This window comes from Chrysemys picta, chromosome 14 (assembly GCF_011386835.1).
Source record: "Chrysemys picta bellii isolate R12L10 chromosome 14, ASM1138683v2, whole genome shotgun sequence".
Taxonomy (NCBI): domain Eukaryota; kingdom Metazoa; phylum Chordata; order Testudines; family Emydidae; genus Chrysemys; species Chrysemys picta.
Genome location: NC_088804.1, coordinates 794092 through 862311, shown reverse-complemented (window position 1 = coordinate 862311; position 68220 = coordinate 794092). Strand labels below are relative to the sequence as shown.

General features: G+C 56.8%; 3 protein-coding genes and 1 long non-coding RNA gene across 9 annotated transcripts in view; 2 read left to right on the top strand and 2 right to left on the bottom strand.

Moving 5' to 3' along the window:
• ZNRF1 (zinc and ring finger 1) overlaps positions 1-15560 on the top strand; it is a gene marked incomplete at its 5' end in the record, with an annotated part of 63135 nt that extends 47575 nt beyond the window's left edge. Inside the window, 3 exons of the mRNA XM_065567447.1 lie at positions 10584-10689; positions 12360-12450; positions 14312-15560. Coding sequence (XP_065423519.1) covers positions 10584-10689; positions 12360-12417 — 164 coding nt within the window. The remainder of the gene's footprint in view (positions 1-10583; positions 10690-12359; positions 12451-14311) is intronic.
• A 4530-nt stretch (positions 15561-20090) lies between these two features.
• Positions 20091-34929, bottom strand: LDHD (lactate dehydrogenase D). 6 transcript variants are annotated; one of them, XM_065567445.1, is made up of 12 exons: positions 34612-34811; positions 31261-32056; positions 29951-30063; positions 29015-29156; positions 27174-27315; positions 26335-26494; positions 26048-26247; positions 25803-25931; positions 25214-25341; positions 24508-24598; positions 23338-23449; positions 20091-22129 (listed from the first exon to the last, which is right to left on the bottom strand). In XM_065567445.1, exons 2-12 carry the CDS (start codon positions 31297-31299, stop codon positions 21964-21966), a joined length of 1422 nt encoding a protein of 473 aa, XP_065423517.1. In that variant the 5' UTR covers positions 31300-32056; positions 34612-34811; the 3' UTR covers positions 20091-21963. The 6 variants fall into 6 exon arrangements, with proteins under 6 accessions (XP_065423517.1, XP_005279517.2, XP_065423516.1 ...); XM_005279460.5 differs by lacking the exon at positions 31261-32056 and having other exon boundaries at positions 34612-34929; XM_065567444.1 differs by having other exon boundaries at positions 26048-26494; positions 34612-34806.
• Positions 34930-35190: 261 nt separating this feature from the next.
• LOC101951625 (chymotrypsinogen 2-like) lies at positions 35191-40691 on the bottom strand. The gene is made up of 7 exons (XM_065567448.1): positions 40640-40691; positions 40102-40205; positions 38973-39052; positions 37676-37754; positions 37177-37362; positions 36273-36401; positions 35191-35479 (listed from the first exon to the last, which is right to left on the bottom strand). The coding sequence occupies exons 1-7, from the start codon at positions 40689-40691 to the stop codon at positions 35318-35320; spliced, it is 792 nt and encodes a 263-aa protein (XP_065423520.1). The 3' UTR covers positions 35191-35317.
• LOC135975655 (uncharacterized) lies at positions 35756-49699 on the top strand. Its single transcript, XR_010592639.1, has 3 exons — positions 35756-36335; positions 37372-41351; positions 46069-49699. It is a non-coding gene; the product is annotated as an uncharacterized LOC135975655 (long non-coding RNA).
• The last annotated feature ends 18521 nt before the right edge of the window (positions 49700-68220 follow it).

Sequence of the window (68220 nt, the reverse complement as noted above, 5' to 3'; positions counted from 1 at the left end):
ACAGGGGCAGTGAGCAGTTATGGCAGGTGGAGCGAAGTCTGGAGCATGGAGGAGCTGGGCGCGGTGTGATAAAGGGGAGAACCCTGCAGACAGGGGGTGCTGCAGACTGACACAGCGCAGCATTTGTGCTGCAGTCTCTGGGGCGATCGGCCTCCAAGCCATCTCTCTCTGGAGATTGGGCAGTGGGGGAATGATGTTAATACGTGGTCAAGGCGAGCTGAGAAGCTGATGCTTTTTCAGTGCAAAAACTGTTTCAGCTCCCAGCTCAGTCACGCAGACTTCACAGCTTCAGGCTGTTACCCTGTAGCCCCCGTATCCTCCTTTGCTCCCCTGCCGAGACCACATTCATGGGGGTGTGTTTGCCCTGTGACTTTGGAGCCCCCGGGCTGTTCTGTGCTCCCCACGCTGGGCTATGTGTTTGATGTCAGCTAGCCAGGGAGCCGCAGGGTGCTGTGCTTGGGGCTCGGCAGATGGGTCGAGGGACCGATTGAAATGTGTTTAATGTTCATGTCCCTCCGATAGTCTGATGTGCTGCTTCCTGTAGCCCATCTGTGACCCAAGGCATAGAGTAAGTCACTGGGAGCAGCTCTGCCAGGGCTCTGCCGCCTCCTGCTGTTAGTCCTCCAGCCCTCCGTTTCCTTCCAGCTGCCCCTTTGGCCTCTCACCTGGGGCGGGGGTGCTGGGTGCGGCGCTGAGTATTAGGAGCTGGTGTCAGTCCATGGGTGGGGACGGGGCGAGGCTGTGATCTGGTGGTGGTCTCCTGAGGTCGGTCGGTGCCCTGGCTGCCATGCTATCCTTTGCTACTCCCACTTCTGGATCCCACACAGCTCCTGCATTCCACTTGGCTCCCGACCTGAGACAGGAGCTCTGGTTTCAGCATGTCCCTGCCCTTCACCCTGCTGGCAGTCTGCTTAGGGCGCTGGGGTTTTGACACTGCCAGAGCAGCTGTCTGGCCCTGGCTGGGTGTCCGCTCCCTCACGCTGACCTCAGTCACTTTCTTTCTTTATCTCAACTGCTGGCGTCCTGGGCTCTGCCAACGGCCTTACTCTGTGTGCTGCCTCCATGCATGCCCAGCCCTTCCAGGTCTGCCTGCCACGCAGGCCCTGGGGCTTCCCCCTTCTTCATGGTGCCTTGAGGCCCAGCTTGTTCTGTCCAGCCAAGCAATAGGCTCTCCGGCGCGTGCCCCTTTGCAGGAGGTACGGGTACATACTCTGCTGCTTGGCTTGTGCTGCTCCCCCGCGGCCTAGTGAGCTGAGATTCAGACCTGGTTCTGTTCCAGTGTCTGCGTACCACCGTGGGCATGAGGGGGGACACTCCAAGGTGTATATATGTGCACGTCCGTTCCTGCCCTGCTCTGCCATGGTCTGCATGCCCATGCACCGGGCACTCCTCCTCGCTGTGCAGTGACAATAGCGGGGCTCCTGTCCCTTGGTGAAGCTATGCTGCTGGTGAGGGCGAGACATGTGGCTGACTCAGTAGGGCCCTGAGTCTGGCCTGGGTGGTGGACTTTGCAGGCAAGCAGGGCCCTGGCAGGTGTGAGTAGAAACAGGTGACCCAGCAGTGCAGCCTGCATGCTTCCGGAGGCTGGTGTGAGAGCACCCTCACCTGCCAGTGTAGCATTTATCCATGCGAGATCAGGGCCTGCTGCAGAGGCAGGGAGTCGGTTAACAGCAGCTCCCGCTCAGCACAGTCTCTCCCCAGCGTGGCGGGCTCCCCAGTCTGTTCTCGCGACAGCAGCAGGTAGGGATTCCGGCCCCGCCATATCCTGTGATGAGCTGGACCGACTCCATGGCAGCAGGTTTTTTGAAGGGGCTGCCTCCTGTGTGCCAGCTGGCTCAGCTGAAGTGGGCATGGTTCTAAGCCGGAGCATGGGCACAGAGAGGGGAGCCAGTGAAGAGGCCCTGGAGCAGAGCTCCCAGGTGGAGAGCTTGGGTGTGAGCAAGGGGCCGGGTGCTTTAATCACCACCGTTGTGTGTGGGGGCAGGGATAGGTAAACTTCTAGCCACCATCTGGAGCTGTCTGCACTGGCCCCTCCCACTGCTGCCAGCCCAGGAGGATAAAAATCCCATTGTTTTATCAAAATTGAACTTTTTTTAATTTAAACCTATTTCAAATTAAATTTGAAATTGACAACCTACATCAAGGCCTAAATGTGTTATATCTATTGTCATTTAAATTAAATACAATAAATAATATTAAGCGGTACGTGGTTGCTGCCAAGTTTTAAAGCAAGTCACCCCCCTGACCTGCTGGAAATCATCAGCAAAGCACCTGGAACCAGAGTTTGCTGAAGTGCTAAACCAGCTTTTGACAGCAATAGCCTCTTCTGCAAGTGCAGCAGGAATATGTTCCTCATTTCACTTCATTCGACCTAGTCAGTTCAAGGGCCAGTTCATTCAAAATGAAGAACCCAATTGGCAGTTGAAAAAGCAGGAAGGCTTGTTTTCTTCTTCCAATCCAGGAAAAAAACCTAAGTATGAGAGGATGAGTTCTGCTAGTTCTAAAATCTTGAAGGACCTGGTGACCAGAAACAATCAGTACAATTCCTTAACTACAGATTATCCTGCCTTTGTTTGTAGATCAGTCAGTTTTAAATGCAAGACATATTTTGATAAACTTTCCAATAAATCTTTCTTCTTATGTAGCCAGCATTTTTAAGGTAGCCGTAGTTAGTTGTTAATAAAACAACACCAGAACCTTAATGCTGGCTTTGTGCATTTTTAACTTTGAATTTCTATCCAGATCACAAATTTAAAAATTAATCTAGTGAATAAGAAACACATCATCCAGCATTTTCTAACACAAGAAATGTAAAAATTAAGAATTGGAATAAATTTTAGGATAAGTTATGTAAGTTGCTTAAATGAATGTCATTACTCCTGGGGGAATTCTGTGCCTAAAAATTCTGTGCACAGTATTTTAAATTTCTGCAAAATTCTGCGTATTTTGTCAAAATTGCACAATATAATCTCACTAGTTTCAATTATTTTTGGTCATTTATTTCAAAATCCCTGTCAGCAAGTATGTCTATAACAATACAGACAACAAAAAACATTCGGGAAATGTTTTTTTGACAAATAGATTCCGTACTAGGCATACTAATACAGAACTCTGATTAACAATTAATTTAAACTACAATACCGAACTGTATTTCCTGCACCCCTCAGAAGCAGTGCAAAGGCTTGGGGGTGTCGGGGTAATGGAGGAGCTGAGGGAGAGGGAAGGAGCCTGGTTGTGAACTTGGAGCTTTGTTGTGTATGGGTGGGAAAAGTATGGAACAGGTTTTTTGAGGGGGGGACAGGGAGGGATTGTTAGGGAGCTTCCCTCATGTAGACCCTGGCTGACCCCTAGCCTCACTCTTTCAGTCAGGCACATCTGCCCCTGTCCCTATGTGGCTCTGTACCCTTTCCCCTGTCCCCATATGTCTCTGTGCCCCCACCCAGCCACTCCCCTTTTTCCTATGTAGCTCTGCACCCCGCCCCATCACCATATGGCCCTGCACCTCCCTCTCTCTTGTGGCCCTGTGCCTCCACTCCCATTCAGCCCACTAGCAGCTGGTTGAATCCCCCAGCAGCCCCACACTGTCTCCCCATAGCTCATGTCTCCTGACCTGGTGTGACAGGCTCTGTGAAGAAGGCAGGCTCTTTCTCTTCCCTAGCTGGCTGGGAGCTGCTGCTGTGTTCTCTCGCTACAGCGCCGTCTGGTGGGCAAAAGGCAGAACTGCAGCAACATTTTGACAACCTTTTTTCTGCACAAAAAAATAAAAATATGAAAGGCTCATTAATTATGCATGCATGCAATCGTACAGAATTCCCTCACGAGTAGTTAAATGTGTACAGAGCTAGTGCTACCCTCTGGGTTAGCAAAAAGGAACCTCAAAATCAGTGTAAAGCGCATATCTGGCTGCAGATCCATGTTTCAGTGGTCACCAGTGAATGAGACTCAACCTTTCCTTAGAAAAATAATTTAAAAGTACAAATTTAAAACATAATTAAAATTAATTATTTAAGCCCAGGTTTCCCGCTTGCTGCTTTAAATCATGTTTAAAATTTGTGATTTTAATTGCTTTGATTTAAATCTCTCCACCCTGCTGACAGCCATGGTGGGGGACTCAAGGCAAAATAATGTAGTGCAGAGATTGCTGGAGTGCACAGAATGGTGTCGAATGAGCTGCCTGGAAACCAAGGTGGTAAGGGGACTGGGGGAATGGATCTGGCCATACTCCCTGTGCCCGAGTAATTTGCCTGCTTCTCAGCTATGATCTTTCCGCTCCTGTAGCTTGTTGGTGTGGTGTAGCCCACATACAGTTAATGTGTAATTGAACTCCTCTCCTTGGCGGGGTTGCTCACTGCAGCACCGTTGGGTTTGTTCAGCTGCCACCGTAACTGTGCTGAAGCAGTTTACAGCGTGGTGGGTGCTGGAGGAGTGGCTGCAGCCCTGGGCTGGGATTTCGGGGGCTCTCACAAGTGTCAATCCTGTTCTGTACTCGCAAGGAGACCTCCAGGAGGGAAGTGGCGTTGGTGAACAAGCAGGGAGCGGGAGTTGAGTGACCCAGGGCCAGAGCATGTTTTTAGGGGCTCGGCGCTGCAGGAGGTACCGCCTTTCCAATCGGCATTGCCCAGTTACCTTGGCCACACTCCAGCTGGAAACCCTCTGCAGTTTCAGTTAAATTTGGTAGTCCTCACTTCCTGTCCAGGAATGAACTGATATGGCTGTGCACTGCTAGCCTGTGCTCCACCCCAGAGGCGGACGCAGTGCCATGCTGGGTGAGGTGGTGTGGCACGCTAGGAGTTGGAGGGCATTCTATGGGCACTGTTTCCCAGAGGAGCCATTGCAATCAACTTGCCTATTTACCTGGGCATCGATATTCTAACTCAGGGGTCGGCAACCTTTCAGAAGTGGTGTGCCAAGCCCTCATTTATTCATTCTAATTTAAGGTTTCATGTGCCAGTAATACATTTTAACGTTTTTAGAAGGCCTCTTGCTATATGTCTATAATATATAACTAAACTATTGTTGTATGTAAAGTAAATAAGGTTTTTAAAATGTTTAAGAAGTTTCATTTAAAATTAAACTAAAATGCAGAGCCCCCCAGACTGGTGGCCAGGACCTGGGCAGTGTGAGTGCCACTGAAAATCAGCCTGCGTGCCACCTTCGGCACGCGTGCCATAGGTTGCCTACCCCTGTTCTAACTCTTCAGCGAGGTCCTCTTCCACTTGGATGTGCCCGTGTATCCCCGCCCCTACAGGGCACAGTGGCCACCAGACAACCTGCTTGGGTATGGGAAACCTTCCTCTGGGCACACCGCACAGCTGTGAAATCCTAGCAGAAACTGGCCCCAGCTGCAACCAGACCTGGAGCGAGCAGCCCCTTGCATAAAGCTCACAGGGCAGCCAGCGTGTGGAGGGGCCCAGCTGCACTCCACGCTTCCCAAGTCTCATTCAGGAATTTCGCAGAAGCCTGCAGTGCCTGGCAGAATGTGCCCAGGTCTTGGGCTGGGCGGAGCCTCGTCCAGCCTGTTAACAGCTGTGAGCGCACTCGGCTGGCTGAGCAGGAGTGGGGTGACTGGCAGCAGAGCCTCTGCGCCAGAACACACCCATTTCCACCTGGGACGAGGCTGCAGCCAGCCCCCACTCTACCATGGAAGCAAACTAACCAGGCTGTGTCCCTGCTGCCCAGAGACCCCGAAACATGCTTCTATGGGTCCTAGCAGAGGGTGGGTAGGGCCCCTCCAGACTGGACTCAGCATGGCTCCTAAAGCCCTGGAGGCCAAGTGTGGTTGTTGGCTTGCACCCGTGCTGCAGTACAGGTAGGCCTGGTGCTTTCCAGGCCCTGTCCCCAGGACCCACACCTGCTAGACATGGGTAAGGGGGGCTGGCCAGGAGAGCAGGGCCTGCCTTTAATGACCCTTGGCCAACCCTCCCTTTCTGTGGTGCTTACACTGAGCTGTCTCCCTGTGGTTTGGTCTCGCACAGCTCCCTGCCCCACCGTTCAGAGCCTGACTGGGACCTGGCTCTGCAGCCGAGCAGGGAAATGGTCTTGGAATTTATAACTATTCCTGTTAAATCAGAGGCCCCCAGAGCCCAGCGCAGGGACCCCACTAGGGACTTGCCAGCATCCCGAGTCTCTCGCATAAACTGCTGGCTTCCACGACTGGCACTGCTGCTGTGCGAACGAGGAGGTAAACCCCTCCACCCCAGGAACGCCAGGGATTTGCCAACTGGCACCAGCCCAACTGCTAAGGGCAGGAGGTGATGCAAAGTGCGGTTACACTGGTACTTGGCACACAACACTGAGTTAAACGCAGGGGTTTTTTGCTTCGCTCCCCCCGCAAGGTGGGCAGCCTGGGGCCCCAGCTCTGGGCATTGGGCCTGTGCATCTGTTTCATTTTCAGGCCGGTGAACCCTGTCCGTTTGACTGCCCTGCGGCTGTAGACCTGAGCACAGAGGCCAGGTGGAGTCCGGGGCAATGGTGCCAGCCCATGCTCTGGTACAGCGGGAGCAGGGCCCCATTGTACCTGGACTCTGTCCCGCCTATTCCTGAGCTGAGGGGCAGCAAGAACAGCCTGCCCAGGGAAATGGGGGGTTGGCACAGCTGGGTGAGCTATGGAGGCTTGCTTGTCTGTGGTCTGTACTTGGGGTATGGCTGGGGGCAGCCGCGGCTCCGCACCTGCCCAGCTGTAGCCAGCGCCCGGGAGGGGTTGCTTGGAGGAGAAGGGAGCGGCTGTGCAGGTTATATCGCAGTGAAAGCGGGAAGGGGTGGATGCAGGTTCTGGCATGGCTGTCCAGGCTGGGCACGCTGGCAGAGCCATGGAAGGCAATAGGAAGTTACTAGGCCTGCTAGCCATGGCGGGCTGGCCTGGGAGCTGTGGGAGGTTCGGGGGTGAGCTGTCACTGGGGCAGGAGGGAGCTGAACAGTGTGTGGGGTGGGGAACCAGCCAGCCGACGGTCACTGAACAAACAGTGCAGAGGTCAGTGTGATCTCCTCTGGGGTCACTCCCATGGTACCAGTGGCCTGGCTTGGCAGTGGCTCTGGCCTGTGAGCTGTTACTGGCAGGCTGGGGGGGGGATTCATGAGCAGGGCCCAGGCCAGGGGCTACCCTGCTGTTGTGGTGACCCCCCGTGGATCGAGATGGGCTCCTGGCAGTAGAGTGTGAGGAGAGGAGCTGGGCAGTGGGTGCCAGGGCCAGGGTGCGCTCGAGAGGAGCAGGGTTGGGGGTTAGACGTGAGGGCCAGAGGTGACAGGAGGCTTGCACCCGGGGCTGAGAACCAGGGTGTCCTGAGTTCTAATCCTGGCTCAGGCATGGGCAGTATAACTTTGGGCACCTCGCCAGGGTCCATGGGCACTGCAGCAGGAGCCACGCTGGCAAGGGCATCACAGCTCTGTGGTGGCTCAGCTCCTCAGGCAGGGCCAGGGCCCTGATCTGCATCCAAGGCCTCTGCACAGCCCAGGTCAGAGCCCTGCATGGCAGAATGGCATGGGGCTGGCACTCTCTGTGCTGGGGGCTGGCACTCGCCCATCAGCCGGGATTGGGAAGCTTGGCCCTGGTGCCAGCTGCCCAGTGCTCTGAGTAGAGCAGTCGCTGTGCAGGCACTGGGAGTGTTCCTAATCTTAGAGGGGTAGCAGTGCCAGGGATCTCCGGGGCAGCAGCGCGGCCAGGTGCGTCTCAGGGCAGCTGGCAGGTACGAGCATGGGGCTGCTTTGGTGCCAGCCCTGCGTTCTCGTTGCTGGTGCAGCCTCCCAGCTCTGGGGGAGAGATCCTGCATTGGGAAATAGGAGCAGCCTTGCCCCCTCTCGGTGATCGAGTGGGCCACAGCTGGGCAGGCTGTGCTCTGGTTAGCCCCCTGCTAGGACTGGGGTGAAATGCCAGGCGAGCACGAGGCTGTAGTCAGGCGCCACCTTCCCCTCCGCACCCTCCCGCCAGTGCCGTGCAATCTGGTCCAGCTATCTGTGTCAGGACTGTGCTGGCACCGCACCTTCCCTGTCACGTGGGGGAGTCTGGCACGCTGTGAGCCGGGGCTGGGTCCCTGGGAGCTGGAAATCAGGTCAGGGGGAGGAGACTGTCTCTGCATCGCAGGCTGGGTCCCCCTCCTCCCAGTGTGACGGATTAGAGAGCGCGCTTTCATTGTTGCTGGCAGCTCCCCGCTCTGGCACATCACCCTTCCCTCCCCCCCCCCCCCGAGCAGCCCCCTCCCCTCATGGGGCTCTGGGAATCAACCAAGCAAGCATGTCCCCTGCCTGTGTCTGCCAGACCTTTTTCTAGCAGCCAGCGCTTCTGCTTCTATTCCCGGCAGTGTTGCTCTCAGAGAGCCGGGGCTGGAGCAGCGGTGTTCGTCTGCCCTGCTCTTTGCAGCACCTCTTGCTGAAGTGGCACAGCTCTGAGCTCCCTCCCCAGCCCAGCCAGCATCACCCCCCTGTGCCCAAGTGGAGGTAGCATTTTCGTGTGCTTCCTGCTGGGATGGTTGGGAAGGGAGGCACTGGGAGCCCCTGCAGCCCTTGCTCCAGCACCAATCCCTGTGCTTCACCTACCCCCCCGCTGTGCAGGGGCGTGGTGTGCTGTGGGGTAGGGCTGGCTCTGGCTTCCTGAAGCCGGGGCTGGGTTGGCTCTGCAAAGCCCTAGCCCAGGCTGGCAGGTCTGTGCCCTGCACTCGTAGCTGGTGCCTTCAGTCCATGCCCGGGGGCTCCTTGTGTCAGAGCCATGGAACCCCATGGCCATGGGTCTCAGCAGTCTGTCTGTCCACACTCTGGGAGGCAGGACAGGGGGACAGCAAGGAGACTGCAGTCTCAGGAGAGGGGGCAGCTGGCTTGCTCCGAGCTTGCTAACAACTCAATCTGCATGGTCTCCGCCAACCCTGGCCACTCCCCGCAAGGACAGGTGATGCCTTTGCTGGCTCATGGAGCGCGTGAATTCAGAGGCTGGTTTTGGCCCTTGTGAAAGTGTGGCGCTGATAGCGCTGGCAAGCCTTTGCCATGCTGGGGCTCCCCACACAGCTCCGCCAGCACCCTGTTGTTCCAGACCACGCCTCCCACAAGGGAAAAACTGGCCCTTTGCATGGGACTGAGCCATGGCCCGAGTTGCCAACTAGTCTGCGATTCCTAAGCTCATCTCCTGAATGACTCGGAGACCCAGTTCTAACGGGCAGAGCCCGCACGGCAGGCCCAGCTGATGTGCAGGCCTGGAGAAAGCAGTGCAGGTTTGGAAGCGGGCAGTGTGTGGGCACTCTCTGGGGGTGCTTCTGCCTCATTCGCTGGTGTTTTCCTGGCTGTAGGGCAGGCACTGTGCCTAGCTGGCAGTCAATTCCTGCCTCATGACCAGATGGGCTGGGGAATTGAGCAGATGGTGTGCCATCGCTGGGCACCTTTTGTCTGTACCGGGGGGGCAGAGTGCAGAAATCCTGTGTTCTTCCTGCCAGGCCCTGGGAGCTGCCGGCACAGTCTCAGGGCCAACAGCTTTGCCTTCATGTGTCCAAACGCTGGGGGCCTCCTCACTCCCCAGGACTCTCCTCCCAGAACCATTTAGCACCACGTGTTCTTGCTGCTGCGCCAAGCCACTGGAGAAAGCAGCCCTTCGGGGGCAGCAGGTGCTCATTTCTCAGAGCTAGCCAGGGCCCTGCAATGTCAATAGACCCGCTTCCCTGCCTGGCGTGTGTCCAGGTGACACAAGGCAAGGCTCCCTGCCCGCTGCTGGATTTGCTTCAGAGACCAGGTGCAGCCTGGATCAGCCGCTGGCCTGCCAAATAGAAGGGCCCTTGGGCAGCAGGGCAGGCAGTTGGGGGTGAAGGAGCGGCTGGTGACCTCGATTTCCTGCTGGGCCCAGCTCTGGCATGGCTGCTAAAGCTTGCTGAGGAGCCTTCGTGTTGTGGGTGGCTGTGTCTAATGCACAGTGCGGGTAGGAAGGATGGGCTGGGAGCTGGGGAGTCTGTTTATCTACCTTTGTCCTGTGTGGCCTTGGCCAGGGCACTCTGTGCCTCAGTTTCCCCTCTGGTGACCCAGGGACAATGGTTTGTTGGCTCGCAAGGGTGCTTTGAGGTTTTCTTTGTATCTGCACAGGGCAGTAAAAAGACAGTTACTCAGTAAGCACCTCTAGGGGTGCAGGACTCCCCTGGTGCCCCCAATGATCGGGACCATGTAGCATTCTGTGGGGACATGGATCGCCACCTGTCTGTGCAAGGGGCCCAGGAGCTGCTTGGCCAGTCCAGAGGGGAATAGGACGGGTTGTGGGGAAAGGGAGAGGCTCCTGGCCCTGCAGCCAGCCTGGCCATCGGGCCAGCTCTAGTTTGGGGGGCCCAGTCACTTTACTGGGAGGGAGCTGTTCACATCCATCCTGCATGGAGATATGACCGATGCGAGCTGTGTGCATCCTGCATCTGTTTCCCCACCCACCCCATGCAGCAGCCTTCGCGGGGCCATAGCTCCCGGAGCCCCCCATGCCTGTAGTGATCAGCATGGGGGGTGAGCAGGCAGAGTTGCAGGGTGGCGCGGGGGCCTGGTGCACAGCCCACAGGAGCTGCTCGCTGGGGATGGAAGTTGCCCGGCATGCTGTCTGCCTCCCTCCTAATTTCTCCTCTTTCGGCCCCTTTTAGATGACGTGCTGACTAAAGACGCGGGCGAGTGCGTGATCTGCCTGGAGGAACTTCTACAGGGGGACACGATAGCCAGGCTGCCCTGCCTGTGCATTTATCACAAAAGGTACCGGGCCGGGCATGTGTCGCTTCCTGGGGAGCTGAAGGAAGGGACAGGGCTGGCTCAGCCTTCTTCTGCAGAACGGCTGCTATTGGGCAAGCCCTGGGCATACCCTCCCACTTGCCCAGGGCATGTGCCCGCAGCCCCCCTTTCCCCTCTGCCTCATCTCAAACAGAGCTCTGTTCCCAGCACTGCCACTGACTAACTGGGTGGCCTCAGGTCCTTCCCCTACCTGTGCTACTGTTGCCCTTGCTGCCAGTGATGATGATCCCCGCGCCACGTGTTCATTGCCAGGCTTCGATGGCTGCAAAGTGCTGGGGAGCTCTGGCTTCACCCCCGGGAGCTGGGCAGAGTCCGACGCTGGCTGTGGGGAGTGGCTGCTGCCCCGCGCTGTTGGGGAAGGGACCTGGGGGAAATGGATAGGACAGATGAGTGGGGTCTGTTGCATTCCCAGCAGGAATCAATTTCCCTTCCCATACCCCTTTGCTCAATGCTGAGCTCTTGGCTACCAAGCAAATGTTCCCGCACACATCTGCGGAGTGCCCAGTGGTGCCCTGTTTGCTCCTGGGTGTAGCAGTGCAGTCAAAGCCTCTCAAAGGGCTTCCTGGTTCGCCGGCTAATGCTAGAGGTATCCTAGGGGATTAGACCACAAGAGCTCAGCCCCTCAGCTGGACATCCTTCCAGTGGCACGGTGGCCCCTAGCACGGTGCTGGGCTATTGGCTGAGCCCTGGGCTAGAAGGGAGCATACCCCCACAAGTGACAGAACCCTTGGTTTTCTCATAAAGCCCCCAGTCCAGGCAGGCCCTGACCCTGCTCAGCTCGTGACCTCTGCTGGCATCGCAGCACCAGGCAGTGTGCTTGGAAGAGAGCCCTCCAATGTCTGGCATTTCCCCAGAGTGGAAGAGGACAGGCCACTAATGCAGGGGAGGCTGTGAGCCAGGCCTGGGGGCACCTGTCCTGAGCCTGCTCCAAGGACCCACCTTCATGGCAATGGTGGGTGCTGTGCCGAGGCCAAGCCGCACATGTGGTGTATACATAGCTCACCGTCTGTCCCCACAACGCTGAGACAAAGCAGCAGTGCGAACGAATCCGCCAGCAGTGAGTGAAAGGCTGTGGAACATGCTGTCTAGCTGAGCCCCATCGCTGGGTTATCTGAGCAACTCCCAGTCTTCAGTAGATCTATCCTCCTGGGGGGCAGGGCAGGCCCCCATTGGGCAGAAAGGGAAACTGAGACACAGAGTGACTGGGGGACTTGTCCAGACACCCAGGGAGTCTGTGGAAGAGCAGGGAATTGAACCTGCTCTACCGAGTGCCTGGCTAGTGCCCTGACCACAGCCCCACTCTTCCTCTCCTAACACTGGCTACCCTGGGTGCTGAACCAGGACTCCTGGTATGGCCAGAGCGAGCCATCCCCTGGGCCACCTCACAAACCTATAGCAGAGTTTCCTGTACCCCAGCTTTCTACCTCAGGCGCAATGATGCAGGGTGCCCCTCCCACCTGCTCAGCAAGTCCTTCCCTCCTGGCACTCAGCTGACAGCGCTGGGGTGAGAATTCTGGGCATTTCATCTAGAGAAGCTGCCTTATGAAGCAGTTTGAGCTGAAGGAGGCACCTGGTAGAGCGAGCTCACTGCCTGCTCCGTGGGTACAAAATGACTGTCGTCTCTCTCTCCCCAGCTGTATAGATTCGTGGTTTGAAGTGAACAGATCTTGCCCAGAGCATCCTTCTGATTGACCTCCTGGGCATGCCTGCTGACTTCTCTCTAAGGTGAGGCTCTTTCTAACGTAGGATACCCCACCCTGCCTCTGGGTGTGGAGCCAAAGGGATTTGTAGCCTCTGGATTTCTGCTCTGTTGTGCAGCTCTGTGATGGATAAAGAAGGCTTTGGAGTGATGTATGTCCTGTAGGTTTCTTTTACCTTAATAGTGTCAAGTCTGGATGTTGGAGGATCTCTAGGAGGTCTTGGAGGTGGTTAGTAGAAACTCATACACCTTCACTAAAGAAGCAGGAGTGGATGAATTTTTTTAAATTACCTTTCTTCCAAGTGTGTGTGTGTGTGTGTGTGTGTGTGTGTTTCATTGGAATTGAATAGTAAACCAACCCCAAAGCAAGTATTCACTTGTCTCAGGATCTCCCCTCCCTGGGGCCAGATGAGAGCAGTGTTAAATTTCCAGGGTGGGAGGCTGATCTCTGATTGAGCTGTAAGGAAAATGCTTTGTTTTGCAGTGAGTGTCAGAGCGCTGAGCCGGTGTGATTTGAAATAACCTGGGCTTAGTATGAAAAGCAAATTGGGGGTCATTTGTTTTTATCAACATTCAAAAGCAAAGTGTCATCGTTTTAAGTGCAGTTCTGCTGCTCAAAATGACACTTAAAAATAGCTGCCTCTTCTTTATCTCCCTGGGGGCATCTGTCAGAGCTGCTGACTCCTGTGGCTAAGAGACAGGTCTGCTGGCTCTGTGGGGCCAGCCTCCCCCGGGGGAGGGAATGGGGGCTGTTCCTTCCTGTGCATCAGCACCAGAATTGAGCCCTATGTTTTAATCAGCTGCACCTGTGCAGAGCCCACTGCAGGTGCATGCGCAGGGGTCCCAGGTCGCAGCACGTGGCCTGCGGAGCCTGCCTGCCTTCCCGGTGATGATGTCCAAGAGGGGAAGGGGCTGGCAGGGAGAAAGTTGTTCCTTCGGCTTGTCCAGTGAGCCACTTTGCTAGGGAATGGCTGAGTGAGGACAGCCGGAGCTCCCCGCCCCCGTACCAGGGCTCGCACTTGAACCATCTCCTGTGTCACTTGGGATCCGACCAGCGCTGCCAGCAGGCAGGGCAGGGTCCACCTGGCTTCACGCTGGCCAGGCTGGGAGAAGGGCAAAGGGCCGACCCTTGAAATTGGGCGACTGTAAATGGGGCCGGACATGTTCATCGGGAGGTTCCAAAGCTCTGACTAATGCAAGTGAGAGAACGTCCGTCCTGGCTGAGCTGATCCAAGACAGCTAAGAAATCAGGACTCTGTTTCCCTAGGCAGATTGGAGAATCCCAACTTGTGTTTCAGGGCTTGTCCACACAGCCCAGCAGCAGGGACTACAGGGGCGAATTGCAGCTCACGCTGAAGTGTTGCACTGTAACCGCTCCATGGTGACTCCACTAGAGTGAACTAAACGGCACCAAGATCACGTTCACTAGCCCTGTTTGAAACAGGGCTAGCTTAGCACCAGTTGGGTACCTTTTACTTCACTTGAGCAGGGTCTACACAGGGCAGTTACACTTCGGGGCTGGCTGCCACGATGCGCACTGAGGGGCCATGTAGACATAGCCTGAAGTCTGACGTTGTCCCTTAATGTCTCCTTGTCCTCCAGGGATCGGAACGCTCAGCGAGTACGAGTTTAACCCTTTCCTGGTCACTGCGCGGCTCCCTGCTTGTGGGGAGTGTGTCCCTTCTGCAGCATGGGGCGGTGGAAGCTAGACATGCACACGCTGTGTGGATGTTGCAATGCACTGGGGGCGGCGGGTCGGTCTGAAGGCCCGTCTGCATGCATTCTGGGCATGCAGCCATGGGGTGCTGTCAGTGCATTCCCCCACGGAGCTGGCCTGGCCAGGTGAGACAGGTGTGGTGACATTGGGTTGTCTCTCTCTCTCTACAGGGCACCTTGCTGTACCTGCCATTCATCCTCTCCCCTTCCCACCCGCCCCAGCCGGAGTTTCGGGCTGACCTTTCAACTCCTCAAAAACCAGAAACTTGAATCCACTTGGATGCTGCCAATTTTTTTTTATTTTTTTTTTTATTTAAAGGAAAAATCAATACAGGTGAGCCTGTCCCTGCAAGCAGAGCTGCCTTCTCCCCGTACTTTCACCTCCACAGCCACTGACATGGGGGGAGAAGAACCTGCTAAGCAAGGGAGAGGAAGCGGGAGCAGTGAATTGTGACCCTGAAATGAAATTCCATCATGATGTTTGGCTTAAGGGCCTTTTCTTCCAGCCGTGAAAGGAAAGCTGACCCGGGACGGAGCTGTCATGGGCCGACTGGCCAAATGGAACACGTCTTGTTTATTCCTATTGAAACCCAGATGAATTCCTGTATCCCTAGCGAGCGCCTCCGCACTGGGCCGGGCCTGGCACTGCAAGCCCTGCTCACTTTTGCACTGACTAAGGATTTCTTTTCCCTTTGAGGACACCAAACGGTAATCAGCCGAACATGACAGGAGACGAACGGCCCCCAGCAACGGGGGCAGCTTCTGTTCACCTGCAGGAGGTGTTGTAGGTCTGTCTTTAAAGTGTTTACAAAAAAAACAAAACAGTTCAGTGTCGACTGGTGTGTTTGCCTGGTGATGTTTATGGACTGACCACTCTTGAACTGGGCTATTACCACTCAGTGACTGAAATAGCCAGATGCCACCCAAAAAGCTTTCATCCCCTCACCCGCCGCCTCCTACTCAGCCTCATGATACCTAGTGGCCAAAAAAAGGATTCCTTATTTCTTTTGAGGGGGTGTGTGTGTGTGTGTGTGTGTGTGTGTGTGTGTGTGATTACAGTTAAAGGTTCTAAGTCACAAGCATCCTGCAGAGGATCCTTTTTATTAGACCCATGTGGATTTTTTTTTCTTCCAGACAGAAAAAGGAAAGACGTGGAATTTTATTCAAGCAAACCCCTTTTCCCCCCATCCCCCTCCACCCCCTGCTGTTGAGGAGAGCAGCACATGGGAGGAGCATTTTAGCCAAGTTCCCCAGCGGTGGGCTTGGGCCATGCCGGAAAGGTTTCTGTATTTATATATTTAAAAAAAATTTTTTTTTTTAAATTTAACAAAAAAAAAAATTGTTCAGAGCTTGGGAGGGAGGGGAGCTTTCTTCATTAGTCCAGGTGTTTTGATATGGTATTAAAATACTGTTCAATAACCTCCTCGCTGCTTTATTTCAATGGTATTAGTGAAGCAGTGTGGCATGGGAACCAGATGCTGCCAGGTGCATGGGGCTGGAGTGGCAGGATGCCTTTCAGTTGCTGCAGCTTACATGTGGGAGTTGCTGGGTATGGGGTGGAGCATCCTTGTTTGGGGCATTGGATTGGACAGTGCTGGTGAGGGGGTGGGGCTAAGGACACTAGATTTCCCCCCACACCCACTGCTCATAGCCAAAGGCCAGAACATGCCATGACCTGCACACTGCAGGCCACAGAACCTCATGTCCTGTGATCAACCCCTAGCCTCTGGCTGAGTCACTGGAGTCCTCACATCATGGTTGAAAGAGCCCTAGTTACAGGGAATCCACTGTTTACTCTAGTTCAAACCAGCAAGTGACCCGTGACCCATGGGTCTTGGCCAATCTGACCCAGGGGAAAATTCCTTCCCAACCCCAAATACAGTGATCGGTTAGACCCTGAGCATGTGGGCGAGACCCACCAGCCAGACACCTGGGAAAGAATTCTCTGTAGTAACTCAGAGCCTGCCCCATCTAGTGTCCTGTCTGCAGCCATTGAGGATAGTTGCTGCTAGCAATCACAGATTGGCTACAGTGGCATGCGTCCCATCTCATCACACCATCACCCTCCCTAAACTTATCAAGCTCTTGAAGCCAGTTGGGTTTTTTGCCCCCACTGCTCCCCTTGGGATGCTGCTCCAGAACTTCACTCCTCTGATGGTTAGAACCTTCATCTAATTTCAAGCCTAAAGTTGTTGATGGCCAGTTTCTATCCATTTGTTCTTGTGTCAATATTGGCACTTACCAGAGAGGGGGAGGAGTTATTTAAGTTATTTATCCCTCTGATGTATTTATAGAGAGCCATCATAGCTCCCCTCAGCCTTCATTTGGTGAGGCTAAACAAGCCAAGCTCTTTGACTCTCCTCTTGTAAGGTAGGTTTTCCATTCGACTGATCATCCTAGTAGCCCTTCTCTGTTCCTCTTCCATTTTGAATTCATCTTTCTTAATTATGGGAGCCTAGAAACCGCACACAGTATTCCAGATGAGGTCTCACTAGGGCCTGGTATAATAGCAATACTTCCCCGTCTCTACTGGAAATACCTCAGTGGATGCATCCTAGGCTTGACTTACACTGGAAAAAGGCTATCACATTGATCACAGGATGACTTAGCCATCGACCCATACACCCAGGCCTTTCTCCTCTCACTTTCAACTGATATGTCCTCAGTTTCTTGTTAGTCCCTAAGTGCATGACTGCGCACTATTACATTTCATCCCATTTCTATTGCTCCAGTTTTCAAGGTCCTCCAGCTTTTCCTGTATTATATTCCAGTCCCCCGTCTGCAAATTTTATTAACACAGTCCCACGTTTTGTGCCAAGGTCATTAATGCAAATATTGAGTAAGACTGAGCCCAAGGCCAATCCCTGAGGAACTCCACTAGCCTTTCCCCTTTCAGTAGTCCCTTTAACCAGTTCTTTATCCAGCTTTTCCATTCTTGTGTTAATCACCATTTTCTCCAATTTAACTAATTTCCCATGCAGAACTGCATGAAATGCCTTAAGGTGGGCGGCATGGTGAGCACCCTCCTGATTTATGCCACCTGTGCCCCTCTAACACAATGCAATGTTAACAGCCCCCTTGCCCTGTGGCTGCTTCTGCAGTCAAGGTTGCAGTGATATTGGTGGGGGGGATTCCTGGCTTCTAGAGAAGATCAGAGTGGTGGTATGAGGATAACAGGCCCTTCCTTGCCCCCACTGTGCCTTAAATCAGCTTGCCCAGCACTCTGTCTCTGCTCCCCCAAGCAGCAGTGCAAAGGGGGGCTCATTAGTTTGATGACAGTAGCATCTAGAAGCTGCCAGAATGAGTGGGGCACTGTGGTGCTGGGAACTGCGCACTGCATCAAAGCCAGACCTTGCCCTAAATGTGGCCCTGATCCTGTTGGTGGCGCTGCAGTGAGACCCGTCACCCTCCTCCAGGGCTAGCGAGTGAGCACAGCAAGGCCTGTCCATTTCGGAGCAAGGGCTGTAATCGCTGCTATGGTTGATCAGACAGCTTCCCGTGTGCTCGCAGGGCTCAGCACAGGACAGGTCGGGGCAGTGATGCCACTCTCATGGGCAGGCAGGTTGGAAATCCATGTCTGACATGAGTTGATCTTATCTCCTTTTTGTAATGGCACCATGGCAAATCTCTAGGTCACGCCCTGTCCCATGGCAGCAGCCAGGACTGCCAGAGATTCCTGACCCATAGGAGCCCTAGAAAACAAGCATGCTCTGAACAGTGACTGTTCTACAAAAGGCCCCTCTGTAATAGATCTGTCCCCGCCTGTAGTGGAGTAAGAGCTCCTGGAGGTGCTGGGAATGGGATTTACTGCTGTGGTGCTCTGAGCTTGGCCAGCCCACCCGTGGGGAAGGGAGCTGGAGCCTGTCCCTGTGGGGCCTGGCTACAGGGCGAGAGCCACAGGCTGGTCTAACATCATCACCAGAGTCTCAGGTATGGTGCAGTTGGTGGCTTGTTCCTGTTGCTGATACATGAGGCAGCACGAACCTGGTGAGGTTCTCAGGCTTGGCAGTCGGAAACCTCTGGGATTGCAAGGGTGGGCCCCCAGAGTGGAAGAGGTGGGCCCTGGGGCCATTTGGTTCAGGAAAGCACCTGTCAGAATCAAAGGGCTCAGCCCAGACTGGCCTTGGCCCCACGGCTTGGGCTCCTGCGCAAGCTAAGATGATGAGGGGTCCTTGCACTGCGGCGTTTGCACTCTAAGGGCCCAGGTCGCTGAGGGCCCCACTCCCCGGGTGTGTGTGTGTGTGTGTGTGTGTGTGTGTGTGTGCGCGCGCGCGCCAGCCCATAATAGTACTCAGCACACCGGCGACCATTGGGCTGGGCTCGCCTACACCCCTAGCCAGGGGGCTGCAAGTGCAGCTGCTGGGAGTGCTAATTTAGGACCAGAATGGGTGCCGGTCATTACCCAAGTCGGAGGGAGGGCTGGATGCAATAAAAGGCCCCACAGTCACCAACCAGCACCATGGTGGTGCTGCCCCATGCCAGCTGGAGCCAACCCTGAGTGCCAGCGGGGTTTACTCCTCCAGGCCAGGCTGTGTGTGAAGTCCCACTGGGTGGGAGCAAGCCAAGCCTTACCCTGGGGTGCCCCATGGCTGGCCCTGGGTCCGTGCTGCTGTGCCTGCTGGAGAGAGGATGCTCCGGGCACTGCGTGCTGCAATGAGGGCACTGCAGTGAGTTGGCACCCACAGGAGCACTCTCAGGCGGGCAAATGCAGGATGTGCACATGTACAAAGTGATGTGTGTGCACACTCATGGCTCACGGGCACCACACATGGCCGCACACATGCATCTTTGCTTACTACAGCTGGGAGCACTTATGTAGAAGTATATATAAGCCCCCCTTCGCTCAGCCCATGTCCTTTCCCACATGCAGTGGGGGGCTTTTGCTTTGCCTCCTTGCCCCCAACCACGTGAAGGACTGTCCTGGGGTGAAGGGCCCTGGCCGTTTGGCCTTGGGGTGGCGTTGGGGCCCCAGGGGCCCCCTGGCAGGTGCAGGGAGGGGCCACAAGGACAGAGGACTCCACCGGGCTGATCCAGGGCCTCCCTTCCCAGGTTGGGGCTGAGGCCAGACTGGCCCTTCATTGGGCCAGGCTCCTGCTCACAGCTGGAGCTCCAGCAGCAGGAACCTGCCCTGCAGGGTCGGGGGCTCCAGCTTCCCACTGTGGGGAACCATGGCAGGACCCCCCACCTTGCAGCATGGGTCTCCACCAGGCTTTGCTCTGCAGGCCCAGGCTCTGGGGCCAGACCCTAGGCTCCCAAGCAGCCTTGGGGAGCAGGGTGGGAGCCCAGCTGAGCCATGCTATGCTAGTGCCCCAGTGGGCCAGGCACAGGTGGTGGTGGTGAAGGCCACGTGGCACCTGCAGCCCCTGCCCGGCACAGACAGCGGGTGCAGCTGCCAAGGGCGGGGGTGTCCTCTTTCTGCTGGGCAGTGCTGGAGGCTGGGGCAGGTGGGACGGGCACAGAGGGCTGCAGGACTGGGCGCCTCGGGGCTGAGGGAGGCACATGTAGCTGTGGGGCAGTGGGCGGGATGGGCTCCCAGCCAGCCCAGCTAACCTGCAGCCCCTCAGTACCAGTCCCCAGGGAGGTGCCAGCTGGCAGGGGCGCCCCATGCTGTGCCAGTGGGGAGCAGTTCTCCCACCCCATTGCCCCCTTAGTGGAGGGTGGGGGCTGTGCATGCTCCTTCTGGGCAGGCAGTCCCCTGGGGGTGCAAGGAAAGGCAGGCGCTTGCTGGCAGCGAAGGGTGCTGGAGGCCCCAGCAGGATCCTGGGGGGGCTCGACTCTTCCTGCAGGGAAACCCCTTGGGCCTTGCTGTCAGCTGCTCCGGCTTGGGGGCTGCCATTGTCTCTGGGCCCCTTAGGGAGGTGGGGCTGGTTCATCAGCCAGCATAGGCCAAGTGCAGCATTGACCCTTGTGTACCCGCTGGGTAGCCAGGCAACTAAAACGGAGGCAGACATTGGCTTTAAAGCTGTATTCCAAACAATTCCCACATTTGCTACAAGCCGCAGGCTGAACACGGGGCTTGCCCCTAGGCTGTGCTCTGAGCAGAGCCCTGGGGGAGCCAGGCTGCAGGGGCAGTGGGGAGTCATCCAGGCCCCTACAGACTGGAGAGGGGCCAATTTCCATGCCCAGCAGGCCCCATGAACAGCATGGCACACATGCCCCCCCCAGCCCTGTGCCTGCCCAGCATGCCCTGCCCTTGCCTGGCTGGAGCTTTGCACTGGGGGGAGCTGGGGTGGGCAGGGCTGAGGTGTTACAGCCCCTGCTATGGAAAGCTGGCACAGTGGCTGCCACGCTGGGCCAGGCTCTCAGCACCTAGGCTGGACGCCCGGAGCCATAGAAGGGCATAAAGCCGTGCTGGGCTCCAGGTGCCGTCTGCGGCCCTTGCCACCACCCAGCTGGGCTCCAGGTGCCATTCAGGTGGGCCCTGGGCACTGCTGGGTTTGGGGACCTGCTTTGCAGAAGGTGAGTTTATTGACTGATGATTGAGGGGAATACCCTCCCCCACACACAGCCCCTTGCCCCTGCCCCTGGGCAGGAGGTCACTCCGCCCACAGCAAGCTTTACACCTGGCTTTGGGTGGGGGCTGGATTTCCATTAGTCAGAGCCACGGCTCTGCTGTGCAGGGTGCATTTTCCTCTCATGGGAGAGGTGCTGGCAGAATGGGGGGAGGGGGCTAGCCCAAGGCTGGGGTTGAGGGGTGTCACACAAGCACAGCCCCAGTGCTCTCCCACTCCTCTTTTCATCCTGGGAAGGCCCCTTTGCAGTGTTACCCTCGGTAGGGTCACGCTGTCTTCCTGGGGTGAGCCCTTTGCCTCCACCGCCAGCCCATGGCCTCAGCCCGTGAGCTCCCGCCAGCATCCCCTCAGCCTGCCCACCCCAAGGGAGCAATGCAGGCAATGCAGTCCCCACCTGTTTAGCCTGCACTGACTCAGCCAACATGTAAAGCAGCAGGTTATTGGAAGTGGGGAACACAGAGTAGGAAGTTACCGCACAGTCCAACTGGGTCTGGCCGAGTCCGTCCTTTGTCTTCGTTTGAGAGACACACATCCCCTCGGCCCTCTCCAGTCCTTTGCTCTCCCACTGGCTGGACCCAGTGGGTTCCAAGTTGGGCAGGGCTGTCTGGTCTGCCAAGTTACACAGTGTCCAGGCCAGGCTGCTAGGCGGGGTCACACTTGGGCCTCTGCAACACCAAACCCCCTCGCCCACCCCCTGGTTAAACAGCAGCATGCAAGGGAAACTGAGGCCCACACAGTATTCATACAAACTCTTAAGAAAATTCCCCACATTGTCACAAGGCCACAAGGCAAAGCCGGGGTGGGAGTCCTAGGGCTGGGAGAGGCAGGGGGACCCAGGGAGAGCTGAGGGTGGGGAGCATGGGGCTGGAAGAGGTGAAGGGGGGGCAATAGCAGAGTTAGGGGGAGTCGCAGGGCTGGGAGAGGTGGTGGGGGGAGCTGGGGAGTCCTAGGGTGGAGAGAGGCGGGGGTGGGGGGGCTGAGGCAGAAGTGAAGGGGGAGCCCAGGGCTGGGAGAGGTGAAGGGGGGCAGTAGCAGATCTGAGTTGGAGCCCAGGGCCAGGAGCAGTGGGGGGGGGGGAAGGAGGGGTTTGCTGACATTAAGCCTGCTGCCTTCTAGTGCTTCTAGTCCTTCCTTCCCGTGGCACAAACAATCCACTGGGCTCAAGGGCCGAGACTTGGGGGCTCCCCCCTGCCCCTGCTCCGAGTCGCTGTCTGCATGGGGAAGGGGAGTGACAGCTGCAGGCCTGGGAGGGAACCTGCCTTGCCAGCGCTGGGTGCTCTGGGCTGGCTGGGCAGGGGTGGGAGATGCCGCTCACAGCACCTTCCCAGGGTTCATGAGGTTCTTGGGGTCCAGCGTGGCCTTGATCTGCCTCATGATGGTAAGCCCCAGCTCCCCGATCTCCTCCCGCAGCAGATGGCGCTTGCCCAGCCCGATGCCATGCTCGCCTGTACAGGTTCCGTCCAGGGCCAGGGCCTGTCTGGGAGGAGAGGAGGCAGGAGATGTGTTAGCAGGAGGGCAGGGCAGCTGCGGGGAGCATGGCTGGGGGTGGGGTGGGGGCTGCAGACCAACTGGCAGGGGGTGCTCAGGGGTTCAGGGACCCCAGGATCAGATCCATGCATGTGAATTCACTGCAGGGGGCAGGGGAGGGCTCAGCCGCGTGCCAGTTGCCTGTAGGGGATGCTGCACTGCCAGGAGCATGCCAAGGGGAGCGGGTGAGGGGGCAAAAGGGCAGGGTGCACCCAGGGCGTGGTGCACCCCGTGTGCAGCCCCCACCCTTCACCTCTGGGACAACTACTGCCCCCGTCTAGGCCCTGCCCAGCCTGGCTGTGCTGCAGGGCCCCGTGTGAGGAGCAAGTACCCGACCACTCCCCATGTGCCAGGCAGCTCCGGTCTCTCGTATGTCCTGGGGGGGCTGCCTGTGCTCTCAGCAAGGGGGCCAGGACAGGTGGCTCCTGGGAACTCTTCTGGTTGCTTCTCCTGCTACCCTTGCCCTGAGCTCTGGGCCCCTCCCTGGTGTGCCCCCCACACCGTTAGGTCTGTGCCCTCCCCCAGCCCCACCCTCAGGTCTGGGCCCAAAGGCCAGTCAGGGCAGGCCCCATTTGCCCCCTGCAAGATCCCATGAGTTGCTTCTGCCCTTCAACACCAGAACTGGGCCAGGCAGGGTTGAGCTGGGCAAGGCAGAGCAGGGTAGCATGGGCAGAGCAGAGCTGGGCCAGGCAGGGCAGACAGAGCTGGGCAGAGCAGAGCCAGGCTGGGCAGGGCTTGGCCGGGCAGGGCTGGGTAGCACTGGGCAGAGCTGGGCCAGGCTGGGCAGGGCAGGGCAGGTAGTACTCAGCACAGCTGGGCAGGGCAGAGGCGGGCTAGGCTGGGCAGAGCTGGGCAGGACAGAGCCGGGCTACGCAGGGCAGGGCAGATAGAGCTGGGCACAGCAGAGCCAGGCTGGGCAGGGCTTGGCCGGGCAGGGCTGGGTAGCACTGGGCATAGCTGGGCCAGGCTGGGCAGGGCAGAGGCGGGCTGGGAAGGGCAGAGGCGGGCTAGGCTGGGCAGAGCTGGGCTGGGCAGGGCAGAGCCGGGCTAGGCTGGGCTGGACAGGGTGGGTAGTACTCAGCAGAGCTTGGCAGGGCAGACCTAGGCTGGGCCAGGCAGGACAAGGCAGACCAGGGCTGGGCAGAGCTGGCTTCCTACCTGGCCAGTCGGGTTGCAAACTCCTTGACGCGCTGGATCTCGGCCAGGTCGGCCGGGTCAAACACCAGGAGGCAGTGAAAGTTCCCATCGCCCACGTGCCCGACTATCGGGCCTGAGGGGACACAGACCAGCTGCTCGTATGGGGAGCCTTTCCTAGCCCCCCACAGACACTTACTGCCTGGCTCCCTCCCACCTCCCCTCCAGCGAAGCCCCTTGCCCTGCAGAGCCCACGCCAGAGTCATTGCCCACTCCTAAAATGCAGCCCCCTCTGGCAGAAGGGGGCTGTGCCCCGGGGCTTGGGGAGGGAGCCCCCTACCCCACTGAAATGTGGCAGGGGTTAGCTCATCAGGGATATCCCCCACATGGGGATCTGGCCAGGGCATGAGGAGCTGCATGTCCCGATCCCTCGGAAGGATGCTCCGGCAGCGGCTGGCTCAGCCGTTGGCTCCTCCCGTCCATCCTGCCCCAGCATGGGGGTGAGACTGGATGAGATCACAGCATGGGGGCATAGGAATGTCCCCCAGAAACCCGCACGGCCCAGGGAGCACATGCCCTGACAGGTGGGGGTCATGGCAGGCCCAAGGCTAATTAGTTCCAGCTCTGGGGAGCCAGGCTGGCTTGGTCCCCTTGCAGCCCCACTGAAATACCTGGCAAGTCCTGCTCAGCACAGCCCCAGGGCTCGGATACCCGGGATCGAGGAGCACTGCCAGAGCTGTGGGTGGAGCATGTCCAGTGCATTTGAAGCATCTGATGCATGTCTGATGTGTGTGAAGTGTGTTGTGTGTGTGAAGTGTCTGATGAGTGTGAAGCGTGTGTGAGGCGTGCTCACCTGCACTGTTCTCTGCGATGGCGGGCATTGTCAGGCCCTCCTGCCGGTGAGGCCTTCATCCCAGACAGGTGCACTGTGGGTGGTTGGCGTTTAGGGGCCGCGTTTGGATTTATTACCATCCCCTGCGGCAATGGGGGGCAGAGCCTTTGCCCCCTCTGTCTGCAGCACCCAGCCCCGTGGCTCCCACACCCAGACAGGACAATGGCAGTCAGGCCTGACAGCAGGGGGATGGGAGCAGCGCCAGCCCCGTCATGTCATCCCTTCTCCTGCTGCCTTGCCTGACCCCGGTGAAGTGACCCCCAGCTGCACAGGCCCTGACCCCAGGTTCAGTGGAGACCCACCTGTGAGCCCTGACTCCTGCAGGTCTCTGTGGGTCTCTCCCACAATGCGGGGCAGCCGGGAGATGGGGACGCACACGTCTGTGGAGTAGCCCTGAGGGGAACATGGCAGAGGGTTCACTGACACCCCCCGCAGAAGTGACAGGACACAGGGCATCCCGATCCCGCCTCACTTGGGGGGTGCACACTGGCCTCACCTGGGCCCCCGGAGGATCCCAGCCCCCCCTGCGCCCCACTGGTGGGACCTGGCTCGGTTTGGGAAAACCCTTGTTAAGCCCTCCCAGTCCTGGGGCTCGGGACGTGCTGTTCAGCGGGGTCCCCCGAAGGCCTGGGGAGCACTGACCCCAGGACACCTGCTGGAGAGCGGCTCTCAGCAGTCAGGCTGGGGCAGGACAGTCCTGTGGGTGGGCACTGGCCCCCGACCTGGGGAAAGCCCAGAGTCTCATGGGGTGAGGGGCTGTTCCTGGCCCACCAAGAGCCCCAATATCAGTCCCCAGTCCCCTCCCCTGATGCCCCCCAGTCCCTTCCCTTGGCACCCCTTACCCACTCCCCAGACCCCCTGTCCCTCCGGGGACTCCCCCACCCTCTTCCCAAGTGACCCCCTCTTCCCTCAGCCTCCCCCTACCCCCTCTCCTCAGGCACTCCTTCACCCTGTCTCCAAGTGACTCCCCTTCCCCCCGGCATTCCCCGTGCCCCAGCGCTAGCCCACCTTGCTCCCAGGGCGCAGGGCCAAGGCCGCGTACCAGGCGTTGTGCCGAGCGGCCCACAGCTTGTTCCTCGCCTCCAGATCCCGGGCCCAGGCAAAGTCCGAGCCACCGTTCAGCTGCACGATCTCCTCTGCAGAGGAAGAGACACCCTCGCTGTCAGCCCCCCGCTCCCCCGGAGTGGGGCCTGGCTGCCAGCCGTCTCTGCCAGGCAGGCTGGGGCAGGGCAGAGGCCTGGTTTCCCCCCTGTCGCTGGAGACCTAGGCCAGGAGGGCTGTGAGACCAGGTGAGAGATCCACTCCCTGGCATGGGCAAGGGACTTGGCCAGGGCAGGACAGAGCCACTCTGCCCCCTACAGAAAAGGGGAAGGGCAGCAACATCCCACCTCAACCACGAGCTGGGCAGCCAGCCACCCCCCAGCTCCACCCAACCCCTAGGCGCCATCCAAATACACCCCTGGTGCCACTGGCAGTGCCCACCTGCCCCAGGGCTGCTGCTCCCCCGCTGCGCCAGCAGGACGGAGGGCCCCCTGCAGGGTCAGGCCCCCAGCCTGTGCCCCCCCCAGGCATCACCCCCCTGGTGTTGTGCACGTACCTGCCTGCTGGACCTGCTCCTCCAGGCTGCTGGGCGAGCCGTGGAACTCCAGGAAGAGTGTGGGGGACACGGTGTAGCTCAGGCCGCTGAACCGATTACAGGCGGCCATCATGACGTCGTCCAGGAACTCTGGGGGAGCAGAGAGGCTGGGGGTCAGAGCCTTGGAGGGCTCCGCAGTCCACTCGGGAGCAATGCCCCCTCCGCCCCCGGGGCACATTCTGCAGGGCACGGGGCCGCCAACTCACCAATCCGGGCCACGGGGATGCCGGCCTGCAGCACCTGCACAGTGCAGCCCACCGCCGCATGCACGCTGGGGAAGGCGCACACGGCCGCCACCGTGGCCTCAGGGCTGCCATGGAGACGCAGTGTGGCCTGGGTGATGAGGCCAAGTGTCCCCTCGGAGCCCACAAACAGCCCTGTCAGGTTGTAGCCGGCAGCGCTCTTCCTGCAGCAGGGCGAGAAGGGGCTGGGATGAGAGCTCGGGGCAGGAGTCCTCTGGTGCCCCCCGCCCCCGAGCCGCAGCCCCCAGTACCTGAAGTGGCGGCCCCGGCCAGCCGTGTGCAGCACCCTGCCATCGGCCAGCACCACCTGCAGGTTGATCACGTTGTGGCGCATGGTGCCGTAGCGCACGGCATTGGTGCCTGAGGCACTGGTGGCCGCCATGCCGCACAGGGAGGCGTCAGCGCCAGGGTCTACGGAGGGAAAGGGCACAGCCGGCAGTCAGTGGTCATGGGGCATCGCAGAACCAGCACCCCGGAGAACCTTCCCCCCTGTGCCCAGGGCAGAGCTGGGCCCAAGACAGAAAGCTGCCCACCCCCGGGTTGCTGTGCCATGGGCGCTCCCAAAGCTGGTCCAGGCGGAGCCTTGGGCAGCTGCCAGCACCCAGCCCAGCATGTCGTGGTCACAGGGATATGGAGGGAGTGGCCAGGTCAGAGCTCAGGCCCCTTCACCACGCGTGGCTGCAACACAGACTGTGCCCACGATGCCCTGCCTGGCACTGCCCACCCGTGGCCCAGGCGGGCCGTGGCCTGCATGCTGAGTGGGCCAACGAGGGGCCTGTGGCAGGATTGATTTTCATGGCACGTCCACTGGAGTGGGACCCAGCTGCTCTGTTCCCGGCAGCCAGCACCACTGCACTGGGCTGGATTGGGGCGGAGGATCTGGGGGCAAAGCTCATCAGCCCATTGACAGCCCACAGCCCAGGCATGTCGCCCAGCACAGCTGCCACTCGCCAACCTGTGCCAGCTTCCTGCTCTGACACCACTGAACCCAGCTGCAGGCCTAGGCATTGGCTGTGCGCTGGGAATGGAGCTGGGACCCCTCGTCCCCCACCACTGGAGGGAGCCCCTCGCCCCGTGCACGGCATCATACCGACAGGGAACCAGAGGCCAGTGTCCCGCAGGTAATTGTTGAGCGCTTTGCGGGTCACCCCCGGCTCCACGGCCACAGTGAAGTCCTCAGTGCTGAGCGCTGTGATACGATCCATTCGGGTCAGGTTAAAGCACACGCCACCCTGGCCCAGAGAGATGGGAGCAGACATTGGAGCCAGCCCCATGGCGCTCCCTGGAAAGGGCCTGAGATCTGCTGGGTCACCCCCTGAACACACATAGGCAGGCGGAGCAGGGCCAGGACACCGCCACGCTGGGATTCCCCTGCTGTTTGCCCCAGTGGTATCTCACCACAGCTGCCCTGGCATTGCTGTCCAGCCGGGGGGTCGCCAGAGCTCCAGGCAAAGATGAACCACCCTGGCGTCCCCCAGGACTGATCCCCCAAGACTCATGGGCGCCACGGAGTCCAGCACGGCTGGAGCCAGGGGCTGCCCTCCTGGCACGAGGGGAAGCTGAGCCTGCCTGTGAGGAACCTCCCCTGAACAGCCCTGGCTGGGCCGCGTGCCCACCGGCCTCGCCACACACTGCCCTGCTGGGGACAACGGGGCAGCAGCCGGGGGCTGGGCCCACTGGCTCTAGTCAAGAGGGGAAGTCTCGCTGTGCCAGCCCCACCTGCAAAAGGGCCTGCACGGGGGTGGCAAGGGTCTGGGCTGGCACCTCAGCTGGATGAGTGGGCAGAGCGCCACCGGCACTGGAGCCCCACTGGGTTACACCAGCTGGGGATGGGATCTGTTGCACCTTATGGGGCAGGGAATGCTCCCTGCGCTGCCCCCCTGCTCCATACCCTCACTACGCTTCCCCCCATACCCTCACCGTGTTGCCCCCCCACTCGATACCCTCACTGCTGCCCCCCGACTCCGTACCCTCACCGCACTGCCCCCCCGCTCTGTACCCTCACCGTGCTGCCCCCCGCTCCATTCCCTCACTGCGCTGCCCCCCCCGTACCCTCACCACACTGCCCCCCTGCTCTGTACCCTCACCGCGCTGCCCCGCGCTCCGTACTCTCACCGCGCTGCCCCCCTGCATCATACCCTCACCACGCTTCCCCCCGTACCCTCACCGTGTTGCCCCCCCACTCCATTCCCTCACCGCGCTGCCCCCCGCTCCGTACCCTCACCGCGCTGCCCCCCCGCTCTGTACCCTCACCGTGCTGCCCCCCGCTCCATTCCCTCACTGCGCTGCCCCCCCCGTACCCTCACCACACTGCCCCCCTGCTCTGTACCCTCACCACGCTGCCCCGCGCTCCGTACTCTCACCGCGCTGCCCCCCTGCATCATACCCTCACCACGCTTCCCCCCGTACCCTCACCGTGTTGCCCCCCCGCTCCATTCCCTCACCGCGCTGCCCCCCGCTCCGTACCCTCACCGTGCTGCCCCCCCACTCTATATCCTCACCGCGCTGCCCCCCGTTCTATACCCTCACCGCTGCCCCCCCGCTCCGTTCCCTCACCGCGCTGCCCCCCCGCTCTATACTCTCACCGTGCTGCCCCCCCGCTCCGAACCCTCACTGCACTGCTTCCCCGTACCCTCACTGCACTGCCCCTCCGTACCCTCACCGCATTGCCCCCCGCTGCGTACCCTCACCACGCTGCCCCCCGCCATATCCTCACCGCGCTGCTCCCCTGCTCCGTACCCTCACCGCACTGCCCCCTCTCCGTTCCCTCACTGCGCTGCCCCCACTCCATACCCTCACGAGCTCCCCCCCCGCTCTGTACCCTCACCACTGCCCCCCTGCTGCGTACCTTCACTGCGCTGCCCCCCCTCCGTACCCTCACTGCGCTGCCCCCCCGCTCCAGACCCTCACCAATGTCCCCTCACTCCATACCCTCACTGCGGTGATGCCGCCCTCCAGGCCCGTGCCGGTGCTGAAGGGGATGATGGGGACACTGTGACTGTAGCAGATCCCCGCCAACTTGCTGACCTGCTCCACGTCCTGGGGCCAGACAACGGCGTCCGGCGGGCTGCACCTGCAGGTGGGTGAGAGCCCTGTGTAATGCCAGCTGCCGGGGAGGGGGAGCAGGCTGCCTCTGCACACAGCGTGTGCAGCTCCACCTGGGCCGAGAACACAGCAGGGAGCTAGCCATATGCCAGGCTGGGCGGGGCACAGGGCGGGCAGACAAGGCCTGGATGAGCCAGGGGGAAGAGGGGCTTTGAGGGCTGAGCAGGGCACTGGCCCCTAGCCCCAAGGGCTGGCTCCCACACACTGCTGCGGAGGATGCCAAAGGGCTCAGCTCCAGGGCCTGTGTGCACCAGCTGGCAGGGCATGGGGGGAGAAACTGGGATTTCAGCGGCGCCTTGGAGGCAACTGTTCGGCACAGCTGCGGGGCACCCGGGCAGGGCTGCACCCGCTGGGGCTGCGCTGGGCACTGCTGCAGCAGCAATGGGACTGCACAGCGTCTGCGGCATGGGGGGCGGATTCCCTGTGGGTGTCCGGCCTGAGCCCAGCGAAGGGCTTGCTCTGCCTATGCACCCCAATGGCCGCTGAGGTCCAGAGCCCCTATCCCTGGAGCCCGTCCTTCCCGTGGTCATGTCACTGCACATCCCTGGATCATGCTGGGTGCTGCACACACATCACCGTCCCGCTGGGGGGATGGGCTCCTCCCAGGGCACGAGGGAGCCAAGCCAGCAGAAGCCCTTCACAGCACCCCAGGGAGCCCAGTGGCCCGGGTCAGCGATGCTCTAAGAGGCTCCCCAGTCCACACGGGCTGTATGAGCCGGCCTCTGGGGAGTGTGTGGCATGTGCTGGGAGCTCCCCAGGTACCTGTGCATGGATTCATCCCTCCCGTGCTGCTCCCGGACGGCCAGGGCTGTGGACACGTTCTGGCTCCCCACCACAGCTCGCAGGGCCTCCACCAGTTCTCCCGGCAGCTGGCCCTAGAGAGAGTTAAAGGGCCGGCGCGTTACAAGCCCCTGCCATGACACTCTCCTTCTCTGGGCAGAAGCAGAACACCCAGGCATGAGCTCATAGAATCATAGAATATCAGGGTTGGAAGGGATCTCAGGAGGTCATCTAGTCCCACCCCCTGCTCAAAGCAGGACCAATCCCCAACTAAATCATCCCAGCCAGGGCTTTGTCAAGCCTGACCTTAAAAACCTCTAAGGCAGGAGATTCCACCACCTCCCTAGGTAACCCATTCCAGTGTTTCACCACCCTCCTAGTGAAAAAGTTTTTCCTAATATCCAACCTAAACCTCCCCCACTGCAACTTGAGACCATTACTCCTTGTTCTGTCATCAGGTATCACTGAGAACAGTCTAGATCCATCTTCTTTAGAACCCCCTTTCAGGTAGTTGAAAGCAGCTATCAAATCCCCCCTCATTCTTCTCTTCTGCAGACTAAACAATCCCAGTTCCCTCAGCCTCTACTAATAAATAAATTAATGGAGATATCCCATCTCCTAGAACTGGAAGGGACCTTGAAAGGTCATCAAGTCCAGCCCCGCTGCCTCCACTAGCAGGACCAAGTACTGATTTTGCCCCAGATCCCTAAGTGGCCCCCTCAAGGATTGAACTCACAACTCTGGGTTTAGCAGCCCAATGCTCAAACCACTGAACTATCTCTCCCCCCATAGCATACAGGCAAACCCCAAGTCTATGCAGAGAGATGGGCGCTCAACCACAGACACCTGTCTCTCCCCAGGGATGAAGGGCACAGGACATGGTGCCGATGGTGGCTTGGCTTCTCCAGGAGAAGGCCTGATACCTTCCATGATGGGCAGCAAGGGGGGAGCTAGGTGGGAAAGTCCCTCCCACCATCTATCATTGCTGTCCCTAAGAGGTCTGTCACAGACACAGAGATATGTGCTAAAAGAACAGGAGGACTTGTGGCACCTTAGAGACTAACAAATTTATTAGAGCATAAGCTTTTGTGGACTACAGCCCACTTCCTCGGATGCATATAGAGTGAAACATATATTGAGGAGATATATATACACACATACAGAGAGCATGAACAGGTGGGAGTTGTCTTACCAACTCTGAGAGGCCAATTAAGTAAGAGAAAAAAACTTTTGAAGTGATAATCAAGCTAGCCCAGTACAGACAGTTTGATAAGAAGTGTGAGAATACTTACAAGGGGAGATAGATTCAATGTTTGTAATGGCTCAACCATTCCCAGTCCTTATTCAATCCTGAGTTGATTGTATCTAGTTTGCATATCAATTCCAGCTCAGCAGTCTCTCGTTGGAGTCTGTTTTTGAAGTTTTTCTGTTGTAAAATAGCCATCCGCAGGTCTGTCATAGAATGACCAGACAGGTTAAAATGTTCTCCCACTGGTTTTTGAGTATTACGATTCCTGATGTCAGATTTGTGTCCATTAATTCTTTTGCGGAGAGACTGTCCGGTTTGGCCAATGTACATGGCAGAGGGACATTGCTGGCACATGATGATATATATCACATTGGTAGATGTGCAGGTGAACGAGCCCCTGATGGTATGGCTGATGTGATTAGGTCCTATGATGATGTCACTTGAATAGATATGTGGACAGAGTTGGCATTGGGCTTTGTTACAAGGATAGGTTCCTGGGTCAGTGTTTTTGTTCAGTGATGTGTGGTTGCTGGTGAGTATTTGCTTTAGGTTGGGGGGTTGTCTGTAAGCGAGGACAGGTCTGTCTCCCAAGATCTGTGAGAGTAAAGGATCATCTTTGAGGATAGGTTGTAGATCTCTGATGATGCGCTGGAGAGGTTTTAGTTGGGGGCTGAAGGTGACAGCTAGTGGTGTTCTGTTATTTTCTTTGTTGGGCTTGTCTTGTAGGAGGTGACTTCTGGGTACTCGTCTGGCTCTGTCAATCTGTTTTTTCACTTCAGCAGGTGGGTATTGTAGTTTTAAGAATGCTTGATAGAGATCTTGTAGGTGCTTGTCTCTATCTGAGGGATTGGAGCAAATGCGGTTATATCTTAGAGCTTGGCTGTAGACAATGGATCGTGTGGTGTGTCCTGGATGGAAGCTGGAGGCATGTAGGTAAGTATAGCGGTCAGTAGGTTTCCGGTATAGGGTGGTATTTATGTGACCATCGCTTATTAGCACAGTAGTGTCCAGGAAATGGACCACTTGTGTGGATTGATCTAGGCTGAGGTTGATGGTGGGATGGAAATTATTGAAATCATGGTGGAAAGATATGTGCTGTGTCTTCAGTATCAAAAGGGCTGGAGATTTCCTTTCAGTCCCCTCCCAGTGGCCCCCTTCAGCGAGGATGGTCCCATCCCAGCTGATCCAGCGCTACGCGTGGATGCCAGGCTCTGGCACGCACAGGAGCCAAATGCAGCTGGACAGCTGTCTGGGTGGAGACCTGCCTTACCAGAGCTCCCTCCCGCAGAGGCATTCACCACCACGACAGGTTTGTCCGGGTGGGTGAAAGAGAAGGACCCTGGCAAGAGATGGGTTGGCTAAGGGTGCAGTTCAGCTGTTTAGCCAACATTATCGGCACCGGAGATCTCAGGTGCCTGGTTTCACCTCATCGGCCCTGCAACGCCTCTGGTCAGAACTTCCTGACCCAAATCCAGGGGCGTGGAAAGGAAATCTGAAGGGTTAGTGCAACACTTCCAAACGATCCGAGGAGATTATGGTTGGGTGGGTTGCAACTGGATCTGAAACGACTCCTCCATATGGAGCCAAGGCCTGGCCTTCAGGGAGCTGGGGAAACGCCAGACCTCTAGAAACCACAAGGCCCCGAAGGAAGGCTGCATTAGGGCAGAATAGGGTTGAGGTGAAGAGAGGCTCATACGCCCCTGGCCTGAGGTGCAGGCTGGCCGTGAGCGTCACCAGAGACTCTCAGAAGACACATAAGACTCTGGGCTTAGCAGCCAGGCTTGCTTCTTGATTTGTGGCCATCTCTCGCTCTGCAGTACTGTGGTGCTGCTCCATGCAAACAAGCTCTTTCTAAATGAGCACGAATTAAAGTCGGGGAAGAGTTGCCCCATGGTCGGTCAGGGGGTCTCCACTCGGCAAAGCATCAATGGGACAATGGCTCCTCCTGAAGCAGCAGAGCTAGCGGAGTTGGAGCCGGAGCTGCAGAGTTTCGCGGCTAAGGTGTTTGCTGTGTTTTACCTGCGGGGCGGGGCCAGCCCAGCCTCAGGGGAGGGAGGGAGCCTTCAGGACCCACTGACGCTTCTCGAAGCAGAGCCCCGCTTTGCTGAGTCTGCCCCCTGGCCCAGCTGCCCCTCTCCCCACTTGGCCTGCACATTCCTGGCCTAGGGAGGCGGGTTTTTGAGCCCCCCCAACGCTCCCGGGGTTTCTCCCTCCTGGGGGCTGCCTTTGTCAGTGGTTTGACATTGCTCCCCTGCTGACCACGGCTGGGGGTTCACTCACTTGGGGTGTAATTCCTTCCCTTTCCGCTGAAACTCATCAAAGGTTCATTACTAACATCCCCAAATCCCCCCTTCTGCCCAGTGCCCGCAGTGCTGGGGGCGCAGCAGGGGGGCAGGGTCTGGGCGTGGGTAGGACACAGCCCATTGCAGTGAGGGTTCCTGTGCCCAGGAGCCACCTTCCCAGCGCTGGCTTGGTGTCCTGCCCTCCCCACCCTGGGCCAGGTGAACTCTAGGGCTAACAGCCTGTGCAGGTCAAATCCAGCCCCGCGGGCGGCGACAGACTCTGTGAAATGGGATTGGGTGGCATCACGTATGGGGTCCTGGTAGTGGGCCCCACGGAGAGCAAACACTCCCACCCCTAGACGTGGCCCTTGTGGGTCAGGCTGGAGATGCCCTGGGAAGGTGGTGGGGTGAGCAGGCCCAGCCCCTGCCTGTCCCAGAGGAGATGCGGGGCTCAGTGTGCTGCTCTCAAGCCAGTGCGTGGAATTGGCTGTTCAGACAAAAATGCTGGAGGCAGCTGCCGAGGCCAGAACGTTGCCAGCTGAGACTCCAGTTCCCCGGCATGGGCGGAGATGGGGTGGCATGGGGGGAGGTTAGGGTGACCAGACGTCCCGATAAAATCGGGACCGTCACGATTTTGAGCTATTTGTCCCACATCCCGACCGATCTCTGGTCGGGACGCAATTTTTGTCCCGGTATTTTGCGCCACCAGCAGCATTCAGATTTTTTTTTTTTGCCCCCCCTCCCCCCCCCCGGTGTCCCGATATTTTTTTCATCTCATCTGGTCACCCTAGGGGAGGTATTGCCACCCCAAATTGTGTACGTAGATGGGGGGGGGGCACAATTTAAAGGGGGCGGAGGAAAGTTCGGGGTCCAGCCCCCAATATAGATGTCAAACAACACCTATGCCCGTCGGTCCCTGGACTCTCCCAACCCTGCCCCAGCCAGGCCTGTGCCGGGCACCAGCCCAGCTGGTTCGGGAGGGCACAGAGGGGCCTGTCTGGCTCCCGCCGCTGGCTCGGGGCTTGGCCCTGCCCTGCGGGGAGCTGGGTCGGAGTCACACCCGGCCCGAAGCGCGGGTGATGGGCAGGGCCCAGCTGGCCTCCTGCCAGTACCTGCAGGCCGGAGCTCCTCCTGCAGCCGAGCGCCCCGACGCCCCGGCACAGCCTCTGCAGAGCCATGGGGGCGGGCAGGGGTCAGGAGCCGGGCCTGGCTGTTGGGTCCCCCGGCTCAGTCTCCCAGTGTCCGCAGGGCAGCCCCCGCTGCTCCCCAAAGCGAAACCAGCCTCTCCACTGGCCCGGCCCCGGCTGGGGGCACCAGGGGAGGCCGCCCATGTTAAGGTGGAACCGACTATTAAGGTGGCGCCGACTGGCAGAGCCGGGGCAGCGAGGGCCGGGCAGCGGGCAATCTCCTGCCCACAAGGGAAGCGACCGTCACTGCGTGAGGTGGTGGGGTTGGCTCGGGGGAAGGCCGCTGGTGCTGCCTGCCCATCTGAGCGGCGCCTTGCATGACAGCCCTGGCCTGGCCTGGCCTGCGCAAGCCCATTGTGACCCCTCTGCAGGTGCCCTCGGGGTGCCCAGCCTGCAGCATCCCAGAGAGCTTGTAAGGGCTTTGGAGAACCCCCAGGGACAGTGGGCTACAAGGTGAAACTCTCCCAGCCCAGGGACGAGAGCAGGCGATGCTAGGGGGTCCCCACTGCCCCAGCTTTCTCCCCTCCCATGAGCCCTGTCGTGGCCCAGGAGCCAAGGACTGGAGTACACGGGCATGGCCAGTCTCTGACATTCCTTTATTGACCCATCCCGCTGAGAACATGCAGCTGAGTTAATTGGCCGCGATGGTCTGGTCGATCCAGGCCCTGAGCTTGGTGACGCGGGCGTAAACGCCGGGCGTGGAGGGGGAGCAGGTGCTGCTTCCCCAGGAGACGATCCCCACCAGGGTCCAGGCACCATCCTTCTGGCACACCAGGGGGCCGCCGGAGTCACCCTGCAAGGACAAGCAGCAGGTTGGGGGGCGTTTCCTCCTAGGGGGGTGCAAAGCAAGGGGACCTGCTCATCTACCAGCTGTTCCCCGAATGCAAACGAGTCTGCGCTTGTCTGGATGGGGCCCTACATATCCACTGTAGGCCTTAGAGCTGGGGAGAGAGATGGGGAGCGGGAATCGCGGTCAAGAAAACAAGGGGTGTTGCAGGAAGACTGGTCCTTTAAGAGGGAAGAGTCCCAGGCCCCTGTGACTGGTCAGCTGCCTCCCACGTGGGCTTAAGAAAGGATATCTGGGGGGGGGGCCTGGCAGGGCAAAAAGAGAAGTAGGGGTCAGAGGCAGATCACATCACAGAGCAGAGCAGAGCTGGTGGGACTAGCTAAAGGTGCAGGCCGTTGTTGGGGAGAAGGGCCCAGAGCTGGGGAGCCCAGTTGAGTTTTGGGAGCTGTTATGCAGAGATCCCTAGGAACAAGGGGAAGAACTGGGTTGGTTAGGGGGCACTGAGCCTGAACTATGAGGGTTGGTGCTGGAGAGGGGATCTGGGGCAGGACTGCGAGCGAAGAGGCACACGCAGTGGGACACCAGGGAGCCCTCTTCTGGGAGACCGGACTCGGGGCTCCAGGGAAAGAGCGAATCTGGGGGCCCTCAGGGTCGTGGCTGGAGAGTGAGACCCCCTGGGGGTCTGGCACATTGCAAGGGTTCCCCCTAGAGACTGTTCTAAAGTGGGGGCCAGCAGCTAGGAGCGATGTGTGGCCAGACAGGTGGGCACAGGGGGCTGCGGTGCTGCAGAGCTGGGTACCATGCAAGAGGAAGCTCCAGCAGCACCAGCGCAGATCATGACGTCAGCGATCCTGAAGCCCCAGTAGGTCTTGCACTGTGTGTTGGTCAGCAGGGGCAGGGCTGCCTGCTGCAGCTGGTCTGGGGTGTTCTGGGCTGGAAAACAAAAGGCAGGCAGGAGATGGCGTCAACCACGCAGCATGAGGCAGCCCCCAATCCCAGACACTGCAGCCCCTGGGCCTCGCCTGGCACTGGGACCTCAACAGGGAGGGAGGGGCCTGGGGAGCTCCCCCTGGGGCCCCTCCGCAGAAGAAGGGGCCCCACCTGCACCTGCCCTCCTGGGGCACACACAAGACAGCTGTGTCCAGTCAGGCGGGACCCCTCGGGCCTTCCAGTCAAATTCTCTGAGTTTGGCTTGGGGCAGGGAGAAAGGCAGGGCCTGGGACCAGGGCCGGCTCTGGCTTTTTTGCCACCCCAGGCAATTCCCCCCCACCGCGATTCCCGCTCCCCACCCCAGGCAAAAAAGCCTCCCGCCGCCCCCCCCCCCCCCCCCCCGAGCACGGGGCGGGAGGGCGCTGAGCCCGGACGGGACCCCGCTCTTCCCGGCCGGCCGGAGCACCAGGGGAGGGCGGCGAGCCCGGCCGCGGCCCCGCTCTCCCCGACTGAACGCCGCCCCCCTCCATGCTTGGAGGGCTGGTGCTTGGAGCCAGCCCTGCCTGGGACTCTAGCCGGAGGGGGCAGAGGGCTGCTCAGAGCTGGGGGTCCTGAGTACGGCCCCCTTTCCTAGTCCAGTATGTACCCGGGAGGGGCGGGGGGCTGAGGTGAGGGGATGGGGCACAGTCAAATCAGTCGGCTAAGCTGAGTTCCCCTCCGTGCTCCAGGGCTCTCTCTCCCACGCAGCCAGAGCGGCACAGTCACCCGGAGACATTACCCTTGGGATCAGTCAGGCCCCAGCCTGTGGTCACGCAGGTCAGGCCTCCAGGGAAGTCGTCAGTGGCCTCAGGAAGGCACACGGGGGACACGCGGGCTGTCAGCTTGGCTGGGGAGGCCAGCTTCAGCAGGGTGATGTCGTTCTTCACGGTTAACATGCTGAAACTGGGGTTCTTGAAAACCTGCCACAGGAGACAGAGGAGCATGAGACCACGTCCAGCCCCTGTACGAGACACCACCGATATCTCGTCCACCCCATAGCAGGACCCACATAGGCCACGTCCACCCCCCCCTCGAGCAGGACTCCCCAGAGACCGCGTCCATCCCCTGCAGGACCCCGAGGAGCTCTTCCCGTGAGACAAGACACAGGCTGACCTGTGAGTGTACCGGGGGTTGAGGTGGGCACGAAGGGTCACTGGGGGACTGGAGTTCCAGGCCCATGGAGGGAGGACATGTGCAGCCCCCGGGGGGACCCCGCACCAGCCAGCCCCCTACCTTGGCGATCTGCAGGACTTGCACATCCTCGGCCGGAGAACGTTGGTTAAATTCCCCCAGAACCACACGGTGACTTGTGCTGCGGGGGGAAGAAAAGGAAGCCCTGAGTTCAGGGAGCGGTGGGGCAAGCCTGTCTCCCTGCAGCACCTTCCGTCCCCTCCGCTGGGCACTGCCCAGGTCTGGCGTGGGGGGTCTGTGCCCAGGAATTGTGGCAGGGCTGGTGGGAGTCCTGGAACCAGCTGAGGGTACTGCCAGCCAGGCAGAGGATTGCAAGGCTGAAAGAAGCAGCCAGGGATGTGTGCCCTGAGCAGAGCTCCCTTCGTCAGGACACTGATGCCTGGGCCCCATCCCCAGCAGTATCTGCCAGGAGGGCTCAGTGCACGTGGCACATCCATCCCCTCTTTGTCCCCTTGCCCACCCGTCCCACTCTAGAGCCTGGGCTTTGTAGGGTCACCAGACGTCTGGTTTTTGACTGGAACATCTGGTTGAAAAGGGACCCTGGTGGCTCCGGTCTGCGCCGCTGACTGAGCCATTAAAAGTCTGGTCGGTGGTGCAGCAGGGCTCAGGCAGGCTCCCTGATTGCCCTGGCACCGTGTGGCTCCCGGAAGTGGCGATATGTCCCTCGACCCCTTGGTGCAGGAGCGATTAGGGAAGCTCCACGTGCTGCCCCTGCTGCCAGCGCTGGCTCTGCAGCTCCCATTGGCCAGGAACCATGGTCAATTGGAGCTGCGGGGGCAGCACCTGCAGGCATGGGCAGCACGCCTCAGTCTAGTCCGGCCGCTTCTGGGAGCAGGGTGGAGCCGCTGCCAGGGCAAGCAGGAACCCTGCCTTAGCCCCACTGCACCACCCACTGGGAGCCATCTAATGTAAGTGCCACTGGGCCAGACCCCGAACCCTGAACTCCCTGCCCCAGGTCAGGACCCCCTCCTGCACCCTAACTCCCTCTAAGACCCTATACTCCCCACCCACACCCCAACCACCTGCCCTGAGCCCGCTCCAGGAGCCCACAACCCCGTACTCCAGCCTGGAGCCCCCTCCTGCACCTCAAACTCCTCTTACCCAGCCCCACCCAAGGGCCCGCACCCCCAGCCAGAGCCCTCATCCCTCCCGCACCCCAACCCCCGTCCCAGCCCAGTGAAAGTAAGTTAGGGTGGGGGAGAGCAAGCGACTGAGGGAGGGGGGATGGAGTGAGAAGGGGCAGGGCCTCGGGGAAGGGGCAAGGATGTTCGGTTTTATGCAATTAGAAAGTTGGCAACCCTAGGGCCTTGGCGCCCTGCAGCTCCTGCCTCGGTTCTACCTGACGCCGCAGTGAGCAGCGGTCACCACCCAGTTCTCGCTGATCAGGGAGCCGCCGCAGAAATGGAAGCCGGTGTTGTCCTGTGGGGAGGGGGAATGCAAGCGGTGACTGAGCCGGCCCACGACAGCCACGTGCCGGGGACCCCCCCACTCTGCCTGGCTGGGGCTGCCAGGAACCCGGGGAGGGGAATTGGGGCCAGAGCATCAAACTAAGGGGGAGCAGATGGCTGAGACCCATCCCTGGGAAGTGGGCACCCTCTCTGGGCATCCAATGCCCTCTGCCCCATCTGCCAGGCCCTGTTGGGCACAGACTGCAGCAGGGGCAGGCCTGCCCCACCCCACAGGGATCTCTGCTGAGCCCGTGTGCTTGGAGGGGAGCCTGGGCCTGCGATGCCCGGAAGGGGCTGGGAGTGGCAGGAGAGAAGCGGACTCTGGGCAGGGGAAGGATTCCCACCAGGGCCGTGCACTGGAGCTGTGGCTCTCTGGGGGCAGGGCCAGGGCTGCCCGGGGGGGGGGCAAGTGGGGCAATTTGTCCCACGCCCCCACAAGAATATAGTATTCTATAGTATTGCAACTTTTTTTTATGGAAGGGGCCCGTGAAATTGCTTTGCCCCAGGCCCCCTGAATCCTCTGGGCGGCCCTGGGCAGGGCCAGGGAAAGGCTCCTGGCAGGTGCCTTTGGAGTGCAGAGAAGCCAGGTTAGTTCATCCCACTGTCTCGGGCAGCGCTTCCCGTCGGCGGATGCTGCCCTGGGGTAACAGGCCCCTGTCCCACAGCAGAGCAGGCACCAAATGGGGGCAGGGAGGCTGGGAATCCACCTACACACTGGAGCCAATCTGAGCAGCCAGGGGCAGCCCAGCCAGTGCTGCTGGGAAATGCACACAGAGCATGGAGGCAGATATCCCAGGGAGCAGCTGTGTGTGTGGGAGGGGGCAGATACCACGGTGAAGGGCATGTGCAGGACCTGTCAGATGAATCCCCACTAGCACTGAGATGCTGCCTAGCTGCCCTGGGACACCATGAAATCACCCCCATCCCAGGTCCTCTAAGGGCCAGGCCTTCCTGCCTTTCCCCCCAGCTTTGCTCCCCACAGGGGCCCCGGCCTGGCCGAAGGGGCTGCTGGGCTCTCACCTGTAGGGAGACCTGCCAGGGCCAGGATCCAGGAACCGCCGTCTCACCGTTCACAATTCGAGCATAGCCACTGATGGCAGGCTGGATGGCAGGGAGGCCGCAGCCTGGGGGAGGGAAGGAGAGGAGTTACCCACAGCTCCCGGGGTCCAGCAGGGAGGGAGCACAGGGCTAGGGCCCGGGCTACTCCGTGGGGCACCGCACCAGTGGGGCGGCAGCCAGGGGAGCAGTTGGTGGCTGGGGGCCTTCGCTACAGCCATGGGCATACACTGCCCACTCCAATTCACCTGGGCACATCCCCCAGGGCCAGGGCTGTACAGCCGCCATGGGGGGCAGGATGGGCTGGGGGGGTGGGTGGCAAGTGCCGTTGAGCACAGCATGGTGTAGGCTGCATCCGTCTGTGCCATCAGCAGGGTTTCTCCAGCTGGGGCAAGTAGAGACAAGGCCAGGGCCTCAGGAGCTCCCTGTGGCAGAGAGACTCTTCCCCAGATCTGGGCCCTCCAGCCCCTGCTGCCAATCGAAGAAGGCCAGTGGTACTTACCATGGGCAGTGCCCAGGAAGGCGAGGCAGGGCAGGAACCAGAGGAAAGCCATTCTGCTTCTTACGTGGGTCCTGGAGACCGAATGGGGTCAGCAGCCCTTTATATACCCCTGTCAAGAGGTGGCTGAGAAAGGGACAGGAGCCAATTTTCCACCCTGCTGTCCTTGGGGAGATAAGTTGGCAGCCCCAAGGGGCCGTGGGCAGAGGTCCAGGGGACAGGGCTTGGGACCACAGCAGCTGCTCCACGGAGGAGTGTGGGGAGCCACATGGGAACCAGAGAGCCAATGGGCAGAGGCCTGGAGCTGGCCAAAGGGGCTGCTGGGCTCTCACCTGTAGGGAATCATAGAATCATAGAATATCAGAGTTGGAAGGGACCTCAAGAGGTCATCTAGTCCAACCCCCTGCTCAAAGCAGGACCAATTCCCAGCTAAATCATCCCAGCCAGGGCTTTGTCAAGCCGGGCCTTAAAAACCTCCAAGGAAGGAGACTCCACCACCTCCCTAGGTAACGCATTCCAGTGTTTCACCACCCTCCTAGTGAAATAGTTTTTCCTGATATCCAATCTGGACCTCCCCCACTGCAACTTGAGACCATTGCTCCTTGTTCTGTCGTCTGCCACCACTGAGAACAGCCGAGCTCCATCCTCTTTGGCGCTCCTTTGCGTAGCCCCCGTGCAGGGCAACGGGGCCTGGCCCACAAGAAGGTCGAGAGGGGTGAGTAGAGAACCCGTCGGAGAGCTTCTATCATCTGCTATATCCGAGATCAGGGCATCGTGGGCCTGATTCTGCTCCTCTCCCCCATGCCGGGGTCACCCCTAGATCCACTTATCCACTGAATGCACCTTCCAGCCCCCCCGCCAGCGCTGGGCCCCAAGGAACGCTGAGTTCTCCAAAGGGATCGCAAGGCCGGCCTGCGCTAGTGACCCCACTACTCCCATTCGCAGGCCTCCAGCGCCTGGGAATGGGCCAGCCGGGGTCGGGGAGGTGCTGCTCGACTGCCTGTTTGCTTTACACAGCTTCTTTATCCCTTTCTCCGGTAACGGCTGCCAAGCCGCCGGCAGTGACTGAAGAGCGCTGGTGCCAACCGCAGGGCAGCGTTTGGGAACCAGGCACCCCCCCCAAATTGGCTGGGAGTTCTACCCTTCCATCTCACCAACTCCTATACTAGGGCTAGCCCCAGCTAACAGCTGGGGATCTCTCGCTCATGCCTAGAAGCCTTGCCCCCAGAGTCCAGGCAGCAGGGAGAGCCAGTTCCTCCTTGTCAGGGGTTTTCATTCCCTTCTCCCCACACCTCCAGCGGCTCTGGGAGCTGCTCAGGGGCTTGCCCAGGCAGGCCAGGGGCCGAACCAGCTCCAGAGGTGGCCCTGAGCCCCTGCCCCCGCAGTGCTCAGCAGCTCCTCCCCCTCGGCTCAGCTATGGGGGAGGGGCACACAGTGGGATTGTCTGCGGGGTAGGGGAGCTGGGGGGCTCAGGCTCGAGGGAGGACCCTGGGGAGGGGCAGTATAACCACAGTGCTCTCATTCTACCAGGATAGTTCGGGACAATTTCCGCCCCAAAGACAAGCCCCTCAATAGGATGTCTGGAATTTTCAAAGGCACCACAGGGAGTTGGGTGCCTAAATCCCACTGAATTCCAATCACAGTCGGGTGTCAAACTCCCTTAGGCTCTTTGAAAACTCCCATTTAAATTGTCACTGATGGGTTTCATAATTGACATTCGCTGAGATGGATCTGGCAGCGTCTCCCCCACCCTCCCCAAACGATTTCTTCAGCAGTACGGACTCAGGAAGGATACAGAGCCTTGGTTTACACTTGATTCATCTCTTCAAGGTTTCTTCAAAACCAGCAGAGCAAGAAACTATTCTTATTTTATTTTATTGGTAAAATGAAAGTGTAAGATCTGGAGTCGGATTCTGTGGCCAGGAATGGCCGGGGCGGATTCTGTGGCTGTAGTATTGTGAAATACACAGGACCTGCCTCTAAAAACCCAGCCTCCAGTTACCCCAGGCTGATTTGATCGAGCTAGCTAGCGCTCACTCCCCCACCCCCACCTGCCCCCTTAACCTGATGTTCGTGGCATTTCAGGGTTCCCCAAAGACTGCAGCAACATTCCCAGGGACAGTCCCAGCGGCGTCCATGTCATCCAGCCGGCAGGCTCTCCCCCTCGAGTGGTGTGAATCATAGAATCATAGAATATCAGAGTTGGAAGGGACCTCAAGAGGTCATCTAGTCCAACCCCCTGCTCAAAGCAGGACCAATTCCCAGCTAAATCATCCCAGCCAGGGCTTTGTCAAGCTGGGCCTTAAAAACCTCCAAGGAAGGAGACTCCACCACCTCCCTAGGTAACGCATTCCAGTGTTTCACCACCCTCCTAGTGAAATAGTTTTTCCTGATATCCAACCTGGACCTCCCCCACTGCAACTTGAGACCATTGCTCCTTGTTCTGTCATCTGCCACCACTGAGAACAGCCGAGCTCCATCCTCTTTGGAACCCCCCTTCAGGTAGTTGAAGGCTGCTATCAAATCCCCTCTCATTCTTCTCTTCTGGAGACTAAACAATCCCAGTTCCCTCAGCCTCTCCTCATAAGTCATGTGCTCCAGACCCCTAATCATTTTTGTTGCCCTCCGCTGGACTCTTTCCAATTTTTCCACATCCTTCTTGTAGTGTGGGGCCCAAAACTGGACACAGTATTCCAGATGAGGCCTCACCAATGTCGAATAAAGGGGAACGATCAGGTCCCTCGATCTGCTGGCAATGCCCCTACTTATACAGCCCAAAATGCCGTTAGCCTTCTTGGCAACAAGAGCACACTGTTGACTCATATCCAGCTTCTCGTCCACTGTGACCCCTAGGTCCTTTTCTGCAGAACTGCTACCTAGCCATTCGGTCCCTAGTCTGTAGCAGTGCATGGGATTCTTCCGTCCTAAGTGCAGGACTCTGCACTTGTCCTTGTTGAACCTCATCAGGTTTTTTCCGGCCCAATCTTCTAATTTGTCTAGGTCCCTCTGTATCCGATCCCTACCCTCTAGTGTATCTACCACGCCTCCCAGTTTAGTGTCATCTGCAAACTTGCTGAGAGTGCAGTCCACACCATCCTCCAGATCATTAATAAAGATATTAAACAAAACCGGCCCCAGGACCGACCCTTGGGGCACTCCGCTTGAAACCGGGTGCCAACTAGACATGGAGCCATTGATCACTACCCATTGAGCCCGACGATCTAGCCAGCTTTCTATCCACCTTACAGTCCATTCATCCAGCCCATACTTTTTTAACTTGGCGGCAAGAATACTGTGGGAGACCGTATCAAAAGCTTTGCTAAAGTCAAGGAATAACACATCCACTGCTTTCCCCTCATCCACAGAGCCAGTTATCTCATCATAGAAGGCAATTAGGTTAGTCAGGCACGACTTCCCCTTCGTGAATCCATGCTGACTGTTCCTGATCACTTTCCTCTCCTCTAAATGTTTCATAATTGATTCCTTGAGGACCTGCTCCATGATTTTTCCAGGGACTGAGGTGAGGCTGACTGGCCTGTAGTTCCCCGGATCCTCCTTCTTCCCTTTTTTAAAGATGGGCACTACATTAGCCTTTTTCCAGTCATCTGGGACCTCCCCCGATCGCCATGAGTTTTCAAAAATAATGGCTAATGGCTCTGCAATCTCACCCGCCAACTCCTTTAGCACCCTCGGATGCAGCGCATCCGGCCCCATGGACTTGTGCACGTCCAGTTTTTCTAAATAGTCCCGAACCACTTCTTTCTCCACAGAGGGTTGGTCACCTTCTCCCCATGCTGTACTGCCCAGTGCAGCAGTCTGGGAGCTGACCTTGTTCGTGAAGACAGAGGCAAAAAAATCATTGAGTACATTAGCTTTTTCCACATCCTCGGTCACTAGGTTGCCTCCCTCATTCAGTAAGGGGCCCACACTTTCCTTGATTTTCTTCTTGTTGCTAACATACCTGAAGAAACCCTTCTTGTTACTCTTAACATCTCTTGCTAACTGCAACTCCAAGTGTGATTTGGCCTTCCTGATTTCACTCCTGCACGCCTGAGCAATATTTTTATACTCCTCCCTGGTCATTTGTCCAATCTTCCACTTCTTGTAAGCTTCTTTTTTGCGTTTAAGATCAGCAAGGATTTCACTGTTTAGCCAAGCTGGTCGCCTGCCATATTTACTATTCTTTCTACACATCGGGATGGTTTGTTCCTGCAACCTCAATAAGGATTCTTTAAAATACAGCCAGCTCTCCTGGACCCCTTTGCCCTTCATGTTATTCTCCCAGGGGATCCTGCCCATCTGTTCCCTGAGGGAGTCAAAGTCTGCTTTTCTGAAGTCCAGGGTCCGTATTCTGCTGCTCTCCTTTCTTCCTTGTGTCAGGATCCTGAACTCGACCATCTCATGGTCACTGCCTCCCAGGTTCCCATCCACTTTTGCTTCCCCTACTAGTTCTTCTCTGTTTGTGAGTAGCAGGTCAAGAAAAGCTTTGCCCCTAGTTGGTTCCTCCAGCACTTGCACAAGGAAATTGTCCCCTACACTATCCAAGAATTTCCTGGATTGCCTGTGCACCGCTGTATTGCTCTCCCAGCAGATATCAGGGTGATTAAAGTCTCCCATGAGAACCAGGGCCTGCGATCTAGCAACTTCTGCTAGTTGCCAGAAGAAAGCCTCGTCCACCTCATCCCCCTGGTCTGGTGGTCTATAGCAGACTCCAACCACGACATCACCCTTGTTGCTCACACTTCTCAACTTTATCCAGAGACTCTCAGGTTTTTCTGCAGTATCATACCGGAGCTCTGAGCAGTCATACTCCTCTCTTACATACAACGCAACTCCCCCACCTTTTCTGCCCTGCCTGTCCTTCCTGAACAGTTTATATCCATCCATGACAGTACTCCAGTCATGTGAGTTATCCCACCAAGTCTCTGTTATTCCAATCGCATCATAGTTCCCTGACTGTGCCAGGACTTCCAGTTCTCCCTGCTTGTTTCCCAGGCTTCTTGCATTTGTGTATAGGCACTTAAGATAACTCATCGATCGTCCCTCTTTCTCAGCATGAGACAGGAGTCCTCCCCTCTTGCGCTCTCCTGCTTGTGCTTCCTCCCAGGATCCCATTTCCCCACTTACCTCAGGGCTTTGGTCTCCTTCCCCCGGTGAACCTAGTTTAAAGCCCTCCTCACTAGGTTAGCCAGCCTGCTGGCGAAGATGCTCTTCCCTCTCTTCGTTAGGTGGAGCCCGTCTCTGCCTAGCACTCCTTCTTCTTGGAACACCATCCCATGGTCGAAGAATCCAAAGCCTTCTCTCCGACACCACCTGCGTAGCCATTCGTTGACTTCCACGATTCGACGGTCTCTACCCCGGCCTTTTCCTTGCACAGGGAGGATGGACGAGAACACCACTTGCGCCTCAAACTCCTTTATCCTTCTTCCCAGAGCCACGTAGTCTGCAGTGATCCGCTCAAGGTCATTCTTGGCAGTATCATTGGTGCCCACGTGGAGAAGCAGGAAGGGGTAGCGATCCGAGGGCTTGATGAGTCTCGGCAGTCTCTCCGTCACGTCGTGTATCCTAGCTCCTGGCAAGCAGCAGACCTCTCGGTTTTCCCGGTCGGGGCGGCAGATAGATGACTCAGTCCCCCTGACATGGACACCGAAGGCAAAGGCTGGACCGTTGTCCAGAGAAATTCTTACAACACAGAGATCACCTGGAGTCCTGGAGCACCTACAAGTACGGCTTTGGGAACGTGCAGCAGGATTACTGGCTGGGCAACGAGTACCTGTCCCTGCTCACGCGGCAGAACACCTACAAGGTCCGCTTTGTGGTGGAGGACAAATCCAACAACACCCGCTACGCAGAGTACGACATCTTCAGTGTCGAGGATGAGCTGAGCGGGTACCCGCTGAGGCTGGGCAGGTACTCTGGGGACGGCGAGGACTATCTCACCACCTACCACTCCGGCCTGGGGGGCATACACGACAACATGAAGTTCAGCACGACTGACAAGGATCAGGACCAGGCCAGTGGGAATTGCGCAAGTAGCTATGGAGGCTGGTGGTACGACAAGTGTCAGAACGTCCTGCTCAATGGGAAAGGCTACATCTACTGGGCAGGGTTCTGTAAGAGTGGGGAGTGCAAGTCTTCCCTCATCCTGGTTAAGCCAACAGACGTGTGCTGGGTCCGGCAGGAGGAGCCCATCCTCCTTGGGAGCCGGCGCCGCTGAGAAGGGGAGACAATATTAGATCAGACACGGCGCGTCAGCCCCCACCTAATCAGTGCAGTCCCTGAAATGCCTCCACTCTGCTCACCCCCTTCCCTGTTGGCTTCTGCACGGTAAATCCCCTGGAATAAATGCTGAGAGCCGATCCCGCCGGTGCGTTCGAATGACACGAAGAGTGTGATTGGTGTGTATAACTGGACCCCCACTTCCACTCTGCCTCGCTGGAAGCCATGTCACTCACTACGACTTTAGACCCACATTAACCTCTGCTTCTCCCAGCCCTGCCACTGCCCCTTGGCATTAGTGATCAATGAATCATGACACTGGATTTCTAGCAACTGTCATTGAGCATTTAAATGGGGGATGACTTAAAGCCAGGACTTTACATCTGAATCCTGCATGTATTAGCAGCGGTGAGTTTGGGTTCAAAAACCTGCCCTCTGTGTTTTTAATAAATATGGTTATTACATGAGAAAACATTGCAACAGTAATTAGTTGCTGATAAACCACTGAGATTAGATAGACGTGCAACGAAACCACACAATAAAGATATTGGTGTCCCTCTTCACCCAAGGGGCTAGTTAAAGTTTGGGGCCCTGGGGATGTTCCAGTGGGGAGCAGAAATTGGCAGTGGAGTCTGGTAATTTTTTGATGTCTTGTTTATTGACAAGGAACATACAGAGTCCTGCTTCTCCAAACACAGCAGGAACCAACAGCAGGGATTAGCCTCCCTGCTCTCAGCTCCAAGCCTTTTTAGCCAGCTCCTGAACCCAAAAGCTCTCTATGCTCCTCCCAAGATCACACCATGCTCACAGGCTCTGCTCGGCTTTCCTGCTCTGCCTCCGTGTCCTGGCTGCACTGCCCGGCTTGTCTCTGTCACACACGCACCAGCTCAGAACGATACTCGGTGGCACCCTCTGCCCACCTGGGGCTAGTTTCTGGGCACACGCCATCATGGCTTGTTCTACACGAGGCCCCCGTTACCTGTTGCTTCCAGCTGTCTTAAATGAAGAGTGCATCCTCACAGCTGTGTCAATGAGATTTTAACTCCACCCATCACATGGTATAATCCAGCTCCTAGCAGTGTATTTATCTGTCAGGCTGACGTCCTCTGAGCATCTCTGAGCATTTCCTGCCTGTTTGGCTTCAGTCACTTCAATCAAAGTTCATTGTGACCAGATGCTGAACACCATTAATGCTAACAGCCAGGGGCAGGAGCACGCCCCCTCCCCCGCCCCCGAACACGGAAAGAACAGGCTAAAGAACAAGTCAGCTGGGCCTGATGAAGTTCACCCTCAGGCAGGGCTTCCAAATCGTGGGCTGTAGCCCAAAGATGGGCCATGACGTAGTCCTGGCTGGTCCACTGGCAGGGGTGAAGATGGGGGGGAATGTGAAGGGGCATTGCCCCCCCCCAAAACTGCATCTTTCCAGTCCCCTCCTGACCATGGCCCTTCAGTGCATCCCCAGGACACAAGGCCCTGTCTAATTGGCCTTCCTGACAGAGCCTGCATGGAGAGCGTGCGTAGGGGGGAGTTTGGGGGGCAGGTTTGGAAAGAGGGATGTTTTCAGGGGGAGGGAAGCTGGGAGCCGCTGAGGTGCAGCTGGAAGGTTTCCTCCTCCCTCCTCAGCATCTGGGGTGCAGACAGGGGGGAGGGGGTTGCTATTTTGCAGTTGGGAGTATCAGGGACCCCGCCCCCCCGTGCACTAAGCTGTCCCCTCCATCTCGGTTGCTGGTGGTGAGGTGGGGGTGTGCTGTTTTGCAGTGGGGGAGCGGGGGATCCCCCTGCCCAGGGCACTGACCTCTCCCCTTCCCGCCTCCCATCTCCGCTGTCCGTGCTGGGAGCCACCCCCACCCCCACTCTGCCCATTGCAGGCTGCGCTTGGTGCCCTCCCCAGCCAGCCATCCCTCGCCAGGCTGGAGCATGACGTTGCAAGCGGGGACATCCTCAGCCTGTCCCGGGCAACCAGCTCGCTCAGCTGTTTTGCTGACTGGGGGCTCCCTGCCAAACCCAGGGTTCCCCTGCACCATTCCCCCCAACTTGGGGTCCCACCCACACCCCAACTCCCCCCTGAACATGGCTACCCCAAAACAACCTGAACTCTTCATACACCACAGCCCACCCCCTCCCCTCCCCATGAGCCACCTGGCAGCAATGCTCTCCATCGGACCAAACTGCTCTCCATGTCGCCCTCCCACCCCCACCCCCCAGGGCCAGGCTGGCGCTCTCTGGGGCTGGACCCCGGCTGTGACTGGGGTTTCATCACTCCTGCTTCACAGATGTATACAGAGCACTGTATAACCAGAGTTGTCATAACTATAAAGGGAAGGGTAACAGCTCTGCTGTGTACAGTACTATAAAATCCCTCCTGGCCAGAGACTCCAAAATCCTTTTACCTGTAAAGGGTTAAGAAGCTCGGATAACCTGGCTGACACCTGACCCAAAGGACCAAAAAGGGGACAAGATACTTTCAAATCTTGGTTGGGGGGAAGGCTTTTGTTTGTGCTCTTTGTTTGGGAAGTCATTCGCTCTTGGGACTGAGAGGGACCAGACATCAATCCAGGTTCTCCACATCTTTCTGAACAAGTCTCTCATATTTCAAACTTGTAAGTAAACAGCCAGGCAAGCCGTGTTAGTTTTTACTTTGTTTTCTCAACATGTAAATGTACCTTTTACTAGAGTGTTTACCTCTGTTTGCTGTACTTTGAATCCGATTTCTAACGCAGCGTTTTGCTCTGGCCTATTGCTCTTTAAGTTTGATTACCCTGTAAAGTTATTTTCCATCCTGATTTTACAGAGATGTTTTTTACCTTTTTTCTTTAATTAAAAGCCTTCTTTTTAAGAACCTGATTGATTTCTCCTTGTTTTAAGATCCAAGAGGTTTGGAACTTGATCCACCAGGAGTTGGTGGGAGGAAGGAGGGGGATGGTTAATTTCTCCTTGTTTTTAGATCCAAGGGGGTTGGATCTGTATTCACCAGTGAATTGGTGAAAGGTTTCTCAAGGCTTCCCAGGGAAGGGAATCCACTTGGGAATGGTGGCAGTGGACCAGATCTAAGCTGGTAGTTAAGCTTAGCAGTTTTCATGCAGGCCCCCACATTTGTACCCTAAAGTTCAGAGTAGGGAAGCAGCCTTGACAAGAGTCTAGTGACTCTCTCACCCTGGGCTCTCCCCAGTATAGACTCTTGTTCACACTAGTCAAATGATGTTCAAATGCTGAGAAGGAGCAGGGAAGAGGCACAGAAATGACTTGTGGCCTGGCCAGCACACCTTCGAGCAGGCAACCCGAGGGGCTGCAGCTAGTCAGCTTGACTAAGCAGTTCCGAGCTCTGTCATTAAGGTCTATAGTCACCCAGCAGGAGGAGGTAGCTGCATTTCAGGTTTTTGCTCTAGCAGACAAAGGTGTAAGGAGAGCTGGCAAAGCTGATGTTAGAAACATTGACATTGGAAATCCATGTAAGTGTAGAAGAGTGACGGAACCAATCGTGCGGGGACGTGGGAATTCACTCTCACCTGGCCTCTGGGGATGGAGGCAGCACGTGGCTGGCACTTCTCGCTCCTGCCGTACGAGGGGCAGGTGCTGCTACCAACTGCTCCCCCTAACCCCCGCCCTGCTGCGCTCTGGGGATGCTGCCCTGCTGTGGAGCTCTCAGGTGTCTTGAACTGGAATTTGTTTGGAGAGAAACTGCTAAAGAGCCTTATCAGCCCCGAGCAGAGAGTACCTGGGAGCCTGCCTGGGTCGGGCGGGTCTGGTACAGCCTCCCCCAGATAAGGCTCTTCCCTGGACCTGCCACCCATTGGAATCTGTAACGATTCCCTCCGAGGTAACACCCGGGGCAGCCAGGGCAGGGCAGGGCACGGCCTGCTCCCCTGGAGCGTTAGGGCTTTCAGGAGTCAGAGATGCCAGCAGAGCAAGTTGTACGTTAAAGCAGCGAAGGCAGTTGGGGGGCAGAGGAATTGGGTGCTTTGCCATTGCACTTGATCAGCTCAATTTGAAAATTCTTTCAAAGGAAATCCAGAGGTATACATCTGACTGGGGTACATGTACACACATACACACGCACACTCACATGTGCACACACTCATGTGCACATACACGTACACACATACATACGCACATGTACACATACATATATATACAGACGTACACATACACGCACACACGCTGTCCCTGGAGCGCCCCAGGATGCGACTGACGGGGTGGCTGGCTATTATGGAGGCAGAAGGGGGTTGGGAGAAAATAATCAAGAAGAACTTTTGCTGAAAATGCAAACCTAAGCTGGAAATCTGTGCAGGGCTGGGCTCAGCGAAAATGATCTTTTGAGCTGCTCTTATTAACCATGGTCCTGTACTTCCTGGTTTGCGTCAGACCCAGGCAGGAGACTGGGCTGCTCTCAGCTGTAGAAGCCATTGGAATGAGCCAGGTCAGAATGAGCCAGGCCCTCAGAGCCTTCTGCCACCAATCGCCCCAGCAGTCACTGATCCACACCAAACCACGTCCTTCCAGTCAGGCAGTTTCATATGCACACGTCAAACCCTTGGTTTGCCACTCAGACACCACGGTGATGGGCACAGTAAGGACTGAGAGACGCTAAACAGGCAGGGAAGGAAATAGTGGCCCTGCCTACATGTTTCTATTGGATCCTTCCGAGTATGCATTTGTGATATAAACTCACTGGGTGACCTTGGGGTAACTCACTTCCCCCTTACGGCATCAGTCTTCTCCACTATCAAATCTACACTGGGGAAGAAGGACAGAAGCCCCGACAATCACCGTCACCTCTGGGTGTCTGGTCCTGGGAGCCAAAACCAACTGGACTATCTGCCCCATCTCCTAAACTGCCCTGTCTTTCCCTCCTAGGGCCTGGTCCTTAGTGCTCAGCCTGGCCCCTTCCCAGCTTGTCCCTGACCTTTAAAGGACTCTCCAAGCCCCTCCCATGCCTGCTTCCCTTGGGGTCTCTCTCCTGGCTGAGCACAGGCTGCCCTTCTATCTCTCAGCAGGCCTGGGTCCTAGTCACAGGCTGCGTCTTGTCACGTGACCCCCACACTTATTCCCTTCACCCTTGGGAGCTGCATCACCTGGGCCAGGTGCAGTTGAGCTCCAACCCCTTTCCTGGCCATCTCACCCTGGGACAGGTTGAAACTGGTAACCTGTGGGTAACAGTAACTGCTTGCTCGCAAAGGTGCTGAAGACACAATGGAAGAGGAAATCCTTTGGCCTGGATTGAAATTATTCCGACTGAAAGTGAATGAGAGAAAATAGGTCCAGAGTTCTCTTCCTAGCAGCAGAAAATGTAGCGATTGATAGAGGTTCAGGTCAGAAAGGACCATTATGTGCATCTAGTCGCCCCTCCTGTATAACTCAGGGCCTAGAATGTCACCAAGTGGTTCCTTCAGCCAACCATAGCATGGGACTGAGCCAGAGCACGTCTTTTGGAACGACATCCACATGCAGGAGAGCCAGCTGGCTACCAGAAAATCTCTCTTCTGCAGTGACGTGGGGTTAAGGGACACGGGGGAAAAGACATGGAGGCTGTGACTAAACTTAGAGCAGCAAGGCCAGGAAAACCAGAGTTAGGTCCCAGGCCTCGCTATCAGATCTGCTGTTTTCTATTCCTGGCTTTGGGACCATGAGCGAGTCTCTGCACCGCTGGGTGCCTCGGTTTCCCCAGCTATCAAATGGAGATAATCAAGGTTTTGTTTGTTCTCCCCATTTTACAGGGTGGGAAACCGAGACACAGTTGGGACCTGTCTACACTACAGGTCTGTCGTGCGTTTGTAATCTGCTGACCCCCACATGTTGTTCAGAGCCTATGGACAACACAGCTCCTAAAGGTACGTTTGTTCTGTGCTTATCCCCTATGTACCAGCAGGGCTGGACAGCATTTCTCACTGTGATGTGGGGAGCAGGTCCTGGGTACTAAGGGTCTGAAGAAGCTCTCAAGGACTAATTCTTTAAAATAATTGTTATCAATGAATTGAGAGAAAACATACAATCACTGCGGATAAGATTGGGGGGTGACAAAATACAGGCAGAGTGGTAATTCCTGATGGGGAGAGGGCAGTGATACAGAGCGATCTGGCTCATTCGGCCAGCTGGACCCCTTCAAAGAAAACAAGTTTGAGCAGAGCCCAATGCAAGGTCCTATGCGTGGCAACAAGGCACGCCGGCCACACCTCCAGAATGGGGACTTGTATCCAGGAAAGCAGTGACTCTGAAAAGGATTTAGGGGCCAGAGTGGAGAAGCCACTCAACATGAGCTCCCAGTGTGATGCTGTGGTGAACAGGGCTAAAGCCATCATTAGACGTAGGAGCAGAGCCGTGAGTAGGATAGGGAGGTGACACAGCAGCAGTGAGACTGCTATTGGAATACTGCCTCCAGTGTTGGTGTCCTCCTTTGAAAAAGATGGTCCTAGAAATTGGAGCTGGGGCAGCAAAGAGCCACCAAATGTTCTGAGGGCTGGAGAAAAATGCCTTCTAGTGAGCTATTGAAAGAGCTCAACCTGTTTAGCTTATCAAAAGAAGATTGAAGGGGACTTCATTGAAGTGTTGAAGTGCCTTAATGGAGAGAAAATACTGGGTATTAAAGGGCTCTGTAGTCTAGCAGAGAAAGGCAGAACAAGACCCAATGGCTGGAAGGTGAAAAGAGACAAATGCCTATGACAAATAAGGCACAAATATTCAACAGCGAGGTTGATTGAACACAGGAAGAAGCTACCAAGGAAAGTGGTTGATTCTCCGTCTCTTGATGTCATTAATAAAGACTAGATGCCTTTCCGGAATGTGTTTGCCCCAAAAGTAGCTATTGTGGTAGACAGGAGGCCTGTGATATGCAGGGGGTCAGATTAGATGCTCTAACTGTCTCTTCTGGCCATAAAGTCTACTCATTTCTGAGAAACCGAGTGTAGCATTGGGAGCAGCTTGTGATGTTTTACTGTCTAGCCGGCTTGCTTCCTAGAATGAACACTCATTGAGCGGGGTGATCCACAGGGAGTAGCTCAAACCTCCAAAGTGTCTGCCCTGTGGCAGGACATTAGCACTGCAGGGGATGGGTGGGTGTGGCAGTGACATCACAAAGGCCTTTTGCAGGACCTCAGCCTATTGGCCAAAGGTGCAGGGGAGGTGGTGACCTCACAGAGGGATGCTGACATCAGCCAGGCAGGACAGGGGCCCAGGGCCAGGGAAACCTCAGAGACCCCTGTAGCTTTGCTTCAGCAAGTCTCCTTCGCGAGGTCTCTCTTTGAGGACTGAGAGAGTATTTGGGTTCATGTATGTGAGCACCAGGAGGAACCTCTTTTGAGTTTTCTCCTTTCTTTTTCCTGATTTCACTAGAAAACTGACGTCCCCGTTTAGAAGGTAAGAACCTCCGAGAGGTTTGGAACCTGTTCAGTCTGCTGCATCTGGCGCCAGCTGAATTTTAGGCATGGAAAACACTAGCTTAAGGTGGCCAAATTTTATTCCCCACCTGGGATTTTGTCCCTTAGAATCTCTGGGGACATTAAGGTTTGTCCTTTTTCTTTTACCTTTTCCTCCATCCCTCCCTCCTTTCTTTTCATCTCTTACTTCTTTTGTCCTTTCCCTGTTCCCCTCCCACCACCAGGAGGGGTGTGTGTGTGTCGTGGGGGGTGCTCTACAACTCCCATTGTGGGAGGTCCACCGAAAAATGTGGGGCTGAAATAGTGCTCAGACAGTGATCCCCAGCGGTGACCTGGGCCATCCTTTGGGCTCTCTGGTGAGAACCCTCATCCTCCCGCCCCTCGGTCTCTACCCTGATTGGCTGAGCAGGGGGTTATTGACAGGGAGGAAACTCAGGTCCCTGTTGTTTTCTTTTAAGACTAAGTAAATAGTCATAACCAGTCATATGTTCAACAAATTTTGCTGCTTCTCTGCAGTTCATTATTTTCTCTACCATTCCAGTTCTCCTAAAATACTTGCTGAATAATTACTATGAACTCTTGCTGGTCTGGAACTCACTTGAGAGCACTTTATTCAGGTCATTCAATGTCTGAAATTCAAGATCCGATGGTTAGTTTGAAAATCAGGGCTCTTGGGTCCTATTCCCAACTCTGCCACGGACTGGCTGTGTGACCTAAGACTAGTCAATTCTCCTTTCTCAGCATTAGCTTCTCCCTCTTTCCAGTAGGGATAATAATTCGCCCCTACCTACCTCCCGGCAGGTGGAGGATGGGGATCTATTGGAGAGTGTCACTAGGAGCAGTGCATAAGATGAGGTGTCCTATCATATTTACTCAGATCAGATTATGACATAATAGAATGGCTGAAATAGTCTATTTTATTTGTATTTTATTATGTTGCAATTGTTAAGAGCAGCAACTACTTAGCTCAGACTGAAACATCTCATCTAATTTTTGAGATCTAAGTGTCTCCTCTTTGTGTAGCTCAAACCTCCAAAGTGTCTGCCCTGTGGCAGGACATTAACACTGCAGGGGAGGAGTGGGTGTGGCAGTGACATCACAAAGGTCTTTTGCAGGACCTCAGCCTATTGGTCAAAGGCGCTGGGGAGGTGGTGACCTCACAGAGAGATGCTGACATCGGCCAGGCAGGACAGGGGCGCAGGGCCAGGGAAACCTCAGAGTCCCCTGTAGCTTTGCTTCAGCAAGTCTCCTTCTCGAGGTCTCTCTTTGAGGACTGAGAGAGTATTTAGGTTCACGTACATGAGCGCCAGGAGGAACCTCTTTTGAGTTTTCTCTTTTCTTTTTCCTGATTTTACTAGAAAACAGACGTCCCTGTTTAGAAGGTAAGAGCCCCCTGAGGTTTTGAACCTGTTCAGTCTGATGCATCTGGCGCCAGCTGAATTCTAGGCATGGAAAACACTAGCTTAAGGTGGTTGAATTTTATTCCCCACCTGGGATTTTGTCCCTTAGAATCACTGGGGACATTAGGGTTTGTCCTTTTTGTTTTACCTTTTCCTCCATCCCTCCCTCCTTTCTCTTCATCTCTTACGTCTTCTGTCCTTTCCTCTGTTCCCCTCCCACCACCAGGAGGACCCTGTGTGTGTGTCGTCGGGGGTGCTCTGCAATGGGAACAGGGACAATTCTCCAACTTTGGGCAGTCGAGACCTGGGTGAGATAAGGGGCGTTAAAGCCCTTTGTGAAGGAGAAAAGGGAGTTTCACGGTGTTGAGCACCAAGGAATTCTAAACTTTGCTAAAACATCTAGTCTGCAGAAACCAGAAATGGTCGGGGCCACATTGTAACCATTGTCTCTTTTAAAGCCCATTGAGGGATGTGAGTCCCACCCTTTTAGGTATCTGGGGTGCTGGGAGAAGAAAAGAGGTGCCTGTCTCCATTTTATGGCTTCAACAAACTAAGTGCTGTGTCCCAGTTCTCGTCAGAGATCCCTGAAAAAGAACATCTTCCCATCCATTAACATACCTGGAAAGATACTGGAACTCCTTATTAAACAATCAGTTTGTCAGCACCTACAGGACAATTTGGTTCTTAGGACTAGTGAGCATGGACTTGTCAAGAACAAATCATTCCAAACCAATCCTAGCTCCTTCTTTGGCAGGGTTACGGGCCTAGTGGAGGTGGGTAAACAGTAGATGTGATCCATCTTGGTGTTAATAAGGACATTCTCACAAACAAACTAGGGAGATGTGGTCTAGATGCAATTAGTATAATATGTGTGCACAGATGGTTGCAAGCCCGTACTCCAACAGCCCAGAACCAAACACTCCTCCTCCTGGGCAGTGCGCTCCGACCTCTAATGGTCAGATGCTGCTTAGCACTGTCAGAGCAGCTTTTGCTGGGGGATTCTCCCAGCACTTTCCAATAGTGGGAAAGTATGAAATCCCCATTTGACTGCTGGGGACAGAGCCTAGAGCGGGGAGCAACTTACCCAAAGTCCCACAGGTCAATAGGAAACCAGCAATGGAACCCAGGAGTCCTGACTCCCAGTTCCCTGCTCCAATCACTCCAGCGGAGCACACTCCCTCTCAAAGCAGGGGGACTGGACATGAGGGCCTGTTTGTAATTGCCAGCTGTGGGAGGGAGTGTGCAGCAGTGGTTAGTGAAGGGGCCTGGAAATAAGGACTGCTGGGTCCCATCCCTGGCTCTGACACTTGGTGTGACCCTGAGGAAGTAGCTTCCCCGCCCCAGGCCTGGTTCTCATCAGTGGGGTTGGGGTCGCAGCCCCTACAGCCCAGGGCAGTTGGGAGGCTCCAGGAAGGTGTGTAAAGTGCCGGGATGTCAGTATCCCGGAGGCGCTGTCACCCCCGCACTAGGCCAGTGTTCTGCACCCCCTGCTGCTGGCCGAGTTTCTCTGTCCCTTGGCAATAAGACAGACTCTTGTTTTCACAGCCAGTCGATCGCCCAGTGCTATCACATTGCCTGCTGGCTGGGCAGGGTAACTCCTCAGGTCACCACCACCCTCTCCAGCCTGCCTTGGCTTTGGGGAGTGAGGAGAAGGGCGAGGGATGACACTGAACATCCTCCATCCATCGCTCCGTCAGCAGAGCAAGTGAGTGGCATTAGGGTTCCCCGTTGGCGTCCCCTGTCTGTCTGGGGAGAGGCAGAAAGAGGGGGAAAGAATCTCTCCCAAAGGAGATTGGATTTGCAAACCGCCCCCAGGAGCCCCTCGCTCTCAGACCGGGGAGGGACTTCTCCAGAGCCGTCTCCAGTGTGTTTGGAAAGGTCCCAGCAATGGGGCTCCCAACCCTTCCCTTGTGGGAGACAGTTCCCCAGGCTGAGCGTCTCTGAGCTGGGCCAGACCCTGTGAGCTGCTGAGCATGGAAATCAATGGGAAAGGCGGGGGCCCTGGCCTTGCTCTGCCTCGGGACTTTGACGTGGGGAATGGTTTCCCAGGAGAAGTCCGGACTCCTGGGTTCTGTTCCTTCTCTAGCCTGGGGGGGAGTGTGGCCTGGGACAGCAGGAGGGAGCTGCTTGTCCAAAGTGACTGAGCCCAGTGATGGAAAAGGAGGAGACTCCCCAGGCATTGCAGCCCCAGGGGTGACGAGGGGGAACGCTGGGAGCAGATCATGCAATGAACTCCTGCCAGTGCGTGTAGATTGCATTGTGTGCACCCCTGTGGGGGGAGGAAGAGCTGCTCTGGCTGGGGCAGGGATGGGGAGGGACCAAACAGGCTGGTTAGTGAGAGGCTGCCTTGACCCCAGACTCACGCCCGCTCCCCGAAGTGTCTTTGTGGCCCGAATCTCACACGCTCCGTTGTCTCCTTCGGGTCTCACAGGAGCTCATTGAGGAGCTGCCTGATAACTCTCCACCCGGCGCCGTCCTCGTTAACTCCCTGATTCCTGTGGGCAACCTCAGGTACCGAGACCCTCCGGCCCGGTTCCCCTAACCCCAGTGCTGCTCAAGCCCCGGGCTGGGAGTCACTGCCCCTCTCACTGCCCAAGGGTGGCTCCTCTGGCAGAGGTGGGGGGAAGGTTCACTCTCTCCTGGCTGGGCTGTTCTTTTCACTCCAGTAACATTGCAATGGCTTTGGGGTGAGGCTCACTCCCAGGATCAGATACAGGAGGGGCAGCAGGGTCCAGGGAACAGGGGCTATTCCTGCCCTGCCACTGTCTGTCTGAGAAACCTTGGCCTTGTCATTCCCTGGCTCGGTGCCTCAGTTTCCATTCTCACCAGCCTGTGCCTATTTCGCTGCAGTTTCACCTGCGTGTTGGTGCCAGTCCCATCCCAGCACTGCACAGTCTAATGCCGGCTCCTCTCTCTTGCCAGCACCATGACACCTGCCGTGGAGCCAGAGCTGGAGACCCACCTCCTCCGAGCTGCCCTGCACACCGTCTTCACCCTGGGCATGGAGAAGGACACCACCCAAGTGCAGGTAGATCATGCTAAAGTCATGGATTGAAGAGCCAGCTGTCATCCTGCCATGAATCCTTGCTAATTGCCTGCAGTGGGATGTGAATGAGAGAGGCCAGGATATGTGTTTGGGGGTCTCACCAGTGCTTCCCAGAGACCCCACTTCCCATCCTGTGGCAGGTGTAGCCCCAGTTTCCCTAACTCTGACCCATGGCTCTCCCTTGCTTTCAGGATCTGCCTAGGGTCTTGCCAGACCTCCTGGACGCCATGCTGGGGAACCTGCTGGCAGAGTCCCCAGACACCGACAGGCTCCAGTACATCTTGGAGGTGAGCCCGATGAGAGGGGTGGGGGCAATTTTACCTTCACTCTTAGATCCATTTTCCAGTCTGTCCTCCTAGCCGGGCCCCCAGTGGGCATCCTTGGTCAGGGCAGTCAGTGCAATGCCTCCTTTCCCCACAGCACATTAACTACTGGATCGTGTCCAGGGTGCCGCGAGAGATAGCCAGGGCTGTTAAGAGCAGCACGGCCCTGCTCAGATTCACCATCACCCTCCCTGAGTTTGAGAGAAGTGACCTCTGACCCCAGCTTCCTGACTCCAGGCGTAGGTGATCTGGCTCCGACGGGCTGTAGGATCTGCTGCTGCAGGGGTTGTGGGTTAGGAGTGTTCCTCTTGGGGAGGCAGAGTCAGAGCAGAGAGTGAGCCTGGCTTGAGTCAAGTTCTTCTTGTCCTAGTTAAGTGGTGACTCTGGGCTTTTAAGGGGACTGTGCTCCAGGTTCATGCCTCCCTGTCATCCTGGAGCAGCTGGGGAAGCATGTCCTCATGGAGGGCCCTGCCCACAGCCCTGTGCTCCAGGCTTCCTTGGGGCAGAGGAAATTAAGGGTCTGGCTCTAGCTCCTATCCTCTAGCATCTCCTGCAGAGGGGCTGAGGGGAAGGAGAGTCCTGGCCTGGGGGGGACTGGGAGCTGACAGGAAAATGCTGATGGAGTCCCCTCTCCCTCTCCCGTCCATTAGAACTCAGCGGAATTCCCCAGGATGGGTCACCACATGGCACAGCTAGCTCTGTCCGTCAGTGACCCAGCCAAGGACATCAGCCGGCAGGCCAGGGAGGGGGTTTACCGGCTCTACCAGCTGCTGCTGCACCAGAGGGGTAAGGAACCCAGCTGGGAAATGGCACCTGCTAGAAGAGTGAGACTGGGACCCGAGCCAATTTCTCTCAGACTGACCCCGGCTGGAGGATGAGTCTCTCTATCTCTTTCTGTGTTCCACACCACGCCCTGCAATTCTGTTGGGCCGGGCACGCAGCGAGGACTCTGCCCACTGTGCAGCCACCAATGGGATTGGAAGGACACAAGCCCTGCAACCAGAAGGACAAATGTGTGTGTGTCTCTCTCCCTGTCACCTACTCCCTCCTGGGGGAAACCCAGCAGCTGATGGGGGACAAGGTGAGCAGCTGCATTAGACTCAGGAGATTGGGGCGGGGTCCAGGCCTCATTCCCATCCTGAGGCCATTCGCTGGCCTGGCACAAGGAGCCTGGTGGGGAATGAAAGGGAGAGCAGGTGCTCCTGGGAAGGGAGATGAATTCACCTCCATGAGCAGGAGCGAGCCAGCTTGTCCCTGGAGCAGCTCCACCCAGCTCTTTAGCCAGGCTAATTAATGACAGGCTTTGCCTCATCCCAGACTTATGTTCTTAGGACAGGGTGCTATCGCTCTTGGGAAGGGCAGGAGAGTCCCCCAAGTGCCCTCTGCGAGACTCTCCTGTCCCACAGGGCCGCACCCAATTCCTAGTGGTCTGGTGTCTGTGTCACCCGAGCCACCACCCAGAGTTGCTCTCATCACTGGCAGCCTGGGAGGCCAAGGACTGACGGGTGATGGCGTCTGACCAGGCAGGGCTGAGGCACATGGGCAGGGGACGCTTGTCCTGCTGCTGGCAAGGCTGGACCCGTTCTGGAGAGAACAGGAGGATTCAGTCAGCAGTAGGGTTACCATGTCTAATAAATAAAAAAAGAGGACCCTCCACGGGCCCTGGCCCCGCCCATTTCCCCACCCCTAGCCCCGCCCCAACTCCGCCCCCTCCCCACCCTAACTCAGCCCCCTCCTCCCTCCCTCTCCCAGCCATGGGGAAAGGGCTGCCCCAGCGCTACCGGCTTCATGGTTTGCCGGGCAGCCCCCAGACCCTGCGCCCCCGGCCGGCGCTTCCCCAGAGCAGCTGGAGCCCGGGAAGGGAAGTGCCTGGCCCGTGGCTCGGGGTCCGGAGGCAGTGGGGGCTGCCCGAAGCCGGTAGCGCTGGCTCAGGCAGCTCGGCTCTTAAAGTCTGAGAGGGGAGGAGCGGAGCAACTCAGCTGGAGCCCGGGAAGGGAAGTGCCTGGCCGGCGGCTGGGGGTCCGGAGGCAGGGGGGCTGCCCGAAGCCAGTAGCGCTGGCTCGGGCAGCTCGGCTCTTAAAGTCTGAGAGGGGAGGAGCGGAGCAGAGCAGCCGCGGGAGGGGAAGTGCCCGGCCGGCATTTTCCCGGACATGTTTGGCTTTTCGGCAATTCCCCCCGGACGGGGGTTTGATTGCCGAAAAGCAGGACATGTCCGGGGAAAAACCGGACGTATGGTAACCCTAGTCAGCAGGGGCTGCCGATCCGTCCCATTCACCTGGGCTGCCATCCTGCGGCTTTAGCATTAGTGGCTGGGGTGACTTGGGGAAAGGTCTCAACCTCCCCACATCCCACTTCACTGCTGCCAGAATCCCTCCTGCCCCCCCCACTACAGTCCCCTCCCTACCCAACCTGGGTGGGGCTGGAGGAGAGGGGTCTGAGAACTTGAGCTGTGGATTGGAGGTGGAACAGCTGTCAGGGGCACTGAGGGGGAAGTGGCAGGAGCTCCCCGTACAAGGAGGGGGGTTGCCACTGGAGGTCACTAGGAAGGACAACAAGACTCCATCCTGGGGGTCAGGAGGGGGAATCCATCCCTCAGAGGTGGGCAGGGGCTGGGTGGAAATGCTGCTGGTTCCAGGGGCCGTTAATCCCCCCTGATTCCTCGGAGGCGTCTGAGTCTCAGACAGGTTCTTGTTCCCTTGCAGCAGGAGGACGTCACAGCCAATGTGATGCGCCAGCTCCGTATCATGCGGCACTTGCGCCAGGTGCCCGAGGCGCTGCAGGGCCTGTGCCTCTGAGGCCATCAGCAACTCCCGCTCTCTGCTGCAGGTACTGCTCTGGCTCTCTGTAAATGGGGAGCTAGTGGAAGGGTAAATGGAGCCCCCTGGCACTCACAGAAACCCTCTCCCCTCTCTGTGGAGCAGGGTCCTTTCCTTTGCCCCCAAATTCCTTCATCTGGGACAGGAGCTCTTTCCCTCTCACCCATTCCCCTCCCCCCTTTCCTTGATCTACCCCCATCCCATTCCCCCTGCGCCCAGGCAGAGCTCTGCCTGCCCCATATGGTGCAGAAAGGCCTGTGATATGCAGGGGGTCAGATTAGATGCTCTAACTGTCTCTTCTGCCCATAAAGTCTACTCATTTCTGAGAAACCGAGTGTAGCATTGGGAGCAGCCTCTGCTGTTTTACTGTCTAGCCGCTTGCTTCCTAGAATGAACACTCATTGAGCGGGGTGATCCACAGAGAGTAGCTCAAACCTCCAAAGGGTCTGGCCTGCGGCAGAACATTAGCACTGCAGGGGAGGGGTGGGTGTGACAGTGACATCACAAAGGCCTTTTGCAGGACCTCAGCCTATTGGTCAAAGGTGCTTGGGAGGTGGTGACCTCACAGAGAGATGCTGACATCAGCCAGGCAGGACAGGGGCCCAGGGCCAGGGAAACCTCTGAGTCCCCTGTAGCTTTCCTTCAGCAAGTCTCCTTCTTGAGGTCTCTCTTTGAGGACTGAGAGAGTATTAGGGGTCACATACGTGAGCGCCAGGAGGAACCTCTTTTGAGTTTTCTCCTTTCTTTTTCCTGATTTTACTAGAAAACAGACGGCCCTGTTTAAAAGGTAAGAGCCTCCGAGAGGTTTGGAACCTGTTCAGTCTGATCCATCTGTTCCACAAGTTCTTCAGTCCAATCCACTTCCCTAACTAATTTCCTTAATTTTTTAAAGTTAGCCCTTTTGAAAAAAAAAACCCTAGTCACAGATCTATTTTTGTTTACCCTTCCATTTAGTTTAAACTGAATTAGCTCATGATCGCTCAAACCAAGGCTGTCCCCTACAACCATTTCTTCTAAGAGATCCTCACTACTCACCAAAACCAAATCTAAAATGGCATCCCCTCTTTTTGGTTCAGCAACTACTTGGTGAAGGAATCCATCAGCTATCACATCTAGGAAAATCTGAGCCCTATTATATTACTAGCACTTGTCCTCCGGTCTATATCTGGGAAGTTAAAGTCTCCCATGATCACACCATTCCCATTAGTATTTACTTCATTAAAAACATTGAAGAGGTCTCTATCCCTATCCAAATCAGACTCCTGTTCTAACAGACAGCAACCCCCCCCCCCCCCCCGAAAGGCAGAGATAGAGCCCAGGAATCGAGATGGTGGGGAAATTTCATTGAAACCGTTTCTGACCGAAAATCCTATTCAAACTAAACCAGTTTGTGTCTTGAAATCATAACAAGTGGCAATGAAAATTCTTTGTCACAATGTGTTAAATTGTCTCGTGGCACTCAAAGAGGAGACACTTAGATCTCAAAAATTAGATAAGATGCTTCAGTCTGAGCTAAGTAGTTGCTGCTCTTAACAATTGCAAAATAATACAATACAAATAAAATAAACTATTTCAGCCATTCTATTATGTCCTAATCTGGTCTGAGTAAACATGATAGGACACCTCATCTTATGCACTGCTCCTAGTGACACTCTCCAATAGACCCAGCAGTCCTTATTTCCAGGCCCCTTCACTAACCACTGCTGCACACTCCCTCCCACAGCTGGCAATTAGAACCAGGCCCTCATGTCCGGTCCCCCTGCTTTGAGAGGGAGTGTGCTCCGCTGGAGTGATTGGAGCAGGGAACTGGGAGTCAGGACTCCTGGGTTCCATTGCTGGTTTCCTATTGACCTGTGGGACTTGGGGTAAGTTGCTGCCCCCTCTAGGCTCTGTCCCCAGCAGTCAAATGGGGATTTCATACTTTCCCACTATTGGAAAGTGCTGGGAGAATCCCCCAGCAAAAGCTGCTCTGACAGTGCTAAGCAGCATCTGTTTGCTTGTGAGAATGTCCTATGGGACTGTGTCAAAAGCCTTATTAACACCAAGATAGATCACATCTTCTGTTTACCCACCTCCACTAGGCCCCTAACCCTGCCAAAGAAGGAGCTAGGATTGGTCTGGAATGATTTGTTCTTGACAAGTCCATGCTCACTAGTCCTAAGAACCAAATTGTCCTGCAGGTGCTGACAAACTGATTGTTTAATAAGCAGAGGCTGCTCCCAATGCTACACTCGGTTTCTCAGAAATGAGTAGACTTTATGGGCAGCAGAGACCGTTAGAGCATCTAATCTGACCCCCTGCATATCACAGGCCTCCTGTCTACCACAATAGCTACTTTGGGGGCAAACACATTCCGGAAAGGCATCTAGTCTTTATTAAATGACATCAAGAGATGGAGAATCCACCACTTTCCATGGTAGCTTCTTCCTGTGGTCAATCATCCTTGCTGTTGAATATTTGTGCCTTATTTGTCATAGGAATTTGTCTCTTTTCACCTTCCAGCCATTGGGTCTTGTTCTGCCTTTCTCTGCTCGATTAAAGAGCCCTTTAATACCCAATATTTTCTCTCCATTAAGGCATTTCAACACTTCAGTGAAGTCACCTTTCAATCTTCTTTTGATAAGCTAAACAGGTTGAGCTCTTTCAATAGTTCACTAGAAGGCATTTTTCTCCAGCCCTCAGAACATTTGGTGGCTCTTTGCTGCCCCAGCTCCAATTTCTAGGACCATCTTTTTCAAAGGAGGACACCAACACTGGAGACAGTATTCCAATAGCAGTCTCACTGCTGCTGCTGTCACCTCCCTATCCTACTCACGGCTCTGCTCCTACGTCTAATGATGTCTTTAGCCCTGTTCACCACAGCATCACACTGGGAGCTCATGTTGAGTGGCTTCTCCACTATGGCCCCTAAATCCTTTTCAGAGTCACTGCTTTCCTGGATACAAGTCCCCATTCTGGAGGTGTGGCCGGCGTGCCTTGTGGCTACATATAGGACCTTGCATTGGGCTCTGCTCAAACTTGTTTTCTTTGAATGGGTCCAGCTGGCCAAATGAGCCAGATCGCTGTGTATCACTGCCCTCTCGCTACCAGGAATTACCACTCTGCCTGTATTTTGTCACCCCCCAATCTTATCCGCAGTGATTGTATGTTTTCTCCCAATTCATTGATAACAATTATTTAGTCCTTGAGAGCTTCTTTAGACCCTTAGTACCCAGGACCTGCTCCCCACAGCACAGTGAGAAAGGCCATCCAGCCCTGCTGGTACATACGGGATAAGCACAGAACAAACACACTTTAGGAGCTGTGTTGTCCATAGACTCTGAACAACATGTGGGGGTCAGCAGATTACAAACGCACGACAGACCTGTAGTGTAGACAGGTCCCAACTGTGTCTCGGTTTACCACCCTGCTCTAAGTTTAGTCACACCCGCCATGTCTTTTCCGCCATGTCCCTTAACCCCATGTCACTGCAGAAGAGAGATTTTCTGGTAGCCAGCTGGCTCTCCTGCATGTGGATGTCGTTCCAAAAGACGTGCTCTGGCTCAGTCCCATGCTATGGTTGGCTGAAGGAACCACTTGGTGACATTCTAGGCCCTGAGTTATACAGGAGGGGTGACTAGAAGCACATAATGGTCCTTTCTGACCTGAACCTCTATCAATCACTACATTTTCTGCTGCTAGGAAGAGAACTCTGAACCTATTTTCTCTCATTCACTTTCAGTCGGAATAATTTCAATCCAGGCCAAAGGATTTCCTCTTCCATTGTGTCTTCAGCACCTTTGCGAGCAAAGAGTTACTGTTACCCACAGGTTTCCAGTTTCAACCTGTCCCAGGGTGAGACGGCCAGGAAAGGGGTTGGAGCTCAACTGCACCTGGCCCAGGTGATGCAGCTCCCTAGGGTGAAGGGAATAAGTGTGGGGGTCACGGGACAAGACGCAGCCTGTGACTAGGACCCAGGCCTGCTGAGAGATAGAAGGGCAGCCTGTGCTCAGCCAGGAGAGAGACCCCAAGGGAAGCAGGCATGGGAGGGGCTTGGAGCGTCCTTTAAAGGTCAGGGACAAGCTGGGAAGGGGCCAGGCTGAGCACTAAGGACCAGGCCCTAGGAGGGAAAGACAGGGCAGTTTAGGAGATGGGGCAGATAGTCCAGTTGGTTTCGGCTCCCAGGACCAGACACCCAGAGGTGAAGGTGATTGTCGGGGCTTCTGTCCTTCTTCCCCAGTGTAGATTTGATAGTGGAGAAGACTGATGCCGTAAGGGGGAAGTGAGTTACCCCAAGGTCACCCAGTGAGTTTATATCACAAATGCATACTCGGAAGGATCCAATAGAAACATGGATTTTCCAGTCTCTTCTTTCTAGGAGTCCCCAGGGCTAAGGTAAAACCCCTGCTGCCCCTCCCCATTCTGCTCACCTCCAAGATGTGCTGGAGTTTGTCTGTGCTGGGGGGTGCTGTCAGCAGGATCGAGAGCTCGTCATCCATGTTCTCTGGGCAGGCCTTGCTCAGAGCCTGCCAGCGGAGGGAGACCAGGGGTCAGGATTATGGAACCTGGGGTGACACCTGCCAGGATGACAGCAGGCTCTGTAGTCCTTGCCCAGAGCAGCTCTCTGCAGAGGGCCTGGTGCACAGCAGTGTAGGGAACAGCCAAGCTGCTAGGGATGGGAGCTGGGCTTCCTGGCAGAGTCCAGCACCCAATGCCCAGTGTCTGCAAGGAAGGGATTCCCCACAGAGGGGCAACATCATCTCCCACACACAGGGATTCTCCCCCTGACACTTGGTTCATCCTATGGCCTGTTCCCATCTCTGCCCACCACACTCCCAACTCAGCAGCTCCAGCTACCGAAGGGAGCACGAACCAGAGGCCTTCCTGCTCCTGGGACAGAGGAGTAGGTTGATGATCTACCTGGATGTGAGCGTTGGCCTTCCCCATGCCCAGGGTCTAGACTCCATTCAGGGCAGCGCACAGGAACTGCGATTCCTATTCTGGATCTAGTGGCAGCTTCAGTTTGCTGGCAGGAGACTGTACATGAGACCTTGCAGTTGCGGGGGTGACACAGGCACTAACATGTGCATGGGAGTTTGAGCAACAGGGCAGAGGCCTGTGTGGGGCAAGGAGGGCAGGGATTTGGGAAGCAAGAGCAGAGGATCAAACCCTTTCTTAATGTGGGTCGGGATGATCCCCATTTCAAAGATAGAGAAAGTGAGGCAGCCGTTGGGAGAGTGACCTGGCCAGGATCACGTTACCGCTCAGTGGCAGGACTGCAAACAACCCGTTCCCTGATCTCCTCACTGGACGCTGCTGCCCCTCCTGTATGACCCCTCCAGCCATCCTCGCCCACAGGCCATCCCCACCACTCTCCAATACCAGGCTGTTTCCACAATGGAAGCAGGCTTGTAACAGAGTTCACTCACCGATAGGTGCCCCTTCCTTCAAGGCCTGGGGTCACAGATTTCTTGGGCTAGCACGCCCGCCAGCAGGTTTTGGGCTGGGAACTCAGCCCTTCGGCCAGGTGACCATCTTTTAGTCCACTCCTTCCTGGGTCGCGCTCATCCCAAACGAAAAGTCAAAAAATGTCTTTAACTGAAACAAGATCCTCTGTCCCTTGGGGGCTTTTCCTCAGCCTGACTTTGGCTCGGCCTGCCCTTGCTGGCCTTGGTAGCCCTTTCTATGGCCCTGTACATCCCCTTCCTTAGAGACCGTGGGAGAACCAGTCCTACCCTGGATTCTAGGTTCTGCCCCAAGGCCATGTACCGAACAGCTAAGCCTGCTCCTGTACCTTTGTTGCGGTTTCCCCTGGTTTCCCTCAGCTGGAGCTCACTCTGTAATCCATTTGGCCTAGCTCCAGGCTTTATAGCCCACAGGCCAAGCCCCCCGTTATATACCCTCCTCCTTAGAACCTGGCCCATGCGGGGGCAAGTTCTATTCTTCTCCAAGCTTCATCCCTCCTCATCTCATCGCTGTCACCGGCTGCGCGCTTGTACAGCCTAGTGCGCAGTGTCTGCAGCTCCACTGCCAGCTCGCTCGTGGGGCAAACCTTCTCTTCTGCAGTATCCCGACGCTCTTCCTGCAGCCACTCAGTCTCATGAACAGCTGCTTGCAGAGCCTCTTCTGAAGCCTTTAGCGTCTTCTGTTGCCTTTTTGCTACTGCCGCTGCATCTGCCAAAACCTTTTCGGTCAGGGTCTGAGAACCCACCATGGACTGCTCCACCCTTGTGTTTGTCCCTCCTCCAGTCTGCTTCATCTCTGGGCCAATCATTTCGTCCTTCATCTCCCTGCAGCACCCGACAGGGTGTGTTGGTGGAGGGTCTGCAAGGTCCATGGCCACCCCAGCCACCTCCACCTTGCCTGCCTCATGGGGGTTTGTGTCAGAGGACACCTTCTCCTTTCTTTCTAACTTCTTAGGGCCCTGGCCC

Excerpts from the sequence above, each read along its gene's own strand:
- LDHD (XM_005279458.5), bottom strand. The coding sequence starts at position 34,677 with ATGGCTCTGCAGAGGCTGTGCCGGGGCGTCGGGGCGCTCGGCTGCAGG. Across the intron at positions 29,157-29,950 it reads AGGGATGAATCCATGCACAG|GTGCAGCCCGCCGGACGCCG; the intron begins GTACCTGGGGAG and ends ACCCACCTGCAG. Across the intron at positions 23,450-24,507 it reads GCAGGAGTCAGGGCTCACAG|GCCCGATAGTCGGGCACGTG; the intron begins GTGGGTCTCCAC and ends GTGTCCCCTCAG.
- LOC101951625 (XM_065567448.1), bottom strand. The coding sequence starts at position 40,691 with ATGGCTTTCCTCTGGTTCCTGCCCTGCCTCGCCTTCCTGGGCACTGCC. Across the intron at positions 40,206-40,639 it reads CTTCCTGGGCACTGCCCATG|GCTGCGGCCTCCCTGCCATC; the intron begins GTAAGTACCACT and ends TCCCTCCCCCAG. Across the intron at positions 36,402-37,176 it reads TGACTGATCCCAAGGGTAAT|AACACCCCAGACCAGCTGCA; the intron begins GTCTCCGGGTGA and ends TTTCCAGCCCAG.